The 70,400-nt window shown below is 44.6% G+C and overlaps 3 protein-coding genes across 8 annotated transcripts; 2 read left to right on the forward strand and 1 right to left on the reverse strand.

Annotated features, from left to right (window-relative positions):
• The first annotated feature begins 3,251 nt into the window (after positions 1 to 3,251).
• TMEM216 (transmembrane protein 216) lies at positions 3,252 to 7,687 on the forward strand. 2 transcript variants are annotated; one of them, XM_006076553.4, is made up of 5 exons: positions 3,252 to 3,378; positions 4,004 to 4,105; positions 4,663 to 4,755; positions 6,603 to 6,804; positions 7,093 to 7,687. In XM_006076553.4, exons 1-5 carry the CDS (start codon positions 3,366 to 3,368, stop codon positions 7,106 to 7,108), a joined length of 426 nt encoding a protein of 141 aa, XP_006076615.1. In that variant the 5' UTR covers positions 3,252 to 3,365; the 3' UTR covers positions 7,109 to 7,687. The 2 variants fall into 2 exon arrangements, with proteins under 2 accessions (XP_006076615.1, XP_025142277.1); XM_025286492.2 differs by having other exon boundaries at positions 3,326 to 3,392.
• Positions 6,602 to 33,736, reverse strand: CPSF7 (cleavage and polyadenylation specific factor 7). Of its 4 annotated transcripts, none has more exons than XM_006076555.3 (10): positions 33,631 to 33,736; positions 32,900 to 33,008; positions 26,242 to 26,460; positions 25,311 to 25,414; positions 24,766 to 24,938; positions 21,294 to 21,708; positions 20,656 to 20,774; positions 18,343 to 18,511; positions 17,531 to 17,698; positions 6,602 to 12,919 (listed from the first exon to the last, which is right to left on the reverse strand). In XM_006076555.3, the coding sequence occupies exons 2-9, from the start codon at positions 32,951 to 32,953 to the stop codon at positions 17,536 to 17,538; spliced, it is 1,416 nt and encodes a 471-aa protein (XP_006076617.1). In that variant the 5' UTR covers positions 32,954 to 33,008; positions 33,631 to 33,736; the 3' UTR covers positions 6,602 to 12,919; positions 17,531 to 17,535. The 4 variants fall into 4 exon arrangements, with proteins under 4 accessions (XP_006076617.1, XP_044799528.1, XP_006076616.1 ...); XM_044943593.1 differs by having other exon boundaries at positions 24,793 to 24,938; positions 33,558 to 33,685; XM_006076554.3 differs by having other exon boundaries at positions 33,558 to 33,685.
• Positions 33,737 to 33,740: 4 nt separating this feature from the next.
• On the forward strand, positions 33,741 to 45,756 carry SDHAF2 (succinate dehydrogenase complex assembly factor 2). Of its 2 annotated transcripts, none has more exons than XM_006076557.3 (4): positions 33,741 to 33,899; positions 41,381 to 41,604; positions 41,682 to 41,791; positions 45,016 to 45,756. In XM_006076557.3, exons 1-4 carry the CDS (start codon positions 33,864 to 33,866, stop codon positions 45,144 to 45,146), a joined length of 501 nt encoding a protein of 166 aa, XP_006076619.2. In that variant the 5' UTR covers positions 33,741 to 33,863; the 3' UTR covers positions 45,147 to 45,756. The 2 variants fall into 2 exon arrangements, with proteins under 2 accessions (XP_006076619.2, XP_025142275.2); XM_025286490.2 differs by lacking the exon at positions 33,741 to 33,899 and adding an exon at positions 37,839 to 38,216.
• The last annotated feature ends 24,644 nt before the right edge of the window (positions 45,757 to 70,400 follow it).

Consider the following 70,400-nt stretch of genomic DNA (forward strand, 5'->3'; position numbering starts at 1 on the left):
GAAGATTTTGTAAGCAGCAGGTGCACAAGGTGAAATGTTCATTGGTAAAGAGGTCATGTATTATCTAGGCCAGTATACATTGGTGAGTTATGATCAGCAGGAGGAGCCATATGGTGTACTGTGGTGGAGATCTTTTGGGAAAACTCCTGGGCCATCGGACTTTCTCTGTAAAAGATCCGAGCCCTCTCTCTATGATGTGCTAAGGAAGAATCTTGTCACATTAGCTATTGCTGCTACAGCATGATTAATTTGCCCAAGATGAGATGCCACTAATAAGAGAGCAGATTATCTGTGACTGTCCAGTCCTTGCTCTTCCTTTTGTGCCACACACTGACTTTCCTTAACCCCTACTTGTAACAGAATTTGCCCCAATTAATTTTTAACACATTTTTAAAAATCTGAACATTAAATCTTTAAAACATTTTTTTTTAAGTTAAACATGGAATGACCATAAAATTCAGTAATTCCCTCCTAGATGTATATTTTAAGGAACTGAAAACAGATACTTCCACAGATACTTCTATGCCAATGTTCACTGCAGCATTTTTCTAGCCCAAAGGTGAAAACTCATGTCTACCTGTAAACAGATGGATAAACAAAATGTGGCACGCATGCACGCACACACACATACACACACACACACAGGAATATTATCCAGCCATAAAAGGGAATGAAGTTCTGATATAAGCTATAACATGAATGAACCTTAAAAAGATGCTAAATGGAATTATGCCAGACACAAAAGAAAAAGTATTGTATGATTCCACTTACTTAAAATATAAAGACTAGGCAAATTCATAGAAATAAAAAGTAGATCAAAGGTTAGCAGGGCCTAGGGGGACAGGGAGAAAGGGGAGTTACCGTTTAATGGTTACAGAGTTTCTCATTGCCATGATGAAAAAAGCTTTGAAAATGATGGTGATGGTTACCCAACATTGTGAATATAATTAATGCCATTGAATTGTACACTTGAAAAACAAAAGTCACTCTATTCAAATCACCTGGTTTGAGTGTGCCATGTTTTCTGTCCTATCCTGACAGTGGCTGACAGTCAAGTCAACCTGAGTCCAATCAAAACTCTTCTTTCTGCTTCCCTGTGGGCGGTAACACATGCTAACTGCTCCAAACCATAATCAGGTTTCAAAGCCCAGTTCACCAGTCATCTCTTGAAAACTTCTCTCAGTTCCCACCTAGAGTACTTTGTTTTCCCAACTCCCATGCACATCAAGGGTCACGTGGTGATCATGTTTCTTCTTCCCCGTCTTATTTATGCTCCTTGAAAGGACCCTCTGCCTGCCTGCTCAGTTGCTCAGTGAAGTCTCTTTGCAATCCCAGGATTGTCTAGCCCGCCAGGCTCCTCTGTCCATGAGATTTCCCAGGCAAGAATACTGGAGTGGGTTGCCAAAGGACCAGCTAGTTCTGATTAATTCTGGTGTCTTCTAAGTACTCGTTTGATAAATTGGACGCACTAAATCCCCTGTTACCCTCCCCCAAAAGACTGCTTGCTAGACAAAAGACCCCAAACCCCAAACCGCATTTGCAGAGCACTTTCATGCATTGTCAGACCATTGTGTGGGATTCTCTCGTGGCTCAGACAGTAAAGACCCTGCTCTCAGTGCCGGAGGCCTGAGTTTGATCCCTAGGTCCTGAAGATCCCCTGGAGAAGGAAATGGCAACCCACTCCAGTATTCTTGCCTGGAAAATCCCATGGACTGAGGAGCTTGGTGGCTATATGCAGTCGATAGGATCACAAAGAGTTGGATACAACTGAGCGACTACACTTTCATTTTTCTTTATCTGTGTATTGTCAGACCATTAGTAAAGAGAATTGTGGGGCTAGGGCCTATTTGCCAATCCTGTGGTCACATTACCACTATTGGTTACTTCTGCCAATTCACTGTAAACTTTGGGTTCAGTTCAGTTCAGTCGCTCAGTCATGTCCGACCCCATGAATTGCAGCACGCCAGGCCTCCCTGTCCATCACCAACTCCCTGAGTTCACGCAAACTCATGTCCATCGAGTCAGTGATGCCATCAAGCCATCTCATCCTCTGTCGTCCCCTTCTCCTGCCCCCAATCCCTCCCAGCATCAGAGTCTTTTCCAATGAGTCAACTCTTCGCATGAGGTGGCCAAAGTACTGGAGTTTCAGCTTTAGCATTATTCCTTCCAATGAACACCCAGGACTGATCTCCTTTAGGATGGACTGGTTGGATCTCCTTGCAGTCCAAGGGACTCTCAAGAGTCTTCTCCAACACCACAGTTCAAAAGCATCAATTCTTCGGCGCTCAGTCTTGTTCACAGTCCAACTCTCACATCCATACATGACCACTGGAAAAACCATAGCCTTGACTAGACGGACCTTTGTTGGAAAAGTAATATCTCTTCTTTTCAATATGCTCTCTAGGTTGATCATAACTTTCCTTCCAAGGAGTAAGCATCTTTTAATTTCATGGCTGCAATCACCATCTGCTGTGATTCTGGAGTCCAAAAAAAAAAAATAAAGTCTGACACTGTTTCCACTGTTTCCCCATCTATTTCCCATGAAGTGAAGGGACGGGATGCCATGATCTTCGTTTTCTGAATGTTGAGCTTTAAGCCAACTTGTTCACTCTCCACTTTCATCAAGAGGCTTTTGAGTTCCTCTTCACTTTCTGCCATAAGGGTGGTGTCATCTGCATATCTGAGGTTATTGATATTTCTCCTGGCAACCTTGATTCCAGCTTGTGCTTCTTCCAGCCCAGCATTTCTCATGATGTACTCTGCATAGAAGTTAAATAAGCAGGGTGACAATATACAGCCTTGATGTACTCCTTTTCCTACTTGGAACCAGTCTGTTGTTTCATGTCCAGTTCTAACTGTTGCTTCCTGACCTGCATATAGGTTTCTCAAGAGGCAGGTCAGGTGGTCTGGTATTCCCATCTCTTTCAGAATTTTCCACAGTTTATTGTGATCCACAATCAAAGGCTTTGGCATAGTCAATAAAGCAGAAATAGATGTTTTTCTGGAACTCTCTTGCTTTTTCCATGATCCAGCGGATGTTGGCAATTTGATCTCTGGTTCCTCCGCCTTTTCTAAAAAACTTCGGGTAGGGAAGCCCAACAGCTGCTCCCAGCCCTGAGGGCCTGCGGACTCCAGCTCCGTGGGTGGCCACTGCGCTGTCGAAGGTCGCCTGTCAGAACCCCAGCGAAGGCCGTTTGCGCGCACGCGCGGACGCAACAAGACGGCCTTCGCACCAGGGAACCATAGAGTGTGATGGGCGGGCAGAGAGGCCAGAATCTCGGGCCGCTCCGTCCCCCGCTTCCGGCAACGCCTCGCTGCTCCAAGAGTAGAGGTAGCCGCGTAAGCAGTTTCCATGGGGACTGGAGATGGCGCTGCGAGGTGAGATTACGGAGGTGTGTGAGTCTCTGGTCCTGATCGCTTCTATACTCCACTCCTTTCTCTCCCATTGCTCGACTTTTATAAACCCTCTATTCTCAGGTGGTATGGACATCACACCTCACTTGTCCAAAGCAGGGTCTAGCAGCCTCACCCTCCCTGAGTTCCTGAAGGTCTCGAGGTGCGGGTCTCAGATTCCCCAAATTCTTGGCCGGGCCTGTTATAGGCCAGCTCAGTTACAAATTTGCAGCGTGACTTCAGACAAGCCAGTGCTGGCCTCTGCACCCCATTTTCCCTTCCCAAATAGTGACGAGGTTAGATCTTAAAGGGGCTTTGACTTTCGCGCCCGAAGCCCAGAGTCAAGTTTAGCGGACACTCTACACACTCACACAGAGAAACCCTACACACACGGACACCCTACACACACACTCACACACACTCTCTCTCTCTCTCTCTCTCTCTCTCTCTCTTTTTCTCTCTCCTCATCAGCAATCAGAAGTGCCCCCAAGTGGCCCTTTACATTAGCTTGCGACCTCGTGTTTCCTTCAAGTTAGACACAAAACCATTGAAATAACAGGTTTGAGCTGCCCTCCAGCCCATCTCTTTTTCTCTGTGCTCACATTTTCAGGTAAACGGTTGTCCTCCACCCCGCTGGAAATTCTGTTCTTTCTGAATGGGTGGTATTATGCTACCTATTTCCTGCTGGAACTCTTCATATTTCTGTATAAAGGTAAGGCCTGGCGTTTGACTACCCTTGCCCACATCCCTTCCCCACTTCAGCGCAGGGCCAACTCCCACCAAAAACCTTCCTATTTTTCGTTCTTTTCTGCCCTCTAGGGATCCTCTTCACTGTAAGGTAGAAGTCTCTTCATCAGCTGACTGTAGAATGATTTAGTAGGAAGCTCCTGGGCAAGAATTTCTTGAGTTTGGGAAATGTGGGATTCTCCATTCCAACTCTCCCCCATCACCTCTTGCTGGACTCCACTTTCAGCCCGTTGATGACCCTCAGAAGCTATTCAGCGGTCTTTGTACTGGTGTACAGCTGATAATGGTGGAGGGTGGAGTCCTCATAGACTGTCCGAGTTAGGAGTAAAACCCCATAACAACATGCCTGCCTCTAACAGAAATGCAGCCACAACAAGGAATTAACACATCCTGCACCAGGTTAACAGATCCTGCCTACATCTCACTAAGTAGTTCATGGAAAGCTTATAAGACTCAGGCGTGTGGGAGTTCTCCTGCGTGCTGTTCTGTGTTGTTTGCAAACTCTGACTTTTGTGTCCGCAGGTCTCCTGCTCCCATACCCAACAGCCAATCTAGTTCTGGATGTGGTGATGCTCTTCCTGTATCTTGGAATTGAAGTAATTCGACTATTTTTTGGTGAGTGTTTGTCCAAAGAATATTTCCATTCTTTCTGAGATGAGCTGTTATCTGTAACCTGATCAACAAGGAAAAGTACATAACCTCGGCTCACCAATCAAGAGATTGGATCTGGTGGTATATCCCATTACCCCCTCTCTGAAGTTTCAAGCTGCTTCATATTTTGGGTCAAGATGTATCTGTCCGTTGCCCTGCAGGGCCAGAAGTGGGCAGTGGCATGATATTAGACAATTCCTTCCCAGTTGTCTAACTGTTACAAGAGTACCTTGTTCCTCTCACTGGTTTGCTTGGGAGAACAGATTGAGCTGTAACTCCGTGTCCAGGGCAGGAGATGCCTACACAGGTCAGCACTAAGATCCCCTTCATTTTTCTGAACAAGGATCTCTCTAGGACAAGTTTTGTATTCCCAGAAATACAGAGCAAGCCCTAATTAGTTAGAATATGTCATCCCTGAAAATGTTCTTTAAACACACTGAAGAAAAAAAAATACTTTCAGCACATATCACAAGGGATAAAGAAAGCTCACATAAAATGCTAAGGAAAAAAAGCTAGTTTTAAAAATTAGCAAGGGAGGGAATTCCCTGGCTGTCCAGTGGTTAAGATTTCAGGCGTCCAACTCAGGGGGTAGGGGTTCAATCTGTGGTTGGGGAACTAAGATTCTGCATGCTGCACAGCAAAAAAAAAAAAAAATAGCAAGGGACCCTAATGGGCGGTTCACATAAGAATAATTACAAAGGACCAGTAACCATGATAAAATGCTCAAACTCACTAACAAAAAGCAAACTGGAAAAACAAGGTAACATTTTCACCTATAGGATTAAAAGATTTCCACATTTTCAGTATGCAATAACTGCAAGAAACAGTATGTATGGTTTCACACTCATGTGAGTATTTCTATTTCCACACCCCTAGGAATATAAATTAGTATAACCTTTTTTGCTAATGGTTTTACCAGGTAAAATTCATAGACATTAACAATTTCCCTTCTAAAACTGGTTGAAAAAAACACACTTCTACAGATACACAAATATATCTAGATGAGGATGTTATTGCCATGTATTTTTTGACATCAAAACCTTAGAAACAACCTAACACCTATCAATACAGGATTAGTTAAATTATGATATTGGTTCAATGAATTGTTCATAGCCATTAAAAAAGATAGTTATGTGTGGAGTTATGATAGAGTAAAAGGTAGTTAATGTGGAAAGACGTCTAACTATGTTAAATGGTTAAATAAGTTGCCAAACAGTATGCAGAGTATGATTCTACTTTTATAATAATGAAAATAATAACACATGACTACATACATAAAAAATGTCTGAAACAGTATACCTCATTCTGTAGTAATGGCTTTCTCTAGAGGGTGAATCATGAGGTCTTTTAATTTCTGTATTTTCTAAAATGATTTTCTATATTTTTTCTTTTTTTTCGCCATTCCGTGGGGCACGTGGGTCCTTAGTTCCCTAACCAGGGATTGGACCCATGCTCCCTGCAGTGGAAGCAGAGTCAACCACTGGACTGCCAGGGAAGTCCATATTTTCTATATTAATTGACAAAGTATTCAATGATTATATGTTATTTTTATAATTATAAAGATCTTTCCTCAAATAAAGATCCCATTGTTTCTTCACTGGGAGCAGGACCTTTCTGCAAATGACTCTAATCTCATAGCCGCTCCAAAGCCTCTTGTTTTTAACACAGTGGGACCCTGTTAATGAAGTTGCACTTCCCCATTCAGGACCATTTGCCTCTGCTTGCCAGTCCATCCCATCCCGCCCGCGTTTTCCTCTGAGGCCAAGGAAAGCAGGCCACTTGGAGGTGACTCCATGGGCTGTGTCTGACAGGTACAAAGGGAAACCTCTGCCAGAGAAAGATGCCACTTGGTATTAGTGTGGCCTTGACCTTTCCGTCCACCATGATGGCCTCCTATTACCTGCTGCTGCAGACCTACGTGCTCCGCCTGGAAGCCATCATGAACGGCATCTTGCTCTTCTTCTGCGGCTCAGAGCTCCTGCTTGAGGTGCTCACCCTGACCGCTTTCTCCAGGTACTGCTGCTGAGGGGCCATTTCCCATCACCTGAGGGTTGGGTTCCCATCCCAGGGAGGGATTCATTGTTCTTCTAAAGCTTGAAGGGTCTGGACTCTAGAGGATGTTTAAGGGTGAAAAAGGTGTTTCTCCCACTGAGGGTAGAAAGGTGTCTTTCCCGAAGTTACACACTTAGGGAAGATATTCTTGCTTTCTGGGGCCAAGAGGCTTGGATTATAGAACAGTTCAGGCCAGCTGCTCTTGTTCACTAGATTTTTAACATTTTCTTTCTTTCTTTCTGCCATCAGTATGGACAGGATGTGAAGTACAAAATCTTCAGCCAGCAGCCTTCACAGGCTGAAGGTATGTATGGCAGTACCATACATACCTCTGGTACTTCAGCCACACCAGTGAGAAATGGCAGGCCAAGTTGTCCTGAGAAAGGTTGCAGCTTTTCCTCGGCACAGACACCTGGGGAAAAAACCCAGCATAAGGCCACTGGGCACCATCTTCTCAACAAGGACCATCAGCCAGGAGACTCTTCTACACTCCAGTATAGGGAGGGGCACGGCTGGTGCCTTCCTGGCCTTCCTCGGAACCAGCTCCCTTCTGACCTCAGGTTTTCCTTTCATCTTCGTGGCCAGAGCATCTTGTGTGGACCTTGCAGGCTCCCTGGGCTTCCAGAAGGACCTGAACCACACGCTCCCCATGTGTGCTGTGCCCCACATGTCCTGCAGGGGCACACGGTGCCTCAGGAGGGTGTGCTCCCAGAGTGATGCAAAAGCCGCTCATCCCATTTCTCAGAAACTGAGCTCCAGAACTCTTTTAAGTAGCTCATAGTGTTATTTTTCTACTCTCATCATGAAACAAACATTATTTTATAATAAATATGTATTTTCTATTGTGGGGGGTTGTAGCCTTTTCCTTATGGCACCTGTCCCTAGTATTTCATCCACTTCAAGAGAAAGTAGAGACTATCCCCAAGGTTTGCTCTTGGCTGTGCTTAGTGACCCTGTGCGGACACAGAGGCAGCAGTGAAGGTGTCCTGCTGAATTTCCTCACCCGCAGCTCTAGTCTCAATTAATCCCTAAAGGCCCTGCCAGCTTCTGTGTCTTCTTCAGACCTGTCATCCTGACCACTCACATTCTTCACCTCTGCCCCAAAGCCAGCATATTTTTAAAATTTATTTATTTTTGGTTGTGCGGGGTTTTCATTTCTGCACTCAGGCTTCCTCTAGTTTCGGTGAGCGAGGGCTGCTCTTTGTTGTGTTGCACGGGCGTCTCACCACAGTGGCTTCTCGTTGCGGAGCACAGGCTCTAGACACACAGGCTTCAGTAGTGGCAGCACGCAGGATCAGTGGTTGTACAGCCAGCATCTTGTCTCTCATACTTACAGATAATCGTCATCTTTCCAGGATGAGGTGTGGTTAATTGGAAGAAACATATTCTAAACTTACCAATGTTTTTTGGTTGGTTGTTTTAAAATTTCAAGTGAACATAAAAGGAACATATACTTTTATTTTTGAAGCTGGAGAAATGTTGCCCTAAATGAGTGTATCTTCTCTTCCCCAAGTAACCATCTTTAAAACTGTTTCTCATCTTACATGATAGCGGCCATTTTTTTAGCTCCAAGAAGCCATAACAGAAGCCACTTTAGGAAACCTTGAGCCATATGGCCCCTTTGCTATCAGGTGAATCCTAGACTATCTGCTCTTACTCAGAGTAAAAAGTAATTGGCCTTTAAGAATGTCATGCTGGTTTTTAACTGCTTATTTCCTGTGATCAGGCTCATTCTCATTCTACAAAGGTCTCCACTGTCCAGGCCTTCTCTTGTTTCCTAACCCTCTGTGTCCTTGCCTAAGAGCTGCCTTTGGGGTCTATCCAAAGACTGTATTTAGATAGGTCTAATTCAGCATGACACAGTAACAAAAACTCCAATAGGAACTTCCCTGACATTTCAATAGCATATCCCATGAATACAATTTTCTGCTGTTTCTCACACTGACTTTTTGCCGCCTAGCCCTGCTTTGAAGAAATCACTGGTATCAACCTGGAGAACTCATTGTCCTTGACCTATTTCATTTAGTTTCATTGGTTATGGTTAAAGAATCTGCCTGCAATGCAGGAGGCCTGAGTTCAATTCCTGGGTCAGGAAGACCCCCCCCACACACACACACACCCAGAGAAGGAAATGGCAACCCACTCCAGTATTCTTGCCTAGAGAACTCCATGGACAGAGGAGCCTGGCAGGCTACAGTCCATGGGGTTGCCAAGAGTAGGATACAACTTAGTGACTAAACCACCACCACCCTCCCAGCAATGCAGAAAAATGAATGGGAGGTTCAGTTCTAAGAGGCAGCTTATAATTCACAGGGGCTTTAGAGAGCAATTCAATCTCACCCCGGACTTGGCAGGTTTAGACATGAAGAAGTAACACAGCCAAGCATCAACTGGTTACTAACTTGTTAGAAACTTGTGTCTTACTTGTCTCAGTCTGGATTAACCCCAGTCCTCAATGGGTACCACATGAGTATGGGAATGAATGATTGAAAACGGGCACAGGATTAAAACAGGAAGTCCTCACATTTTCTCCTTGGGTACCTCGAAGCATTGCATTTCCCATGCATGGCTCCATAAATGTGCCTCCTTTTTATTTAATTTTTGGCCATGCCACACTGCACACAGGCTCTTGGTTCCCTGACCACAGACCAAACCTGTGCCCCCTGCAGTGGAAGCTAGGAGCCTTAACCACTGGTCCACCAGGGAAGTCCCATAAATGTTCTATTCTTCTTGCTGCTTGTCAGAGCCAGCTGTGTGGATGGTTAGTCATCAGAGAACATCATACAATAGAAACTGAGGCAGTGGAGAATGGAATCAGCACAGCTAGTCTTTCAGGGTTTAACATGTCAGGCTGTACTCACTGTAGTGTCAAGGGAAGCCACCATACACCATGCACACCTGAAGAACTAACATTCTGGGACAATGGGAAAGGACAAAGGAGCAGCCGCTGGTCACGAGCTGACGGAAGTTGCTCAGATATTCACACTCATGCCTAGAACTGCCAGGTGACTGCACGGCAGAGGTGATCCAAGTCTTTCCCTTTCTATACTCCAATGGTTGCCCCTAAGAGAAACTGCAGAATGTATTTGCTTCTCCAGTCTAACAGTCCTCACACTCTAGTCCCCACACACATAAGCCATCTGGAACAAAAAAAGTAGACTTCTAGACTTTAGAGTTGATGCAGCACAGGAAGGCACTTTGGCAAGCATGGCACACATCTAAGATGCAGGTGACCATGGAACTCAACTTGAGAACACTGGTTTAAGTTCTGAGAGGCACTGCAATAATTTTTTTTTCCTGTAAGTTTGGTAACATCGTAGACCCTCTGGAGATTCCCTTCTACTACAGGTTACTTGTTTTTATACTGCTTTTGCCTTACTGGTCTCGATAACACATTGTATGTCACCTGGTCATTCGTTCATCTTTTTATTGTGTTAACTCTTCTTGTTCACTGTGCTTGTTAAAAAGTCAGCTTTCTGGAATCCCAAGGATCGCCCCTCAACACTCTGCTTTCTAACCTGTACTTCCTTATATTAGATAGCAATTCAGTCTACATAAAACGTTCCCATTTGTTATTGCTGATGCTTAAAACATCCCAGTGTGGAAGGCAGGACAGCTATCATTTTCATCCTGCAGATGAGAGCCTGAGGTCATGCTGCCTGTCCATGGTTATAGATTTAGACAGTGGAAGGAAGCACTAGCCAGCCTATCTGCTAATTCCTAGCAGAGGATTCTTCCCTTTATGAACTTGATAGCAGAACTCAACTGTACAAGGTAGGACATTTATTCTGGGAATATATCTTAGGAATTTTGAAGGATAAAGGATGACCTAGAATTAGGCTATTTAGATGGCTAAGGAAAAAAAGCTAAACCTCAAGGGGCACCTCCAGAGTGCTACACGAGGCCTCCTAGGTGTACCAAACACACTGCACCCCCACCATCCAGTTTCAGCTGAGAACTCTGGGATTCACTCCCCTCCCTCTACATCAGCCCGTACCCATGTCCCAGACACCTCAACAAATCTATGCAATGCGGAATCCGTGAAACAGCGCACACCCCATTTATTATTTAAAAATATTTTGTTACAAAAGGAAAAAAAATACAATGCAGTATAAAAGATTGACAGTGTCATCAAGTTTATTACACAATTTTCAACCTATCAGAAAGACAAACAAATCACCAACAACAGGGGGACGGGGCCATGGCCTTTTTGAGGGTTGGGTTTCTTTCCTTTTGCTATCAGGAAATAAAACTAAAAATTGTGTCATTGAGTAAAAACAAAACAAAAAATAGGGAGAAAAAAAATTCTCCGGGTAAACGGCTTTTCTGGTATTCTATATATATTTTCTTCGCCGTAAACTGTCACCTTACTTGGTTTTCTCTACATTAAAAAGACACCCGGAGCTGCTCTTGAGGATAAGCACATCACTTAACACTTGGCTGGCTGGGCGGGGTGCCATATTCTGAAGTGGAGGCGGGGATGGGGTTGGGGGACAGGGGATAAAAAGCTACAACCGGTAGCCTCTGTCCCAAGGGAATGTGCCTCTCCAACCCTGGGGGGACTCCCTTAGTGACTGATTGAGGGCTGTGTCAGAAACGTGCAGGGAACAGAGGAAGGGTTCGGTCCAACTCAGTCTCTCCCCTCTGAGCCAGAAGGGTCTCCAGTGACCCTACATCTCACATGCCACGTCTCCTGTTAGATGTCACATGCCCTTATAGATGCAGAAGCAGCATCCGTCGCCCCATGGGTATTGTAGGACCCTGTTGCTGCCGTTTCTGTCAGCAGCAACCACATCACAATTTGGATGTTATGGGAAAAGCAATTCCATTTGCCTGTGTAGAAAATGGCCCCCAGAGTGGTGGTCCTTAGAATTTTGAGCTGAGCTCATTCAAGTCAGGCTCCACTTCTTCCTTGCTCCTTATCAGAGGCAGCAAGTACCTCCAGGCAGAGCGAGGGGAGCTATTAAGTCAAAAGGTGAAAAAATACCAAATTTTTGTGACTTTACTTACTAGTGCCAGGTTATCCCACAATAAGTAAAAGTATGTACCTGGAGGATGCAAGCCCATGCTCACATCGAACCTGAAAAAAGAAAAGCCTATGGAAGTAGGCCATATCCTGCCCAACTTGCCTCCTTCCCCATTCCTAGTACTTCACGAGGGTTCTTCACTGCTGAGGTCCGACATCCCCAACTCCCAATGGCAGTACCTTCCTCTAAAACAAGGAAGCCGCCTTCTTGGGGGAAGGGCTCCACATGTGAAATGGAAAAGCCCCAGGGAAAGGGAACATCTAGTGGATGGAGCTGGTTATTGCAACAGGCAACCAAGCAAGAAGCAGGAGAGGGTGGTAATGGGCTCCGCCAGACCCCCCAGCAGACAGCAACCTCATGGGCCTTCTCTGCTTAGGAGGGGCAGGTCCACTGAGGAGGCTGGGCAGCAGGAGTTAGAAGGGTTTGAGCCCTCCGGGAGGTTAGGGAAACAAACCGTCAATATGTAAGAGGGAAAAGCAAGAACAGGAGCTTTCCAGGAAGTAGTTTCTGTTCCCATGGTCCCTCCTCAAAGGGCTGGGAAGGTAAAGGAGTTAAAGAAGTGGTATGTTAGCAAGGGGTTTGGACCCTCTTGGCCCCATCAAACCTAGTGCTGAGGGCAGGACCCTGGGCATATTTGGCACACCCAGTCACTCTCCTAGATCCCACAGGGAGGATCCATTTTCTCTGGGAAGGATTCTTCCCATCAACCTCACCACTGAACTGCTCCTGGAGAATCAGAAACTCAATGCGTTTCCTTGGACAAAGCACCATTCTCTATGGAGACCAGGGACCTGGACATGGTCTCTTCCTATCTTCCACCCTCCCAACCACATGGAGTCTTTAGGTTCTTTACCCTGGCAAAAAGGAGCAGGACTGGGAGGGCTGCCAGGCAATCTTCAATCCTGTAGGGTAGAGGGTATTCCCTGGGTGTCTGGAAGGGTTAGGGGCTTGGAGGAAGGGGAAGGGGTGGAGCGGCCTCCGTCCTTTAGTCCTGATCAAGGTGAGGAGATGCAAGTCCATTAAAAAAACATTAGCTTCCAACCAGACTCCTGTAATGAGAACATTGGAAGGGAAGAAAGAAAACACAAGTTAGAGGTTACTTTCTGATTAACAAGGGCTTATAATATAGTGGCATTTTCTAAAGTTAAAATGTATGAAGTAGGGGATGCAGACAGAATGCACACGTGGGAAAGTAAAAAACAGGAGAATTGTCTGGGAATGTCTGGCACTGTGAGTAGTGAGGGCATGGCTGGAGCAGAATAGAGGAAAAAGGAGTATATCTTACTTTAAGGTTAGAGGGAAGAACACTGACAACGAAATGAGGAATCAAAGCAGTCTGACTGGAAAGGGGACTTTGGCAGGAAAAGTATGGAAACTGCTACATTTCAAGAAAAGTTGCTGTAAGGGAGCATGGTGAGTTTAAATACTATTTCAGAAAATCTATTCTGAGCAAGTCATAGCTTACCTTAAGGGAAAGGGGAAAAATCTGGAAATGGGAGGTACAGTGGTAAGAAAACAAGCGTGTACATAACGAAATCCATTAACCCCCAAATACTTAAGAGGCCCTAGCAGGGAGCATGCACTTATACAGGAAAAACTAAACTTTTCTCCTTTTAAAGAAGCATACACAAAGATACAGACATACAGCCAGAGATGTTCTCAGTTGTTCTAAAACTCAAGAGATTTTAAGTCTTCCCTCGGATGACAGCTGTGGGGGAGGGACCAAGAAGCACTCTAATACCAATCAGGAGTGATCTGGCCAGAACAGAAAGCAGAGCATGGAAATCAAAGAAAACAATCAGCAGTCACCATCCAAGAAAACTAAAAGCACAGTTAAGAACTGCTCAACAGTAAAGCACTGTTACATCACTTGCACATCTTGACCAAACTTTAGGTCCCCAGTACACAGCTCTAGCTCCAATGCTGTAATACCAATCTGCAGGGGGTGGCCTGGCAATCTTACCATATAAGATAGAACTGATGGTGAGAAGCAAAAGGGGGAATGAAGATTTAAACTAGTGCCCAAGCTGGCAACATGGCCTATACATAAAGGCTCAACCTTAATGTGTGCACATGGAGGAGCTAGCCAAAGAAAAAATACACTTGTAAGCTACCTGATCCTTCTACACTCTGAAATGGCACTATTTCAGCCTGGGGTCCTCAGACTCTGCCATGGCCTCTGGCTTCTCTAAACACCTCTGTATGCAGGCACCTTCCTCAATCTCTATACGAGAGAATGAAAGCCCTCAATGCCTTCTCAATTTCATATCACATGGGTTTCTGAATCTCTGCATTAGACCAAAACTGAACAGAACGCTCAGTTTTCACTGAGTCAGGAGGATAGCAATGAAGTGAGAATAAATATACATCAAACAGGATAATGTCTTAAAACAACTACAAAAAGTCAGCGCCACAGACTACCTAAGAATATTCTCACACTCCAAAGCATACAAACATATACCACAAAAGAGATGTGATTTGAGAACTGCTCCTACAAAACAAGACTCAGAGGAAAACGAGTGCACCAGAAGTAAACTACAGTTGACCCTGAAAAAGACAGGTTTGAACTGCACTGGTCCACATACATGGAGAATTTTTTCAACAAATTCATACTACAGTACTATACAATCTGAGATTGGCTGACATCTGTGGATGTGAAACCGCAGAAATGGGAGGGCTGATTGTAAAGTTACACTCCAATTTCCAACTACACAGAGGTTGGCTCCCCTAACCCCTACACTGCTCAAGAGTCAACTGAATAGCACCCACTTCTTAGAGGTTATGGCTCCATTTTGGTGGTAAAGTTTGAATAGATTGAGGCCAAAGTGGGTCAATCAGACTTTAAGCCTCAGAGGTTGAGGCCATCCTGAGGAAGGGTAGACAAAAAAAAGGCTGCTGTTTTTTGTTGCCTCTAGATGGAACATATCCTTTGCTCTCAGAAACACCTGTCCATACAGTATAAATACTATTTTTTTTAATAACTAAAAGGGGGGCTACAGTCCACGGGGTCGCAAAGCATCGGACATGACTGAGCAACTTCACTCACTCACTCACTCATTGTACACAGAGCTTGGAAGTTCTTAAGATAAATGAGACTAATTATCCAGATGGAATAACCAACATATCTAAAGGATGACTAGGAAAACTGGGGAACTAGAAAACCTATCTCAAGAGTTAATTTTCCTCATCTGTCATAGGCCTGCACCAGCCAAATGGCTGTTTTCTGGGAACTACTAGGTTACAGGATTTTTCAGATATCCAAATTGAACCATCCCATAATGGAAGAAAACTCCCATTTTATAGGTGGATAAAACGAAGCAAGACGACAGCTTTTAAAGTTTCAGGTTCACATGTTCAACCCCCAAATTCAAATCATCAGTGGATCTCACAATTTCTCTATCAAAGGCTGTCAGACGAGCAAAGCCACCAAGAACAGTGATGTGCAGTTACACATTCCGACTATGAAGCTGAGTGTGGCCCCATGCTTCGCACACACCAAGTAACACCTCCCTGGTCACTCCTGTCCTAGCTAGCTACAAAGGATACACACGGTGGGCTGCAGGAATGGGGGAGGGTGGTGACTGACACTGAACCTACAAGCAACACCAGCAACTGTGCTAGCTCTAACAAGACAGCGAAGTGCTGCTACTGCTACAGCAGGGAAGGACTCAATCAAAAGACCCACTCAACCCACCCTCCTGCCCACCCCGAGACTGAATCAGGCCAAAGCTATCTGTGGGCTCCACCTCTCCTGAAGCCTGCTTTTCTGGAAGATATACGGGCACTTCTCAAAACTCAACCTATTGCAAAATCTGGAAAGAAGTATCTAGAACCCACAGCCTAACTGCTGATTTTCTGAGGGGTATCTTAGATTTCCATTAATATCAAGTACTCCAAGACTGTGGAATAAACGAGAACAGAGAAGGGAGGCAGGTAAAAAATGTTAACTTCATTTCCCCATATATCTGCTCTCTATAGAAGACAAAAAGAATTCCCAACTACAACTCTGCTTAAGTTTTTTTTTTTTAAACATAACATTTATTTATTTGGTTGTGTTGGGTCTCAGTAGCAGCATGCAGGATCCAGGTCCCTGACCAGGGATGAAACCTGGGACCCTGCATTGGGAGCAGAGTCTCAGCCGCTGGACAACCAGAGAAATCCCTCCACTTAGGTTAATGGCAGACAATGTCAAACAACAAACTAGAGGGCAGTAGCTGAATATAACCAGACTCCTTTCTCATTAGTTTGGTAGGTTATCATTAGGCAACAGTTTGTAGTCCAGCCACTGCTTGTGAACGACAGGCACTCACAGAAGAGAAAGGGCTTCTTTTCCCTTCTTCATCCAGTCCCCCATGTATCCACCCCAAAAACACAAAATAGAACTACTCCAACTCTTCACCCTCCTCAATTACCATGACTTCAGACCATCCAAATTGGCCAAAACCAAGAACATTTTCCTAATGTTCTTGATGTGAAACCACAAAATTGACAAGAGACCCCAAAGTATCACCTGGGTCATCCAACAGCCTTCAGAAACCACAAACAGACCATCCCCACCAGAGTCTAGACTACTTTTAAAGATCTCCAAAGAAACAGAGGCAACAACTGCCCCTGCTTGCTTATGTACCAGAAACAATCTTTGTTGGAAGTTTGGTTTCAGGTGGGATTGCCAAGCTGGTGGGATGTAACCTGGAGCCTGTCTGAGAAGCTTACCTCAACTTTTCAGTTACTTGAGTTAACATATTTAGTTCCCTGCCCCCAACCCTCCTGGCTTTTGCTTTAAGAAAAAAAAAAAAAAAAATGCTGTCAAAGAGTTTTTCCAAAACATATCCTGCCATTGAAGTATCCTCCACATACTCCACATATCCTCTAAAGCTTTCATTTTTTTTTTTCAGATCTGCTTTCTCCTAAAGTATCCTGATTTTCAAAATCTTTTAAATAATAGATACTAATTCTAAAAAATTATTAATGTTGCACCTTGAAAACTTACAAGTAGGCAATGGTCTTACTTTTCTTTTTTCTGTCTTGGCCAACTTCCCTGATTTTTTCCTTTGAAAGTTTGGTGGGGTTAAAATAACAACAGTAAGGGACTTCCCTGGCGGTCCAGTGGTTAACACTTTGCACTGCCAATGCAGGGTGCACAGGTTCAAACTCTGGTCAGGGAACTAAGATCCCATATCTGGCATGGCAAAAAATAAAATATAACAATAACAGTAACAAAAGCTACCATTTATTGAGAACTTACTATGTGACAGATACTATGACAGCTAAATGCTCTATATGGAATTAGCCCACTGAATACTCAGCAATCCAATGAGACAGTTGTTTTTATTATTTTCACTCACAAATGAGGAACAGAAAGTAATATGGCTGGAGGAGATGGGACGTATAACCTGCAGACACTAATGTTCTTAGCCATTATACCATGTCAAGTGAAAGCAGTCAAAAAACAAGCAAAAATAGCTTAATCTCAGGTCCATTTCAAGGTGAGACATCTCACAAACAAGCAGAAAATCTGCCCTCCTGAGTTTCTGGTTATGTAAATCGAAGTCCTCCCATCCCCTTTACCTGCTTTAAAAAGAGGGAGAGAAACCTTTACTATCAATATTTTTTCTTTCATAAGAAATCATCAACAAGCCAGCGATGGGGCTCTGTCCCACCTTTCTCAGTGGTGCCGGTCCCGTTCTCTATCCCGGTGTCTCTCGTGCTCTCGGCTCCTTTCTTGGAAGTAATCATCATGCCGATCTTCATTATGAAGCAGGTCCCGGTGCCTCCTGCTGCTTTCCCGGGACCGGCTTGGTGACCTCTCTCGGGACCGATGTCTTTTCCTATTAGAATGATTTGTTTTCAGCCTCACTCAGAAGACCTACCCCATTCTTTCCAAGAACCTGGTGTTTTGGTGTCTCCTACTATTTATTAAACCACCCTTCTATTACTCTATCATGGGCCCACTGTCTGAGGATGTTAGCTCTTTAAGGACTAGTCTTTTAAAGAAAAGTAAGAACAAATTTGTTGAGACTTATTAATGTATCAGGCACAGTGCTAAGAGCTTAACATGCTTTATTTCACTTAATCTTTACAACAGATCTGTAAGATAAGTACTATCACCGTCCTCTTTCTAAAAATGAGAAAAATAAGGCTTCAAAAGTTGAGTAACTTTCACATTCAAGGTCACACAGATAGTTAGGAGCAGAATTCAAATCCAAGAATGTATGGCTCCAAAGCCCACATTCTTAACTACGTTGGTCTTCCTTCCTAAATAAGCCCATTGCCTCACCCAATACAGATTTCAGACATTACAACATTAATTAATGTAAACATTTGATCAATTTCTTCCCCTTAAAGGCACGAGGGCTAGGTCTGCTCTTTCAGCCAGGTCCTTGCCAGATACCTATGTTCCTTTCCTTCCCCTGCCAACCCCTGGAAAAATGCTGCTCAGGGCTAGCTGCCGCTGGAGCAATTATCAACTCACCTGGACGAGCTCCCGCTGGCACCCACACTGTAAGACTTGGCTTCAATGCCATGAAGACAGTCCTTAAGAGAGGAGATGAGGACACGGCAACGCTCATCATTGGCGACCCGGGACTGTTTGATAACAGCAATGGCTGTGAGCAGCGTCTCAATCGCGTCACTGTAATCCCCTGACAGGGGATGGATGGGAAAGGCCAAGGATAAGCAGAGGGAGTAAACTAACTGATGAAAAGGAGAACTCAGCAGGACACACACCAAGAGTAACTAGCTGTCCCACAGAACCACAGTATAGTGGCTGAGGCAGAAGCGACAAGTATAAAACTGTATGGAACCGATATTCCAATGGTCTGGAATCAGACAGATGCTCTCAGATACTGCTAATGGATGTATAAACTGGCATGTCATTGTCTGCAGGCTATTTGACAACACCCATTATAATAAACAATGTGCACACTTTTTGACCTAGCAATTCTAAAAATTTTCAACTTCTGCTCACAAGTGTATAATTTAAACAATGTTTGTTTTAGCATCATTTGTTGTATTAAAGAATCAGAAACAACTTAAAAGTTCCTTCAATAGGGTCTGACTATATAAATTAAGGAACATCAGTTCTACAGAATATTACATAGTTGTTAAAAAGCATAAGGTAATAAATCTGGATATAAACAAAGCAATCCATGTAAAGCACTTAAGCACAGTGCCAGGCACACAGTAAGGGCTCAATAAATGTTAGGTATTAGCTGATATAATATTGATCAGAATATTGTTAAAAAGCTGTGAAACAGTATTCCATATCAAAATTATATATATATGATGCTATATGCAAAAAAAAAAAAAAAAAACCTGAAGGACAGAAACTTCAGATGCATGGTAGTCTTACTGACAGTTCTTGTACAGAAGTCTTTCATTTATTAACACTGCACAGTTCTGTCTGAATTATTTGTAATCTATAACCAAACATGTATATGCACAGAAGTAACATATAGTTAAAACACGTTATGTTGTGTGCATACACACACACACACAACATTTTAAATTTTGCTGCCATGAAGAACTAGCTCCTTCCTTCACCATCTGAGCAATACTCAGACTCACGGATAGTGGTTGGGGTGGGTACCTGCACACTTCCTAACTAAAGCTTTCTTGCATTGCAAGAGCCTTAAGGACAAGATAAAGCAAGGAAAGCATGAAACCAGGCTGGGGCCAGTGACAGGACCAGCAGCTTCCTCGTGCAGGGTAGTAAAGAACGAAACAGACTGTGAAGGAGCTGCAATTCTGTGGAGGCCAAGGAATGCTGGGATTTTGGCTCGACCAGGGGAGGGAATTTTTGCCTGTTTTGTATTGTAGGCAGTCAATAAATATCTGTGGTTTGAATGACTGAAATGAGAACAAAACAAAGGGAGGAGACAGAGGTTCAGTTACTGATCATCTCAACGTGAAGGAACTGGTGGAGAAGAACAATGACTGTTTTTCCTTACACTGTGTATCTGACTTGCTACAATGAGCATACCTAACTTTTTAACTTAAAGAGATTTACTCAGATGTCAATGAAGATTTCCGGTGGAAAACAGAGAGAATATATACATGCTTTCTGTCTTTACTCTGCGTTCAGATTTCATAGTAAAGAGAAATTATGGAAAATGGATGAAAATAGTTATTTCTTAGATATGACAATCTATATCTACATTCATGTGGGAAACTCACAGGAAGAAAGTGAATATGATTAGTGTTATAATGTGAAACTTGGATCAGAACCAGGAAACTCTCTATATTCTCTTCTCTTAGGAAGCAAAGATTCTGTTTCCTCAGCTCTCAAAAGCATGGCTTCTGGTTCTGCCCACTTAATACTGACAGCAGGGCAAAAGTTAGCTGTAAGGATGTATCATGCCTTAAGATGACACCCAATAGATTTGCCTCTTTCTAGGACAGGCTACATGGAGGCCGTCAGCTCTGCCTCGATCCTCAGATATAATCGGATTCCATATCAACCATCATCATCAGTTCTAAAAACTCAAGGTGTACACAGACACTAGACCCAGTGATCAACCACTGAGATCAAGATTTCCAGGAGGCAGGAAACACCACAATGAGATAGTATTAGTTATTTATATTCTACGCATTAAGTTGGCTTTCATGGGGCAAGTCTAGATACAGGCTAAATAAACAGTCTCAGTGGAGCTCCCCAAAAGCCCAAAAGCAGGTTATTATTGATTTTCAAAATGTACCAGTGCTCCAATTTTATCTTGGATTTCTTATCAATGGAAATGACAAAACTAAAAGTAAGCAGAAGGCAGCAAAGCTAAGGATGAGTTACCTGCACTGGCTCCAGATACAGCTTTGGAAATGGCACTGCTGGAAATTGCTCTGTTCCGCTTCATGATGTCTTCAAATTCTGCTTCACTCACTGTAGAGGGCGGAGGGCCCGAATCTCGGCTGCACACAGAAATACAGAGACAAGATCACTCTTGACTGCCCACACCCAGTGTTATCTTACCATCCTCTAGAGTACTACGCTATTTAATTACACTCTCCTGTATGCTGTCTGAAATGATTCTAAGCCTGTTCACATGTTTTATATGTTCATGTTCTCTAAAGACAATATATGTGGTATACTTTTATAATTTTGGCATGACCCCATAGTGCTAGACACTCGTAGCACTCATAACAGTGACTCAGAGCACTCAACTTAGTCAACCACCTGAAAAGGGGATACAAAGGACACAGTTTGGGTGAGAGGTTAAGATGCAAACAAAATACCAAATAAAAACATTCTCTAACAGGTAGTTAACTATTTCCCAGGACTCAATACTATGACAACAGAATTTCCACAAGGGAAAAAGAAAATAATAGTTCAGTGCTCACTTACTTCCTTGGGGAGAAGAAAATAAACTTAATACACTGTCTACCCTGCTATGCCTGGCTCAGATTTGAAAGGAACAAGATAGTCCTTACCTGCCATGGTGGTTATAGGGTGCTGAGGCCTTCATGTAAGTATCTGGTGGAGGCCCCACTGTGGCATTTGGTGGGGGGAAGAAGGCTGGATTGAGGTGAAGGGCAGGTGGGATGGCCCCAGGGGGGGGTACAGCCAGATGAGGAGGTAATCGAGGAGGAGGGGGCATGAGATGCTGGTAGTGGATGCCAGGAGGAGGAGGAGGGACCCCAAAGCTTGAGGAGAGAGGTGGTGGGGGTGGAATGGGGGGTGGGGGCAGACCCATCAGGGGAAGGGCTGAAGGAGGGCGATTAAAGTAGGGCAGCACACTGGGGGGCTTATCCACACGGGCAGATGAGGGCACAAGGTTCTCAGAGGGTGTGGCCCGTCCATCAGCAGAATCACTAGAATCTCGGGAGTGGGCCCGTGGAGGTATTCCTATGAAGAAGAAAGAATTACCATTACTGCCCAAGTCTTAAACATAACCATGGGACGAGTTCATCCGTCACCAAGAGTCATCTGACACCACACTAAGGAAGGTGACAGGTGGCTGAGGAAGAAGGTAAAATCACCTACTGCCTCAGAAAGATAGGAGGCAGCCTAGTTCAGACATAAACCCAGGAAGCAGTACCACCCTAAATTCTGTGTGCTAAAGACTTCTCTTTATCTAGAACTCTCAGTGCTTCACATTTAAATTATCCTTAAATTTGTTTTCTATTTTTAAATGCAGAAGGTTCTTAATAACCCATGAGAAAAATGACAGTGTTGAAATATGTTCATTACTGTTTAGCTGGATTCAAGCAGATCAAAAATCTCATTTTCTCTGGTAGGAGTTCAGGGACTCTTTCCTTGGGCTTGTAGTAGTTAACCTTTTCTATCCTGCTATCTATTTGAAATTTTCTCTTTGCCTTGGCACTTTGGCCAGTAAATTTGGAGGAAAGGAGGGACAGGCAGGGCATGGACAACACTTCTTCCATCCAAGTACCAAAACTGGTAACTGGGATGAGGAAGAGACACGGAACAAAAAGTGGAAGACTAGAAGTTAAATGAGAGAAAGTAGGAGATAAGCCAAGAAAGTGAAGTCGCTCAGTCGTGTCCCACTCTTTGCAACCCTATGGACTGTAGCCTACCAGGCTCCTCAGTCCATGGGATTTTCCAGGCAAGAATACTGGAAGGGGTTGCCATTTCCTGCTCCAGGGGATCTTCCTGACCCAGGGATCAAACCTGGGTCTCCCACATTGTAGGCAGACGTTTTACTGTCTGAGCTACCAGGGATCATATAAGATCAGCCCATAGAATGAGCAGATGGCACACAGCTGACATCAGGGACTCCTTGCAAAAGCTTGGTACAAAATATGTCTGAAATCTGGGAAATTCCTACTATATTTCAACAGTCCAAACCCTCTACCCCACAGGGCAGCCTTCTAAGAACATGATCATGGTTCAGTGGTTATGTCATTGTGCAAAACGGACTCAAAACATGTCTGTATACTGCTGGAAACATGGCTCTGATACCGTTGAATCACTTGGGTTAAACTTGTTCCCTTTTTCCAATTTAATAGTCTACTCTAAGCCTGGTTGATGTGAAATCCAACAGAAGAATGTGATCACATGGCCTTGGGAGTCTTGGATGTAAAAAGATGCCATTAGGAGACAAGTGTGAAGAGGAGAAAAGAAGAGTGCTCCTTAAACAAAAACTTGTTAGTAAACCCTAACTCCCGATGAAAGCATTAAGTGGAATTAATCCCTTTGGCAACCACCTTGGTTTCTCTAAAGTAGTACATCAACAGTGCCTACCACAGCATTCTCGTGCTTTTCATGTCTCACACACATGGCAACTTGCTTCTTCCCTGAGTTCTCTCAAACTGAAGAAAGAATACTAGCAAGTGTAATCCCCTGAAAGTTAGCTACCTTCCCAGCTCCTGTTCCCACATCAGCAAAGGTGGTTTTTTTTGGTAGCTATGGCTACAAGTCCCAAGAGTAGCAACCATTTTTAAGCAGACTATGTCAACCAGCTGTACTGAGTGAATTAACAGGGTCCAACTATATCAACATGACACAGTAGAAAAACAATTCAATCACCATCATCATTCCAGCAAAGAAAGGTAAAACCCAGAAGTAAACAGCCCAGTGGTGCTAGGACAATTAGGTGTTCAACATAAATGTAAAATTATACATCTTACGGAAGTCAGAAGAGGGCTGAATCATACAAAGACTCTGAAACAGAATGGACTCTGAAAATTCATGTTATCAAGGAAAAAAGTTGTGTCTTCTAACACAGAGCAATAGGAGCTCACAACACTTCCATCTAGGCTCTCAATCTAGTTATAAGAACAGAGCTATTCCTATGCAAGAGTTAAGTGACCATATTTCCACCTTCAATCAATCTATCCAAGGTCCCAATAGACTACTCAATCAACACAAGGCACTGTTTTGCGAAAAAGACTTAAGCAGTTACAGAAAGTAGGTAACAAAACTTTGCCATCACCCCCACTGTAGTAAAAGGCAAGTAATGGCAGTTGGTTGTTTCAGGCAGGGCCTTGCAGGGTAGCTGCACCTTGTGAGGTCATGATAATCCAAAGCTGGTTCCCAGGTTTCACAGGTTCAGACACTGATTTTAACAGTGGCCCAGGGGTGACTGGACCCTAGGAGATTGATTCACACTATTCAAATTCACAAGAGAATGATTCTTAAGCCAGAATGCCAATTTTTTGATTTACAATGAGAAATACAACTGCCAAGCAGACTGGAATACTCGTGTCACCTGGTCAGTGCATTCTCTTCCCAGTAGGAGACCCTTGTTGGGAAACCAAATTAGTATCAGAAGATGGCTTGGTGAGAACGGGGTCAGAATAAAGGCAGTAACGTGAGCTTAAGGCATACCATCATCAGGTTAATGTGGCATGATGCAACATCCTTTACTAATAGGAAACACTTGCCAAGCGAACTAAAATAGCAGGTAATCAAAAGGGTACCCAACCCCCCTGGTCAATGCTGGAAAAACACTGTTAAAATTTTTACTCTCCAGCATTTCTTTCGGTCGATTCCTTAAAGAGTACCTTCCAATGTATGTTTATAACAAGATTACAGCCATCTTTATGTAACCATATTTGTATTTTACTGTGGTTGTTTAGTATTTGATAGAGAAACATGTCTTACAAGTAAGTCCATTTGCTATATACTGATTTTTTAAATAGTAAACACATAATTCAGAGGTGACAGGAACTTTATACACTGTGTCCAGTTCAAATGGGGAAGTAGGCCTTAAACAGTAAAGTGACTTGCCAAAGGCCACGTGAGTTAGCAGCAGAAATGTATAACCTGAACTACCTGACTCCTGGCACATAAGTCTCATTTTTAGCTCACCCAATGCCATGCTGCCACCCATAATCACTACCACCCTCCCTCAAACTCCTCCACAATGTAGACCAAGCCTACAGCACAGAAAACAAACCCACAAAATACCCCCCCTTCATACAGATGGTCTCCACGTACCCCCTCTTGGGACTCGGACGCACTCACGTTTCCGAGCCTGTGCCTCAAACTGTGACAGGTTCTGCCGGGTGGCCGGCCTCACATCCACTTTTTCTCCATTAAGAACTTTTCCTGGCAGAAGTTCCAACAATTTGTGGACAGAGTTTTCAGAGGCTACCACCACCTCAGCATACCTTGAGGAAGAAAAATTAAAAATGTATGAGATCTACTAAACAATCAAGAGACAAACACAGAAATTCTCTTCCACTTTTGGTAAAGCAAAGGATACCCTGCTTATATTACATATACAAAACTATTAACAACAAAAAGTGTCAGCCTAAAATGTTCCCATTTATTTCAAATTAGAAACCAGCTTTCTTTGCCCTTCAATGGATGGATGTTCTCCTACCTCACAATGAGGTCCCCATTCTAAGGTGGTTTATCAAAACCAAGGCAGTAAACTGGGCCAGGGTGGGAGGGATTAAATTACAGGGCCAAAGTAACAGCACAGATCTGTTATCCCAATGGTTACAAACTAAAAGGGGCTTCTTAAATCCAGACCTCACCCTTTGGACTGGCCATTTGCTCGATTCTCTGCAAATTTCAACTCCACCACATCATAGACTCCTATAGAGCGAATAACCTGGATCAGCTGCTGGTCTGTGGTCCACTGGGGCCGGCAAGATGGAAAAGGAAGAAATGTCAAGAGGTATACCCCCTCCCCCAGAATGTCCCAAACCCTTCCCCCGAACCTAGGAGTCTAGTCATAACCACGACCCCCCAAAGGAAACCCAGAAGGCCATCAGGATGTCAATGAGAGCAGGTTTTAATACTGTCCTCACCCAGACAGAACTGCAAACCACCCACCTCTGCCCCAATCCCCGTATCTGAACTAAGAATATTAAAACCTATTTTAACTCTGACTGCCATGTGGATCATCAGTTCAAACACTGATTACTAGCAGCTTTTAGTTGGAGATCTGACAGGCCAGAGTTGATCACTGTCAACAACTTCCCCCTCAGTATATACAATTCTTAACTTGGAAAAAACCACCTCCCATCACCAGCCCCAAAACATGTCACACAATAACTTTTGCAAAACAACAATCACCACCTACCCCGAGTGTACTACAGCTATCAAGGTCTTTGCTCCCTCTCACCCATCATTATCACAGGACCATCTAATGACCACCAAGAGTTCAAGGTGTTCACTCTGAAATCTCATCCCACAGATGACCCTGGTAGACATAAAGCCCCAGGGTCAGGGGCGGTAACAAGATGGCAGAAAAAGCAACTACCCACTTAATCATTGCTTTCTTCGGCACCAGTACGTCCTCAGGATAGTTCTCTTTCAGAGATCAATCCAACCTGATCCCAGGAAAAAGAAATCCAACCCCATCAGAGCACAAAACAGTGCAACAGTGGTTTCTGAAAATGCCATCACCTCCCAGTGCTCTCCCTCCAGCCCACCCAAGCCTTTTTGGTTACCCATGCTCACCCAGGAGAAACTGCCCACATAGACAGCAGCTCGCCTATTGCGCAGGCCACTGTAGGTGTACAGAATTGCAGGCGTCTTGTTATTGGGCTTGGGAGATGGCTCCTGGCGAACAGGAGGAGGTGGCTCAGTGCTGCTGCTTCTGTCATCTGAAGGCTGTGAAGTGGCTGTCAACACGTCATCATACAGGTCAATCTGATCTGTGTTGTTGAACTCTGGGTCCTAAGAGACGAGGCGTTGGCAAAGGTGGGTTTGAAAACCTTTCATTTTGTTCATTCTGTTTTAATCGAATTTACTTACAATCCACAGTCAAATACTTTGTAAAACATACAAAAACTTCCTGTCATACTCAAAAAACTTCCCCATGTAAAACAATTTTAAAAATTATGTTTATGTAGGTGTTTCTCTTAAGACCCTATTAGGAGTCTGTAGTGTTTCTAGCTTTAATCAACCGTGAGACTCAAAATGTACATGACAATTAAACAAGCACACTAAGAATGCACAGGGCTTCCCTGGTGGCTCAGTCAGTAAAGAATCTGCCTGCAACACATGGGAGAGCTGGGTTCAATTCCTGGGTTGGGAATATCCCCTGGAGGATGGCATGGCAACCCATTCCAGTATTCTTGCCTAGAGAATCCCCAAGGACAGAAGAGCCTGTTGGACTGCAGTCCATGGGGTTGCAAAGAGTCAGACACGACAGAGAGACTAAGCACAGCACAACAAGAATGCACAGAGATACATCTGCTATTGCTATCAGGTAAACCAGCTTTCCAAGACCACATTAATACCGGTGAAATTTTCAACATCTTACACTATTTCCAAAATCAAGAGTTACACAAACTTACTATTCCACTTAATAATGCTCTAAAGCTCACAGTATATAATCCCATCTTTCTATTAACCATCAAAAAATAAATAAATAAAATAAAAAGGAAGTGAATAATTGGGGGATTTTCCTTTATACATTCTTGTGCATGACGTGCAGATCCAACACATTACCATGACATTTATATAAGAAACATTTCTGAACAATACCAGAGATATCTAATGATACACAAAAGCAGTCCAAGTTTTCTAAAACATAAAGCTCAGGAAACAGAACAAGCACCCATATCATAAGCTGTATTATACTGACCATTTAGAATATGAACATGCATTCTGGAAGATGGGTGAGATACACTTTTTGTCTGTGTTATATATTACTGTTATAGACTGAATGTGCCCACCCTCCGCCCCGCAACACACCTCCTTGAAGGGTTTCCCAGGTGGCACAGTGGTAAAGAATCTACCTGCCAATGCAGAAGACACAGACAGGTTCAATCCCTGGGTCGGGAAGATCCCCTGGAGGATGGCATGGCAACCGACTCCAGTATTCTTGCCTAGAGAGTCCCATGAACAGAGGAGTCCATAGGGTCACAAAGAGTCAGAAATGACTGAGCACACACACCCACATTGAAACACTGTTCCCCAATGTGATGGTATTAGGAGGTGGGGCCTTTGAGAGGTAATTAAAATGAGATGAGGTCTTGAGGGTGGAGCTATGAAATCTATTAGTGCCCTTGTAAGAATTAGAGCTTGCTTGCTCTGCTCTCCGTCATGTGAGGATACAAGCTGGCAGAGGCTGCAACTGGAAGAGGCTGCTCACCAGAACACAAACCTGATCTCAGTCTTTTAGCCTCTGAACTGTGAGAAATAAATTTGTTGTTTATAAGTCAGCCCATTTTTAGTATTATAGCAGACCAAGCTAACACATATCAAAACTCCTAAAATCATAAGAACTACTATTAAGGGAACTTAATGTTTCAGAGTTTTCAATGTTATTATCTTAGAGAGGATCTTTTTATTTTAAGGATCAGACAAGTTGTTCCCCCCACCCCCCGCCCCCCAGGTAATAGTCTAAATGTCCAAACAGTGCTAAAGATGAAACTGCCAAAAAACAGATACAAGGAGACATTGGAGTGTTTTAGGGACACTATAGCTCATTCATGTCATTGCTGTCTTTTAAAAATGGGAATAAAGATCTATACAAAGGGAATAAAAAAAGAACCTTATTTGGCAACTTACTTAGTTCCTTGAAGGTGAATCATTTCCCCTAATGCACCTCAGGTGCAGAAGCTGCAGTAACTTTCTCCCTTCAAACCCATCACAAGAATTCCTGATTCTGGAGTGCAACTAGAGGACTCACTACAAAATACATTCTTAGACCTACATACCATCAGAAATTTTTGGAAACAATCTTACAGTTTCTCAGTTTATCTGAAGTAAAAGGGAAGAACATCCACAGCAAGATAATGTAAATAACTTCAAATGTTACAAATACTGTAAGAAGCCCAAAGGAGAAGAGCTTGAACCTTGTAAAAATCTCAGAAAGAGAAGAGCCTGAAAAAGAATCAGGGAGGTAAATAAACACAAGAAGACTATCTTAGGTAGTCAAATCTATAAATAAGGACCTTGCATAAAAAAAGATGAGTATGATGGGGAGCTGCTAACACTGGAGAGTACAGGGTGGATAATGAATTTAAAAGGTTAAGAAAGTCACAGCTAGTAACTCAATATTTTGTGTGTAAAATATTTGACAGTCTAAGTCTGAAACAATCCTAACTCCAGACAAATCATTTATTTATTCATGCACTACATATGATTTGCTCTTATGGTTCAAGGTGTAGAAAAGACCTAGAAACCACTTGATCCTCTTCAATCCTCTAACCCTAAAACAACACTACTTCAAACCAGGATAACTTTTTTTTTTATAATTAATCAAGGATTGTGAAATGGAACTTAAATAAGGAAACTCACAATCTTGTATGGTCAGTGGAACCAAACTGGCATTCTTTCCATGATCTGTGATTCAGAGATGCATGTTGAAACGTTTTAATACAAAGACTATTGCTGATAACTGAGTAGTGAACATGCAGACATGGGCAGCTCAGAGATCAAAGGCATCACCAGGAAATTTCCCATACCGTAAGCCTCAGTGAACAATCTACTCTTTCAGGGTTCATTAGAGAATATGACAGTCCCAATCCCAGAAGACTCTGGTGTATGGATTATTTTACCACTTTAAGAAATACAAAAGGATTCAAGGAATGCAAAATTGTCACAAGATTCAAATGGTCTCTCTGGGCCACAAAACCTCAGTTCGAAGAATTTTGTAGGAACTGTTCTGATGCATAAGGCAGACCTATTGAGGATTTTGTTGAAGATTTTGTTGAAGAAATAATGTTATCAAGTTGTATTTGCATCTAAATCTCCTAGCAACATCAAGGGGCTAAGACAGGAAAAGAGGACCTGAGGTTTTTCTGATTACCAAATGAGCTGATGATTTATGCAGCTTAAGTAAAATCTAATTCTACAAATTAAGTGAAAAATACAGTATTTTACAGGCACTGATGTTAAGGATTTCATTTCAAGATTAGAAAAGATGTATTTAATACTAAATTAATACCAGAGAGAAGTTTGCATTTTATAGCAGAGGAATAGCTGTGATTGTCTTAGGAAGCTTCTTGGTTTACAAAAGAGAACTTGCATGATTTTGAATTTAAATAAGAACTTCCCCACCTGAATGTTCAATGTTCCTACTTGCCAGCCCTTTCCTGATATCTAAAGCGTTAGTCACTCAGTCGTGTCCGACTCTTTTGTGACACCATGAACTCCAGCCAATCAGGTTCCTCTGTGCATGGAATTCTCCAGGCAAGAATACTGGAATGGGTTTCCATTCCCTTCTCCAGGGGATCTTCTGACCCAGGGATCGAACCCAGGCCTCCTGCATTGCATGCAGATTCTTTACTGTTTGAGTCACCAGGGAAGACACAGTAATAAAGCTTTTTCTTAAAGCAAACCTATGTGACTTAATTTTCTTATAACTGTAACCAAAGCTCAATGCTCTTGGCTTTGTGATTACTATTTCCACAATTCTCACTTCACTCTCCTTCCCTATCACGGTCCGTTGCTGTTGACCACCAGGAATGGAACCTCTTGAGCACACAAATCCATCTTCCCCCTTTTATCTCACTAGTTCTAATACGATGCCTAGCAAACAGAAGTAGCTCAGTAACTATTTGCTGAGGAAACTGAGCATACTGTGCAAAGCGCCCGTCTCAGCACGAGAAACAAGAGTGACCAAACACTCAGCAGGGATGGCAGCTTTCAGTCACTTTCCGAGTTGCTCTCCTCAGCCTGAGAGAGACCCTAAGAACTCCGAGGTTCCCTCTGTAACAGGAGTGAAGCAGCTCTGCAAAAGACAATTTTGCAGCACACACTCTAACATATCTGGAGTTGGCACCACAGGGTTCCACCTAGGAACAGTGCTTATTTCCCCTGGGGAGCAAAGTACACATGACAAGGTTCTTGTGCAGGGGTAAGTTGGGGTGAATTAGTAACATTCCTATAACATTCTAAAACACAATCTGTGCTGTTGGCCTTCAATCTAAGCTTATGTCTAAGAAACCCAGTCAAACAGAGCTTTTACCACTTCTCCAGCAGCTTCCAAATTCTACTAAAACCAGCTTTGCTAAAATTAACTCATTTTGGGAGGGAAAAGCACCCTTTCCTGACTTTCCCCAGGACATAAAACATTTAAAATCTATACTTTCTTCAACATAACCAAGTACCAAATTGTCGTTTCAGTACAAACATCTACTTGATTTCACACACAAAAAAGTCCTGTTTAACTGAGGAGACCAGAGATCAAATTGTTGAGACCAACAACTCAGTGGATGAGACCTGTCTTGTCTATGACTAAAAAGCTATACTGCTTAAGAAATTATGAAATCTCACTTCTCAGACCACATGTGGCTAGACCTGTGGTCTAGGACCCTGTTCTACCCATTTCCCAGAGTGAATCATCGGCAGTATTGTCATCAACCCACAGATAAAGAAATTAAGGGGAAACAATGTTTCTAAAACTAGTAATAGAAAAGAATTAAAGGAGACTTTTTTCTTGCTATCTTATATTTAGAAGAATAACATAAAAAGTAGTACGAGTCTTGATTCAAAGTATATGAAAAATCCAGGAAAGTAAATGGTAACTAAATATACTAAGTCTTTCTTTTTATCCATAAATAATTGACTTATTTGAAATTTAAAGAAAGATTTTCACGTATTTTAAGTTAATTAGCAGCCACATGTAGACAATGCAGTTTGCCTGAGAAGACATGGGGAAACGATCAACTTTTGCCAAGTGAAAGAAACGGCACATAATGGCATATATAAAGCTTGTCTGCTGCTTCGTATCAGTCAGGGTCCATACTGTATAGCGCATGGAACTCTGCTCAATGTTTTATGGCAGCCTAAATATGAGTGAAGTTTGGCAGAGAACAGATACATGTGTGGCTGAGTCCCTTCCCTATGACAACATTGTTAATAGCCCAGTACAAAATAAAAAGTTTGAAAAAAAAGTCAGGGTCCAATCAGAGCACTTTCCTTCTCTGCTGCTGCTGCTGCTAAGTCACTGCAGTTGTGTCTGACTCTGTGCGACCCCACAGGCAGCAGCCCGCCAGGCTCCCCCGTCCCTGGGATCCTCCAGGCAAGAACACTGGAGGGGGTTGCCAGTTCCTTCTCCAATGCATGAAAGTGAAAAGTGAAAGTGAAGTCACTCAGTCGTGTCTGACTCTTAGCGACCCCATGGACTGCAGTCTACCAGTACCAGGCTCCTCCATCCATTGGATTTTCCGGGCAAGAGTACTGGCAAGAGTACTGGAGTGGGTTGTCATTGCCTTCTCCGCTTTCCTTCTCTAGCCTGATTTTGTTTTTTAAATCCTCTTTATAGGTCCTTACATATAGCCATTGAAAGCTGAAAATGGGAAAAACCAGTTTACTCAAGAGAATAGTGCTGAAAATAATCCAGGCAGGATATTAAGTTTTAAATACAGACTTTGGAACATTCTTGAGATCTTTTCTGAACTAACCTGTACATGAGATGATTGTTTCAAGGGAGATCACTGTATAATTTTCTTGACATATCATAAAGAGATCAACAAACTGAACTCAAGAGTATGTGAGTGGGTCTCTATCTGCTTCTGAACTGGTTTGTCCAACACCTTTACCTCCTCCCACCAATTACATCATCAATAAAGTTTATTACTAAAAAACTAACATTAAAAAGCCTATGGACTCCTCAAGACCAGAGTCAAGCTACTTCTGAAAGAAGGCAGGCTGAAAACAACTGGAAAACAACTGACATTAAAAGTTAAAGTTATCTTTCATACTTGCACTGCCTTAGAGAGGGAAGGGGTACTACATTTCTCCAGCAGCCATTTGAGAGACTCTCAAAGGAACACGTATCAACATTGCCTTCGTAGATGCTACAGAACACCTAATTCTGATTTTTAAATGTGGCCAGTCTTCCAGGAGACTGACGTTCAACTCTGGCTTCCTGGAGGAGCAAGTTCCACAGGTTGATACACCACTCTATTAAACCTAATTTTTATTTGCTCTTAAATCAAAGGTTTTAAAATTAAGCCTGCAGGCTTTAGTTGACAAAAAACGGAATAGGCATATGTCTTGAAAGTCTGTGCTAGAGGGAAGATTTTAGATTTGACAGACGTGTGTTCAGGCCGAGCAAATGTTCAACCACTGACAGAGCTTGGGACCCCTGCAAGTTTGCTGCAAGAGATTCCTCGGCTGATACAGGAAAATCCCACTGTTCCCGAGGACTCCTCACCTGATTGAATTCTTCATCAGCGTATATATCAATCAAGTCAACTCCTTCTGACATGGCTTCGGAAGGAAGATCACGCGCCCGGAGAACGGACAAGGCAAGAAAGATGCCACTGCGGTATCCAGAAAGAAGCAAGAGTTACAAAGTATAAGGGTCCCGGGCTGGAAGGAGAGCACTGGTTGCCAACCTCCCGTCTCCAGAGACGCAGCATCCCGGCAGTCCGAGCTCGGCCCCACCCGCTCCGCCCCGCCCCCGGCCTCGCGCCGCCCCTCGCTCTCCCAGGCCACCGGGGCTCGCGGGGCTCGCTGCCCATCACCCTCGGGCCCGACCGGAGCTGCGCCGCAGCTGCCCGTGGCGCGACGAGAAAGTCCAGGCCTCTCCTCCTACGGGCCCTCGGATGGCGCTGCGAAGAACGACCGCGGCGAAGCCCGCAGGCCCAGCCCGCCGCACCTGCCGAGGCCCCAAGCAGCCCGGGCTAGGAGTCCCTGCGGCTCCCGGAGCTCCAGCTACCTCCGCTCCCCACCCAGGCCTTAGTCCTCGCCCCCGGCTAGGCCCGCCCCGCTCCCTCCCCACAGACCCGGCCCGACGCCCTCGGCCCCCTCCCTCAAAGGCCCGCGCCTCCCGCCGCCCGCCAACTCCGGTTGTCCCAAACTCAACCGACCCCCTCCCCGCCTCAGCGCCGTCCCCGAGCCCTCTTCCGGCCCAGCCGGCCCCCGGCCGCGCGCCCCCGTTACCGGGAATATGGCGGCGGCGGCGGCGAGTCCGGACTAGGCCCGAAGCGCGCGAACCGCTCTCGGCCTCAGGTCCCGCCCCCCCCCCCGCCACCGGCGTCACACGCACAGCCACTTCCGCCATACGCGAGGACGCATCTTCCGGCTCAAATCTTCGGCGCCGCTGTCTGAGGCCCTGGTGTTCGAAAGTATCCGGAAGTGGCCGGGCTATAGGCCTTTGATGCGGGTCGGGAAAAATGGCGGTGGTCGCTGTCTTCCCGGCTCTTGCGCGGGTGAGGAGAATGGGGTGGTTCTAGACTCCTGGACAGGCCAGAGTGGGAACTGTGTCTCGTTTTCCTCTGAAGTTGTGGAGACCGAGAGAAGCATCTGTCTGTCTTATATAGCCCAGGCAAGGGCAGCCCCAAGGAGAGGTTGATCTTGCAACGTAGGAGATTCAGGTTACATCCACCTTGGCCTGAGCCCGCTGTGTGCTTGTCTCGCAATATCGTTGAACCATCAGTCTTCGTGAGAGACCCAATTCAGATTTCACCTGTTTGCAGGTGGAACTGGCCGGACAGCTTCTGGGCGCCTTTTGTCTCTGTTCTTAAGCCTCTCTGTTCTTTTTAAATCTTGTTTAGTGTCTGTCGTGATTTCACATGGTTTCATAAGATCTTTTTTCGTTTTGAATATAGGCTGTTAACACTGTAAAATTTTCTCTTAATACTGCTCTTTGCCAATTTCATGATTTTGTGATGTGTTTTTGTCTCCAGATATTTTCTGATTCCCTTTTGATTTCTCCTTTGACCCAGTTCAAGAGTGAGGGTGTTGTCCACTTTTCACTTATTTGTGAATTTTCCAGTTTTCTTTGTGCTCTTGATTTCTAGTTTTATTCTGTTGTGGTCAGAAAAGATGCCTTGTATGATTTCGATCTTTTTTGTTAAAACTCGTTTTGTAACCTAACATGCTCTCTGTCCTGGAGAATATTCTTAGAGTGCTTGAAAATAATGTGTATTCTGCTCCTGTTGGGTGGAATGTTCTGTGTATGTATATTTGGCCCATTTGGCTTACAGTGTTGTTCCTGTCCTCTACTTCCTTACTGATCTTCTCTCTGGGTGTTCTATGCATATTGAAAGTGGCTTTTGAAATCCCCAACTATTGTGTTGCAGTTTCTCCGTTCAGATCTGTCAATATTTGCTTCATATATTTGGGTGTTCAGATGTTGGTTGTATGTATAATTGTTGTACCCTTTTGGTGAGTTGACCCTTTCATCATTATTTCATGGCCTTTTAAAATCTCTTTTGATACTTTTGACTTAGTTTATTTTGTCTAATGAAAGTAGGGCCATCTGTGCTCTCTTTTGGTTTCTATTTGCAGTGGAATGTGTTTCACACTTTCACTTTCAGCCTGCATCTAAAATGAGTTTCTTGTAAGGCATATAGTTGGACTTTGTGGGTTTTTAAAAATCCCTTCAGTCTCTGCATATCTTTTGATTGGGGAGTTTAATCTGTTTACATTTAAAATATTACTGATAGAGAAGGACTTAGAATTGCCATTCTGTTCATTGTTTTCTGTTTTGTAGCTTTGTGTCCTTTTCCTCTCTTGCTGTCATCTTTTGTGTTTTATTGATATTTTTCTATAAACATGCTTTGATTCCTTTCTCATTTTCTATTGTGTATAAATGTTTCCTTTGTGGTTACCACAGGGCTTGCATTAAGCATTTTATAATGTATTTTAAGCTGATAATAGCTTCAGTCTTATCCGAAAACTTCTCTTTTATTACTCCCACCTTATGTTACTGATATTACAATGACATATTTTATTCTGTATCCACTAGTATATTTTATAGCTTTTTAAAAATGTCTTTAACTTTCAAGTCAGAATTAAACATGCTTTACCTACCATCATTCCAGTGTTATAGTAGCCTGTGTTTGTCATAATTTACTTTTACCAGTGAGCTTTATGCTTTCATATGCTTTTGTGTTATTATCTACTGTCCTTTGGTTCCTTTTTGTTTGTTCAGTCGCTCAGTGTCCATCTCTCTGCGACCACATGGACTGCAGCAAGCCAGGCTTCCCTGTTCATCACCAGCTCCCGGAGCTTGCTCAAACTCATGTCCATTGACTCGGTGATGCCATTCAACCATCTTATCCTCTGCTGCCCCTTCTCCTCCTGCCTTCAAACTTTCCCAGCATCAGGGTCTTTTCTAGTAAGTCAGTTCTTCACATCAGGTGAGCTTCAGCTTCAGTATCAGTCCTTCCATGAATGTTCAGGATTGATTTCCTTTAGGATTGACTGATTGGATCTCCTTGCTGTCCAAGGGACTCTCAAGAGTCTTCTCCAACACCACAGTTGAAAAGCATCAATTCTTAGGCGCTCAGCTTTCTTTATGGTCCAACTCTCACGTCCATACATGACTACTGGAAAAACCATAGCTTTGATTATACAGATCTTTGTTCGCAAAGTAGTGTCTCTCCTTTTTAATATGCTGTCTAGGTTTGTCATAGCTTTTCTTCCAAGGAGCAAGCGTCTTAATTTCATGGCTGCACTCACCATCTGCAGTGATTTTGGAGCCCAGAAAGAAGTCTGTCACTGTTTCTGTTGTTTCCCCATGTGTTTGCCATGAAGTGATGGGACTGGATGCCATGATCTTAGTTTTTTGAATGTTGAACTTTAAACCAGCTTTTTCACACTCCTCTTTCACTTTCATCAAGAGGCTCTTTAGTTCCTCTTCACTTTCTGCCATAAGGATAATGTCATGTGCTGCTTCAATTTGGATGTCCGTTTCTTTCCCCAAATTTGGAAAGTTTTGAGCCATTTTTCCTTCAAGTATTCTTCCCACCCCTTTCTCTTTTCTCCTTCTGGGACTCCCATAGTATTTATGTTGGTCAGGTAGGTGATGTCTCACAGGCTTATCTCACTCATTTGTTTTTCATTTTCTTCCTCTGAATGAGTAGTCTCAAGTAAACGGAGTTCACTGATTTTTTTCTGGTTGATCACGTATGCTGCTTAAGTTCTGTGGTGAATTTTTCAAAAATTGTTATTCTTTAGTTCCATTTTAAAAACTTTTTTTTTTTTCTATCAGTATTCTCATTTTGGTTATGTGTTGTTTTCCTCAGCTCACTGAACATCTTGATGACAACTTTTTTTGAGTTATTTGTCAGGTAATTCATATATGTCTGTTTCCAGGATTGGTTGCTGGAAGTTTATTTTGTATCTTTGGTTAGGCCTTGTTTTGCTGTTGCTCATGCACCTTGGAACTTTGTGCTTAGATCCATGCATTTGCAAAAGAACCACCTCCCAGTCTTTTCTTTGTACAAGAAAAGATCTTTTCCATCAGTTCTGCCAGAGAATCTTGGGGCCTCTCAAACTTTTTGCATGGAAATGTCTTCTCTAGACTTGTTAGTGTAAATTCCCAACCAAAGGGATTTGCTGGCTTCTTTTTTCAAGTGCTCATAACCTCTGGCTCCCTCTTGTGTCTGTTTATGGTACTGCAGGTTCTCTGTAGCTGCCGCAAGCTTCCCAGCTCTTCTCAGCCCATTCCAGGCTTCTGGAGTACCCCAGGTCCCATGAGTGCTGCAGGTTGGCCAAGACAGAAATTCGTCTCTTGTACAGCTCCTTGGAAAGCAGGAGTTTGGGATGCATGCTCCTTTTTCTTTCTGTTGGCCTCTGTCTGCTGTACCATGGGTCCTCAGAGCAGCAGCAAGCCATCCAGCTTTTTTTGTTTTCAGAGACCCCCGGATATCTAGAATATACTGGGTCCTGTTAGTGCTCTGAGACAGGCAAAAAAGAAAACTTTCTTTCAGGCAGCTACCCAAAAAGCTGGAACATTGGACACACATGCCAACTCTTCCTCCAGGGAAAAGCCAAGAATTGGGGATTTTCTTCTGCTAGTTTTGTGCTGAGCCACAAGTAGGGATGATGGCAAGTAAAGGTGTGCTTGTCCAAACCCTCACCTAGTTCTCAGCAGCCCCCAACCTGGCACCTTTTCTGTCACACTTCGATTCAAACAAGATGGAAACTAGTCACCCAGGCCTCCCCGTGAAAGGCCATGTGTTGGACGTCTGTTTCAATCTTTTCTTTCCATCCCCAGAGAGTAGCCGGTGGCTGAGAATTTTCTCCAGTTGCACTGGGCTGAGCCAGGGGCAGGGACTGTCATGAATGAGGCCCATGAATTTTCTAGCTGTGATGCAGCTGTTTTTGTGCTCACCTAGGGTTCAGGAGCCTCTTAGCTGGTTTCTGGATTTCTCATAAAGGAAACTGCTCCATGTGTTGGGAGTTGGAGTCTCCACAGGAGAAGGAAAGTGTGGGGCTTCCTGTTAACACCATCTTGCTGACGTCACCACCTTCTCATTGCATCTTGATAGTGTTTGCCCTTCTCTATATTGGGAAACTGTGGGGAGTTAGGGACCCTGCCATCACTGTATGCTCAGATTTTAACACAAGCAGGTGACTAGAATGCAAACCATATTGTGAGAATTTGAAGGGAATGCAAGGGAAGAAGAAAATATTTCCATTGGAGACTTTCTGGGAAGGCACTGGTTAAGAACATGTTTGCAGTCAGAGTTGGGTTCCAACCCTCAGGAATTATTCTTAATATTTGGGTGATCTTGGTGAGTCATTTAACCTCTCTGAGTCTCAGCTTCCTAAGCTGTAAAGTGGGGACAGTATCAGCATAATTTTTTTTTTTTAATTGAGATGTAGTTGATTTACAATATTTTATAAATTTCAGATATATAACATAGTAGTTCACAATTTTTAAAGCTTAAATTCCATCTATACTTATTATAAAGTCAATGTAACTTCTTAAGGTCTAAAGGAGATGAGAGGCATTTTGCACCTAGGTTATGTGCTGGAATGGGTGAATTTAACTCAGATGACCATTATATCTACTACTGCGGGCAGGAATCCCTCAGAAGAAATGGAGTAGCCATCATGGTCAACAAAAGAGTCCAAAATGCAGTACTTGGATGCAATCTCAAAAACGACGGAATGATCTCTGTTCGTTTCCAAGGCAAACCATTCAATATCACAGTAATCCAAGTCTATGCCCCAACCAGTAACGCTGAAGAAGCTGAAGTGGAACGGTTCTATGAAGACCTACAAGACCTTTTAGAACTAACACCCCAAAAAGATGTCCTTTTCATTATAGGGGACTGGAATGCAAAAGTAGGAAGTCAAGAAACACCTGGAGTAACAGGCAAATTTGGCCTTGGAATATGGAATGAAGCAGGGCAAAGAATGATAGAATTTTGCCAAGAAAATGCACTGGTCATAACAAACACCCTCTTCCAACAACACAAGAGAAGACTCTCTACATGGACATCACCAGATGGTCAACACCGAAATCAGATTGATTATATTCTTTGCAGCCAAAGATGGAGAAGCTCTATACAGTCAGCAAAAACAAGACCAGGAGCTGACTGTGGCTCAGACCATGAACTCCTTATTGCCAAATTCAGACTTAAATTGAAGAAGGTAGGGAAAACCACTAGACCATTCAGGTATGACCTAAATCAAATCCCTTATGATTATACAGTGGAAGTGAGAAATAGATTTAAGGACCTAGATCTGATAGATAGAGTGCCTGATGAACTATGGACGGAGGTTCATGACATTGTACAGGAGACAGGGATCAAGACCATTCCCATGGAAAAGAAATGCAAAAAACAAAACAAAACAAAATGGCTGTCCGGGGAGGCCTTACAAATAGCTGTGAAAAGAAGAGAAGCGAAAAGCAAAGGAGAAAAGGAAAGATATAAACATCTGAATGCAGAGTTCCAAAGAATAGCAAGAAGAGATAAGAAAGCCTTCAGCGATCAATGCAAATAGAGGAAAACAACAGAATGGGAAAGACTAGGGATCTCTTCAAGAAAATCAGAGATACCAAAGGAATATTTCATGCAGAGATGAGCTCGATAAAGGACAGAAATGGTATGGACCTAACAGAAGCAGAAGATATTAAGAAGAGATGGCAAGAATATACAGAAGAACTGTACAAAAAAGATCTTCACAACCCGGATAATAACGATGCTGTGATCACTGACCTAGAGCCAGACATCCTGGAATGTGAAGTCAAATGGGCCTTAGAAAGCATCACTATGAACAAAGCTAGTGGAGGTGATGGAATTCCAGCTGAGCTATTCCAAATCCTGAAAAGATGATGCCGTGAAAGTGCTGCACTCAATATGCCAGCAAATTTGGAAAACTCAGCAGTGGCCACAGGACTGGAAAAGGTCAGTTTTCATTCCAATCCCAAAGAAAGGCAATGCCAGAGAATGCTCAAACTACCACACAATTGCACTCATCTCACACGCTAGTAAAGTAATGCTCAAAATTCTCCAAGCCAGGCTTCGGCAATATGTGAACCGTGAACTTCCTGATGTTCAAGCTGGATTTAGAAAAGGCAAGAGGAACCAGAGATCAAATTGCCAACATCTGCTGGATCATGGAAAAAGCAAGAGAGTACCAGAAAAACATCTATTTCTGCTTTATTGAGTATGCCAAAGCCTTTGACTGTGTGGATCACAATAAACTGTGGGAAATTCTGAAAGAGATGGGAATACCAGACAGCCTGACCTGCCTCTTGAGAAACCTATATGCAGGTCAGGAAGCAACAGTTAGAACTGGACATGGAACAACAGACTGGTTCCAAATAGAAAAAGGAGTTCGTCAAGGCTGTATATTGTCACCCTGCTTATTTAACTTATATGCAGAGTACATCATGAGAAACGCTGGACTGGAAGAAACACAAGCTGGAATCAAGATTGCCAGGAGAAATATCAATAACTTCAGGTATGCAGATGACACCACCCTTATGGCAGAAAGTGAAGAGGAACTCAAAAGCCTCTTGGTGAAAGTGGAGAGTGAAAAAGTTGGCTTAAAGCTCAACATTCAGAAAACGAAGATCATGGCATCCGGTCCCACCACTTCATGGGAAATAGATGGGGAAACCATGGAAACAGTGTCAGACTTGATTTTTCTGAGCTCCAAAATCACTGCAGATGGTGACTGCAGCCATGAAATTAAAAGACGCTTATGCCGTGGAAGGAAAGTTATGACCAACCTAGAGAGCATATTCAAAAGCAGAGACATTACTTTGCCAACAAAGGTTCGTCTGGTCAAGGCTATGGTTTTTCCTGTGGTCATGTATGGATGTGAGAGTTGGACTGTAAAGAAGGCTGAGTGCCGAAGAATTGATGCTTTTGAACTGTGGTGTTGGAGAAGACTCTTGAGAGTCCCTTGGACTGCAAGGAGATCCAACCAGTCCATTCTGAAGGAGATCAGCCCTGGGATTTCTTTGGAAGGAATGATGCTAAAGCTGAAACTCCAGTACTTTGGCCACCTCATGTGAAGAGTTGACTCATTTGGAAAAGACTCTGATGCTGGGAGGGATTGGGGGCAGGAGAAGGGGACAACAGAGGATGAGATGGCTGGATGGCATCACTGACTCAATGGATATGAGTCTGAGTGAACTCCGGGAGTTGGTGATGGACAGGGAGGCCTGGTGTGCTGCGATTCATGAGGTCGCAAAGAGTCAGACACGTCTGAGCGACTGATCTGATCTGATCTGATCTGTGTGCTGAGTGAATGACAAGGATGGTCGTCCTTGTTAAAAAGGTGCTTATGGGAGGCAGTTCCTTGGTAGTCCAGTGGTTAAGACTTGGGCTTTCACTGCGACGGACCTGGGTTCAATCTGTGGTTGGGGAGCTTTAAGATCCTGCATGCCTTGGCCAAAAACAGAAAAAAAAAGATGTTTATGGCTTTTTTGTTTCAGATGCTTGCTCTGTCAAGGCGCCACCTAATGTCTCCTTCACTCAGCATGACATCATGCAGACGCTGCTACAGAGGTGACAGCCCGGCAGATTCCCAGAAGGATATGATTGAAATCCCTTTGCCTCCGTGGCAGGAGCGAACTGATGAATCCATAGAAACCAAACGAGCCCGGCTGCTCTATGAGAGCAGAAAGAGGGGAATGCTGGAAAACTGCATCCTGCTTAGGTAGGGGAAGAGAACGGGTGTTGCTTCTCTCTGGCTAGAGACAGCCTTTTCACCTTCTTTGTCTTTCTTGACTCTAGCCTCTTCGCTAAGGAACATCTGCAACACATGACAGAGAAACAGCTGAACCTCTACGATCGCCTGATTAATGAACCCAGTAACGACTGGGATATTTACTACTGGGCTACAGGTACTAGGCATGATAAGCAGCATAAGGTGAAAAACAGGATGATGTGGGCTGATTTGAGTCTGGAAAGGTATCATGGGCAGTTTGTTTTTCTTTTGTAGACACTCAACCCAACCTCTCTTCAGATTTTTCCAAAATGTGCAAAATTTGTCTTACGAGTTAAGGTCCTTTGTTTGCAAGCAATAGAAACTGATTCCGTCTAACTTAAGCAAAAAGAGAATTTAGTGAAATTGTATGGGAAATTCCTAGCATCAAAGGGAAAGTTGAAGAAACACCAGGGCAGGAATGAAGTGGAACAAGACAGTTCCGGCTGCCTAGCATGAAGTCCTTGGGAGTCTCTCTCTTGACACCAGCTTTGTGAGGAATGAATTCTCACTGTGTATAGTTAGGGTTAGCTTTGGCTGTGAGTAAAAGAACCCCAAAACAACAATGGCTTAAGGAAGACAGAACTGTGTTTTTCTTTCTCATAACAGAAGTTCAGAGTTAGGCCCTCCAGAACGCACAGAGGGGTTTCAGAGTCATTAAGGCCAGATTCCTCTTGACTTGTTCCTTCACCTTCCCTCGTGTTGGCTACCTCATGACCTCAAGATGGCTGCCGAGGCTCTATCTGTCATGTCTATATTTCAGCCAGGGAAAAAGAGTAAGAGAGCACACTCCATTTTTTAATGGACCCTTCTCAAGAAATTATACACCATAGTTCCACTTAGTTTCCACAGGGCTTGTACACAGGGGAGTAGGAAATATTCAGGGCCAACCTGGAGTCTTTTAATGTATCTTTGTCTTTATATTGAAGTTGAGCTTCTTATAGATAGCTTATATTGTCATTCTTTTTAATCTGATATTATAATATGTCTTTTCATTGGTGTGTTTTGGCCATTTGCATATAACTACCAGTGTGATTGAATTAAAACTTACCATCTTTTTGTTGTTGTTGTTTTCTATTTCTACTGTTTTTTGTTCTCTTCCCCCTCTACTTCTGTGGATTTTGAGTATTTAAAATTTCATTTTATCTCCACCATTGGTTTCTTATATCTCTTTATAATTTTTTTAGTGATTGCCCTAGGGTTTACATTATATATGCATACATGTATGCTCAGTCATATCTGACTCTTTGAGACCCAGTGGACTGTAACCCACCAGACTCCTCTGTCCATGTAATTTTCCAGGCAAGAATACTGGAGTGGGTTGCCACTTGCTTCTCCAGGCATCTTTCTGACCCAGGTATTGAACCCACGCCTTCTGCACTGGGAGGTGGATCTTTTTACCACTGAGCCACCAGGGAAGCACGTCTCACCGTGTGCGCTTCCCTGTGTTTCTGTGCCCGCAAAGGGCTGTCCGTGGTGTTGCCCTCCCCCAGAGGTAGAAACCTACTCATTTCCAGATGGTGCTTGTTAGTTTGGGGATGGGAGATCGGGAGGGTGTTCTCTGTTGTCCTGGTCCAGCTTCCGGCCCTGAAACCAATAAGTCATGGTGGAGGGTCTTTTTTCAGTGATCCTGCTGGTCCCACAAGGGTAGAGGATTTTTTTCTTTTATTCTTCCACTAGCCCAAGCAGGTCCTCACACGTGCCCTGTAGGAGACAGGACTCACTGACCTATTCCCAGACCCTTGAAGCTTTTGTTCTGTAGAGAAGAAGGACTAGGCTGGGGTTTATGCTTTTGGGGGGTGGGGGCAGTGTTTTTCTGCTCGCCTACTCCTGGCCTCCATTGCTGAGGGAGGCTTTCTGCAGCCTCCTGCTCTGGACCCTGTCTTCATCATGAGCATACTCAGTGAGGGGTTGTTGAGAAGAACCTGCCCCCTGGGGCAGATTCCCCTTGTGTCTGTGGCTCCCAGAGATTTTACACTCATGCTCACCTACACTTGGCTTTCAGCAGTTGATGAACAATTTTAGCTAAATTCTTGCCTGTTTGTATGGTGCCCAGTGCCCCTTCTTCCTGTGCCCTGTCTCAAGTGAGCATGTGTGTTCATGTCCATTTTCTCCTTTGAGGGGCCTTTCTTTCCTTATGTTTTATTTTCTTTGGGTGCCTGTGACCTCAGCTCTCTAATGACTTCAAAAAAGTTGTGATGTTTCTAGTTTATCTGACTTTTTCTTGTTGGGATGAATGGGGTGTTCTGTCCAGTTTTCAGCATTCTAGGGGGAAACTGAAATCGCCTCGATCTTACTCTGATGGTCACACAAAACAACAGACGCCAGGCCCACCAGATGCCAGCTGTGTGCCGAATGAGGGAAAATCAGACTTTGTTTTGAGGAATGCCCTCTCCTGATGTTGTGTTTAGTGTTGCTAGGAGGGTAATTCCAAAGCTTAGTACCCAAGCTTTCCCAATGGGAGGCTCTGCTTAAGTGAGAGACTCAGGGGTGGAAAGAAAGGCCAGAGGTGTGCAGCATCCGCCAGACTCCTGCTGCCCTGAGGCTGGCATCCCCTCCTGTCTGCTCTTGGTGCCTTTGTTGCCTCCATCCAAATCTGGTTCTACAGGTTCATGTCAGTTTTATGGGCCTCTGTTATAGCCTTCCAGTAAATTCTTTTATGTTTTGATTTTACTGGAGTTATCAGTTGCTTTCACTTAATATCCAAGGACTTTTGCCTCAGGAAATTAATAGACTAGAAGGAAAAACACAGTAGTCCAAAAACAACTGAAGTACCGAATGCAAAGCAAAACAGGACAGCCAAGGCTGGGCAGGCCAGGGGTCAGCTGTGCTTGTCCAAATAATAAATGCTGGACCAGATAATAAATGCTGTCGTCTTGCGGCCATATGGTCTCTGTGGCAACTGCTCAGCCCTGCCATCATAGCACAAAAGCAGCCATGGACAATATGTAAACAAGTGAGAGCAGCTGCTCCAATAACGCTCTTTACAAATACCAGCCGCGGTAGGTTGCCAGCCTGTGGTGCAGGCTGCGTGTGTATCCAGAGAAAGAATGCAGCTGCTCTATGTACCCACTGTGGTTTTAGGCCAAGCCAGAGCTTCAAGTTTTAAGATCCTTATACCATCGGGATTTTCCTCGTGGTCCAGTGACTAAGTCTCCGTGCTCCCCATGCAGGGGGCATGGATTCGATCCCATGTCAGGGAACTGGATTCCACCTGCCGAAACAAAGATCGAAGATCCTGTGTGCTGCAACTAAGGCCCCGTGCGGTCAAATAAATAAATAAATATTTAAAAAAAAAAAAAAAGATTGTTCTAAATCTGACAGTTGACTGACCAATGTAATTCTTTTTGCCCATCCTTACAGAAGCAAAACCAGCCCCAGAAATATTTGAAAACGAAGTCATGACTCTGCTGAGAGACTTTGCTAAGAACAAAAACAAAGAGCAGCGACTGCGGGCCCCGGATCTTGAATACCTCTTTGAAAAGCCACATTGAGCTACGTGCTGCCATCTGCCTGGCCTCGGGGGCTCCACGGATGCTCATTGCCTGTGATGGTTACTGGCCTTGATGTCCTACTTCTCCTTAGATGCTCAGCCCACCCAGACCTCTGGTCCTGCCTGCAATGATGGACCCACCTCTCTCCAAGGACATGTATATGTTCAGTGTGCCTTGTGCTAAGACCCTTTGGCTCCCATCTAAGCCTCAGAAGCAGTTTGTCCATGTTACTGTCGCTCGGTCCTGACTCACTCTCTGGCTCCATAGGAGGAAGCATGGTGCCGGCTCGCTGCTTCAACCAGAAGTGTGCTCAGTGTGAAGAGGCAGCCAGCTGCCTGTGCTGTGTGGAAAGCTCCCCGGGTGAGCCAGGGCTTTGTCCCTGTGAAATTCCCCCTTCCAGCCTGGGTTGGTTCTTTCTGCCAGGGGAAGCTGGTCCAAGCCCCCTGAGTGGAACCCTTCAAAGGCCCCACAGGCAGAATGAGGGCAGTGGGCAGGAATGGTGTGGGCGTGCTGCTTAAGAGTCAGCATCCTCAGCAGATTTTCTCTAGAATGCTCATTTTATAAACTGAACGATAATTGTGTATATTAAAGAATATTTTAAAAAGGAAAATCACAACTCCTCAGCCCTCACCCAATTATTTTAATTTTGTGTGTTCTCATGCAGGCATATGTTTATAGAGTTTTACAAGGTCACAATCTCCAAGTATCAATTATAGCAAATGTTTTCTGTATTTCTGCAGTCTCCACAATTTCGTTAGTTGATAAACTCATAATGTGTAAGAAATACTGTGTTAGGATGAATAGCAGAATGTGTTTAGCTCCAGAACTAAAAGACTTCTGGTTGCTAGGAGGGTGGTTTTGTCTCGCTGGAGGAATTTTGCCCTCGGAGCTGTCATCCAGACAGAACAGATGTCACCCAGATTGGGCCAGGACACAGGTGTGAATCGGAGGAAACAGGCCAGACTTGCTAGGCAGGCGGTTGGTGAACAACAGAGATACACACAGGCAGGAAGTACCTGTTTGCAGCGTCGTGGAGCTTGGGGTTCCCATGGAACCTCTATGTGGTCCTGCCTGCCCTTCAGGGTCCTTGGCTGACAAGAGGAGAGGAGAGAACCAGCCTTTCGTTACTTATGATCTCAGTAGAGCTTCCCAGCTCTCTTGTAGAGAAGCGCTGTCATGCCTATTTTGCAGATGAGAAAGTGGGCTCTAAGAGACTGGTCTGTCCCAGATCGAGTCGCTATAAGTCAGAAAGCCAAAATCTTGCTTAGTTCAGTCTGTCTCCAAAGCTCATGAACTTTCTGCCAGAACAGGCTGCCTTAACTGGTGGAAACTGTAGAAATCTTTGCTTTAAAAAGTTATAGTGAAGAAAAAAAAAGAAAAAGTAAAAAAAAAAAGAAAAATAAAAAAAATAATAAAAAGTTATAGTGAAGAGACTTGACAGTTCTAAGCCATGACCTGTGTGTCATGTAGGGCACGGGAAGCTGCCAGGTGCTTCCCAAAATAAGCACTCGGTCATCCAAGGTAGCTCTTGGAAGAAGCAGGGTCGGCAGTAGGTACAAGTCAGATCCTGGCTCCACTGCTTACTTGCTGGGTAAGTGAATGGGGCTGAGCCTCAGTTTCTTCATCTATAAAATGGGGTTGATGACTTTCTCTGTCTTAACTCTTTGTGAAGATCAGACATGAAGAGAGAAAGCTCATGTCTCAAGACTTTCATCCTCCTCATCACACAGTACGCTCCTGGTAGATGTTAGGTGTCAACATTTGGTCATGGCTTCAGTCTGAGAAGTTGTATCTTATCGCAAAAGGCCTGGCATGTCAGCAAGGTCACCAGAGCTTTGTGCAGGGCCGAGTCCTCTGCTGGTAGGAAAGCCAGGCCTGTTAAAGAACCACGGGGTGTCTTAACCAGCCAGTGAAGACTGGAGAGAAAACAGACCCTGGTGTCAAGGCCTTTGAAGGAAGAATCTGTAGCATGATCATCTAAGCAAGGAATGGGAGTGAGAAATGGAGGGCAGAAGCCGATTTTGATGGCCCAGGGAGCTCATTGCAGAATCTGGCCAATCTCTCAGGCCTTGTTTGATGTACTGTGAGGAGAATGTTAATATAGAGACAATGTAGAGAGATGTCTGGACTGTCAGAAATACACATGACAGTTGGGCAGTGACCCATCAATCCTGGACTCCTAGACAGCAAATCTCAGCAGCCAAGTATGCAATTTGGGCTTTTTTTTCCCCTGGAGGTTTGATCTCTCCTCGCCTGATTTTTGTCTTATTTAATATAAGGGGTTCAGCTGCCACTTTCACCTGGGGATGGCATGCTTCTAAAGAAGTTGTTTTCTTCCCAGGCTGCTGGTCTCTGTCATCTCTGAAAGTGAAGGATCTTAACTAACTTCAGCTGCTCAGTGTCAGACCCAGGGGTGCTGTGTGAACAGTTTTTCCCTTTATTAGGCATTAAGTGAAACTAGGCCGACCACAGGACATTTTTTAAAAATTAATAAACATACAGCAAGGGCCAGCAGCCCCCCAAGGATCCATGAGGAACCAGAATCTGGACTCATTCCTCTCCATTTGACACCTCACTGCTCGCTGACCTCATTCAGAGCGTGTGCACACGGGCATCTGGCCCTGCCCCTCCCCTCCTGAAGAGGTCTTGCGAAACCTGCCCCACCCCACTTGAAGTGGTCTCGCGAGACCTGTCACACAGGCTCCCACATCAGACGTCAAATGGGGGCAGTAAAAGCTGTCCTCTCCCCAGCGTTTAAGTCTCCAAAATCCATAAGCCAAATCCCCTTTGCCCAATTCTAGACTTTAGATGCGGAGAAGGCAATGGCACTCCATTCCAGTACTCTTGGCTGGAAAATCCCATGGACGGAGGAGCCTGATGGGCTGCAGTCCATGGGGTCGTGAAGAGTCGGACACGACTGGGCGCCTTCACTTTCACTTTTCACTTTCATGCATTGGAGAAGGAAATGGTAACCCACTCCAGTGTTCTTGCCTAGAGAATCCCAGAGATGGGAGTCTGGTGGGCTGCCGTCTCTGGGGTCGCGCAGAGTCGGACATGACTGAAGCAACTTAGCAGCAGCAGCAGACCTTAGATGGGGCATATCTGTTGGGGTCACTACAGAGCCACCTCTGACCAGCACAGGCCGTCGTGTGGGGGTCACGTGCCCCGTCTCCTCAGCTCCAGCCAGGGCAGCAACTGGCACAAACCTCACTCATATTTTTAAACAGCCCTAGGGAAAGATTCCACTGTGTAAGTTGAGAGTTTACTTTTATCTTTCCGTCCATCTGCTAGACAAAGAGGGAGTTGCCGTGATGGGGAAGCTCACACAGCTGTAAGCAGCAAGCAGGGCTGGGAGACCTGTCTGGTCGCTTGTTCATAGTACAGCGGGTCGTATCTGAGGGTGGAGGGCTTGCCATCCTGCAGCTGGCAAGCCGAGTGCTCATGAGCTCCCAGTTAAGCCACCTTGTTTGGTTTCCTGCTGAACCCTCTGGAAGTGAGGACCGGCATTAGGATCTCCCCCCACCCCCATCAGGGGACATAGCATCGGTGGGACAGTGACCTGAAGCAAGGCATGTGCCTCTGCCTTTAAAAAACAAATATCTGTCAGGCGCCAGACATTTCAGGGTGGACAGTGGAAAAGTTGAAGCTATTCAAGATAAATAACATCAGGCATCCAAAGAGGAGATCTGTAAGGAGGAGATCTACCTCCTTGTAGCCTGAGAGGTAAAGTCTCCGTCTGGGTCCCAGGTCTCGCCTGAATCCAGATACCCCTCCCAAGGATGAGACTATTATCTTTAAAAGGACAACATAAACACACTTTCCATAACTATACATCACAGCGTGTAGCATTAAAAAGCAAATTATGACATTAAGATGAACATAGTTTCCCAGTGGGTTTCAGTTAGCTTCTGTGTTGTGGAACGTTTACATTTGGTAACACCCTGGGGCACAGGTTGGAGAAATAGAGCAGAGCCGTTTCGGGAGACAGACCTAAGGTGGAATCCTGGCTCTCCCATTGGTCAGCTGGGTGACCTTGGGCATGCTGTTTAACCTTTTCCACTCTGTGTCTCATCTGTAAAAGGAAAGGTCAACCTCGTGTGTTGCCGCAAAGACAAAAGAAGTCACGCGTGGGAAGTGCTCGGCACAGTGCCTGGCACCCGAGTGACGTCATCACGGCCAGTGGTGTTGGCTGATGGTGTGCCCAGCACTCCTCAGAGCTTTCCTCGGATGACATCACTCAGGCCTCACAACAGGGATCTGAGGCGGGCACAGCTCTCATTTCCTTTGTCCAGGTGAGGAAAGTGAGGCCTGGTGAGATTAAGCTGCTTGCCCCAAATCACAGGCCAGAAGTGGGGCAGCTGGATTTGGAAGCTGGACAGTGGGCCCTCAGTGCCTGTGCTCCAAAGCCATCCACTACCCCATTTATAAAGTAAGCAGGGCATTAAAAAGCACTTGCACAATTGGGCTTGCCTGAGCTCTCGCACCGCTACTGCCACCACCTGGAAGCCTTCCCAGGTGAGCTTTCCAGAGCATGAGAGATGTGTGTCCAAGTCATACTTGTCCCCTCAGCCAAAGTCAGCTGATAGGCAAGTGGCCCCAACCCTAACACAGCCAAGCCCAGTCCAGATTGCAAACCCAGAGACCCTTAAGGTAAATAAATGCTTATTACTTTAAGCCACCAAGTTTTGGGGCGATTTGTGATGCAGCATTATTATAACTGTTGGTAACTGACACAGATGGTAATTGGGCTTCCCATATAGATGTGCTTACAGAGAAGAAAAATCACTGGCCAGTGTGAGTGAGTATCCTGTCTCCTGGGCCAGTGACCGTCTCACTTTAGCACTTTTTAAAAGGCGGCTGCTTAGTATATCAGACTCATAAGCGTAGTGTCCGTCTCATACCAACACATGTAACTCCTCCTCAACCATCTGAACAGGCAGCACGTCCTGAGTGCTCGCACACTGGGCTAACACAGAACCTGCATTGACTCACGCAGTCCCTGTAACAGCCCTATGAAGTAGGCTGTCCTGTTGGCTTCATTTTGCCAATGAAGATACAGGCCCAGAGGAATGGAGTTACTCGCCTGTGGTGACGTTGGCTCAGCACTTGAGCAGAAGCAATCAAAGAAACTGAGGTAGGACCCTTGAGAAGTAGGAGTTCTATGTTCTGCAGTAGCAAAACGTGGGTAACGCTACTGCCTGCTCTGACTGGGGAGGAAGCCCATGTGTTTACCAAGCTGACAGCCCACAAGGAAGAGGCTGGAAGGCAGAAAACCAGTCACCCCTGTTGGCTACTATTGGCTGCAATTGGTGAGGATTTATAAGGAAGAGATGAGCTCAGCAAAGAATTACCTGGTGTCTGAAATTCACCAGGTATGAAAGGAAATAGAACCCAGAAATCTTGGGCCTTCCAGGGTTAAAAATCTATACTCTAAATAGACAAAGATAAGATGTCGGCAAAGCTTTGGGCAACAAAGGCCCAGTAAAACTTTCCCTTGAATGAAGTGTCTCAGGAAGGATCAGATTAAGAGCCTCCTACTTTGTGTGTGAATGTGTGTGTGTGTGTGTTGGTTGCTCAGTCATGTCCGACTCTTTGCAGCCCCATGGACTGTAGCCCGCCAGGCTCCCTTTCCATGGGATTCTCCAGGCAAGAATACTGGAGTGGGTTGCCATACCCTTCTCCAGGGGATCTTCCTGACCCAGGGGTCAGAGCCTGGGTCTCCCGCAACGGAAGCAGATTCTTTACCATCTGAGCCACCAGGGAAGCCTCCTACTTAATTGTTCCAAATAGCTTCAGTATGTTGAGGAGAAAGGGAGAAGCATGGAGGGGAACCAGCAAAACAAGTTAGGCTCCAGAATTAGGTCTAGGAAAAGACAGGGTGTGTGTGGCTACTGGCACATGAAACCTTTTCCTTTCCTTCTTTTCAGAAGTCAGCTTCTCTCAAGAGATGACTACACTCATCTCCACTTCCTTGTCTCCCATCCTTTCCTTGTCTTCACCTCTCTAGCTTCCCACCTCATTTCAGAGATGACGAAAACATCTCTCACCAAGGTCACAAGGACCTCCAAGTTGCTAAATCCAATGATCATTATTCAAAGCTTTACTGTCCCCTCTGACCAATGATAGAAACCTCCCTTGCTTTTATGATTCAACATTTCCTTGAGTTTCCTTCTGCCTTTCCAGTCACACCTCTACCTATTTGGAGACACATCGGCGCCCCCCACTCCCCTGCAGTCATTAAATTTGAAGCCCCCCTGATGCTTCCCTAAGAGTCGTCCTTTTTTCTCTCGGTACTCCCTCTTGTGATCTCACCCACACCAGGGTATCCATGAGCACCTTGCTGTTGTTACTACTGAGCCACCAGGGAAACTCCCCATTACTGCGGGAATGTGGACAATTCTCAAATCTGTGTTTCAAACCATACTTTCCTTTGAGCTCCAGCCTGCACATCTAACTGCCAGCTTGGCTCCTCCAGTGTATCTCAAAGGTCCTGCAAACTCAGCATGTCCAAAAGGGAACGAGGCTATTCCCCCTACCTCACCCACCCCTCAAAACCTCCCTAGTCTTCCTCTGTAGTCTCTTAGTGAAGGGCATCAGCCTCTATCCAGTTGTTCAAGCTAGGAATTGTGCTGAGCCCCTCCCTCTCCATCCATTACATCCCAAGGCTGGTGGACTTTCCTCCAAAATAGCTCTTGCAAACATCCACTTTCTTTTTTTTTTAAGGTTTTTTATTTTATTTTATTTTATTTTTAAACTTTACATAATTGTATTAGTTTTGCCAAATATCAAAATGAATCCACCACAGGTATACATGTGTTCCCCATCCTGAACCCTCCTCCCTCCTCCCTCCTCATACCATCCCTCTGGGTCGTCCCAGTGCACCAGCCCCAAGCATCCAGTATCATGCATCGAACCTGGACTGGCAACTCGTTTCATACATGATATTTTACATGTTTCAATGCCATTATCCCAAATCTTCCCACCCTCTCCCTCTCCCATAGAGTCCATAAGACTTCTATACATCAGTGTCTCTTTTGCTGTCTCGTACACAGGGTTATTGTTACCATCTTTCTAAATTCCATATATATGTGTTAGTATACTGTATTGGTGTTTTCCTTTCTGGCTTACTTCACTCTGTATAATAGGCTCCAGTTTCATCCACCTCATTAGAACTGATTCAAATGTATTCTTTTTAATGGCTGAGTAATACTCCATTGTGTATATGTACCATGGCTTTCTTATCCATTCATCTGCTGATGGACATCTAGGTTGCTTCCATGTCCTGGCTATTATAAACAGTGCTGCGATGAACATTGGGGTACACGTGTCTCTTTCCCTTCTGGTTTCCTCAGTGTGTATGCCCAGCAGTGGGATTGCTGGATCATAAGGCAGTTCTATTTCCAGTTTTTTAAGGAATCTCCACACTGTTCTCCATAGTGGCTGTACTAGTTTGCATTCCCACCAACAGTGTAAGAGGGTTCCCTTTTCTCCACACCCTCTCCAGCATTTATTACTTGTAGACTTTTGGATCGCAGCCATTCTGACTGGTGTGAAATGGTACCTCATAGTGGTTTTGATTTGCATTTCTCTGATAATGAGTGATGTTGAGCATCTTTTCATGTGTTTGTTAGCCATCTGTATGTCTTCTTTGGAGAAATGTCTATTTAGTTCTTTGGCCCATTTTTTGATTGGGTCATTTATTTTTCTGGAGTTGAGCTGTAGGAGTTGCTTGTATATTCTCGAGATTAGTTGTTTGTCAGTTGCTTCATTTGCTATTATCTTCTCCCATTCTGAAGGCTGTCTTTTCACCTTGCTAATAGTTTCCTTTGATGTGCAGAAGCTTTTAAGGTTAATTAGGTCCCATTTGTTTATTTTTGCTTTTATTTCCAATATTCTGGGAGGTGGGTCATAGAGGATCCTGCTGTGATGTATGTCAGAGAGTGTTTTGCCTATGTTCTCCTCTAGGAGTTTTATAGTTTCTGGTCTTACGTTTAGATCTTTAATCCATTTTGAGTTTATTTTTGTGTATGGTGTTAGAAAGTGTGCTAGTTTCATTCTTTTGCAAGTGGTTGACCAGATTTCCCAGCACCACTTGTTAAAGAGATTGTCTTTAATCCATTGTATATTCTTGCCTCCTTTGTCAAAGATAAGGTGTCCATATGTGCGTGGATTTATCTCTGGGCTTTCTATTTTGTTCCATTGATCTATATTTCTGTCTTTGTGCCAGTACCATACTGTCTTGATAACTGTGGCTTTGTAGTAGAGCCTGAAGTCAGGTAGGTTGATTCCTCCAGTTCCATTCTTCTTTCTCAAGATTGCTTTGGCTATTTGAGTTTTTTTGTATTTCCATACAAATTGTGAAATTATTTGTTCTAGCTCTGTGAAGAATACTGTTGGTAGCTTGATAGGGATTGCATTGAATCTATAAATTGCTTTGGGTAGTATACTCATTTTCACTATATTGATTCTTCCAATCCATGAACATGGTATATTTCTCCGTCTGTTAGTGTCCTCTTTGATTTCTTTCACCAGTGTTTTATAGTTTTCTATATATAGGTCTTTACTTTCTTTAGGTAGATATATTCCTAAGTATTTTATTCTTTCCGTTGCAATGGTGAATGGAATTGTTTCCTTAATTTCTCTTTCTGTTTTCTCATTATTAGTGTATAGCAATGAAAGGGATTTCTGGGTGTTGATTTTATATCCTGCAACTTTACTATAGTCATTGATTAGTTCTAGTAATTTTCTGGTGGAGTCTTTAGGGTTTTCTATGTAGAGGATCATGTCATCTGCAAACAGTGAGAGCTTTACTTCTTCTTTTCCAATTTGGATTCCTTTTATTTCTTTTTCTGCTCTGATTGCTGTGGCCAAAACTTCCAAAACTATGTTCAATAGTAATGGTGAAAGTGGGCACCCTTGTCTTGTTCCTGACTTTAGAGGAAATGCTTTCAATTTTTCACCATTGAGGATAATGTTTGCTGTGGGTTTGTCATATATAGCTTTTATTATGTTGAGGTATGTTCCTTCTATTCCTGCTTTATGGAGAGTTTTTATCATAAATGGATGTTGAATTTTGTCAAAGGCTGTCTCTGCATCTATTGAGATAATCATATGGTTTTTGTTTTTCAATTTGTTAATGTGGTGTATTACATTGATTGATTTGCAGATATTGAAGAATCCTTGCATCCCTGGGATAAAGTTCACTTGGTCATGGTGTATGATCTTTTTAATGTGTTGTTGGATTCTGATGGCTAGAATCTTGTTAAGGATTTTTGCATCTATGTTCATCAGTGATATTGGCCTGTAGTTTTCTTTTTTTGTGGGATCTTTGTCGGGTTTTGGTATTAGGGTGATGGTGGCCTCATAGAATGAGTTTGGAAGTTTATCATCCTCTGCAATTTTCTGGAAGAGTTTGAGCAGGATAGGTGTTAGCTCTTCTCTAAATTTTTGGTAGAATTCAGCTGTGAAGCCGTCTGGACCTGGGCTTTTGTTTGCTGGAAGATTTTTGATTACAGTTTCAATTTCCGTGCTTGTGATGGGTCTGTTAAGATTTTCTATTTCTTCCTGGTCGAGTTTTGGAAAGTTGTACTTTTCTAAGAATTTGTCCATTTCTTCCACGTTGTCCATTTTATTGGCATATAATTGTTGATAGTACTCTCTTATGATCCTTTGTATTTCTGTGTTGTCTGTTGTGATCTCTCCATTTTCATTTCTAATTTTATTGATTTGATTTTTCTCCCTTTGTTTCTTGATGAGTCTGGCTAATGGTTTGTCAATTTTATTTATCCTTTCAAAAAACCAGCTTTTGGTTTTGTTGCTTTTTGCTATGATCTCTTTTGTTTCTTTTGCATTTATTTCTGCTCTAAGTTTTAAGATTTCTTTCCTTGTACTAACCCTGGGGTTCTTCATTTCTTCCTTTTCTAGTTGCTTTAGGTGTAGAGTTAGGTTATTTATTTGACTTTTTTCTTGTTTCTTGAGGTGTGCCTGTATTGCTATGAACTTTCCCCTTAGGACTACTTTTACCGTGTCTCACAGGTTTTGGGTTGTTGTGTTTTCATTTTCATTCATTTCTATGCAAATTTTGATTTCTTTTTTGATTTCTTCTGTGATTTGTTGGTTATTCAGCAGCGTGTTGTTCAGCCTCCATATGTTGGAATTTTTAATAGTTTTTCTCCTGTAATTGAGATCTAATCTTACTGCATTGTGGTCAGAAAAGATGCTTGGAATGATTTCTATTTTTTTGAATTTACCAAGGCTAGATTTATGGCCCAGGATGTGATCTATCCTGGAGAAGGTTCCATGTGCGCTTGAGAAAAAGGTGAAATTCATTGTTTTGGGATGAAATGTCCTATAGATATCAATTAGGTCTAACTGGTCTATTGTATCGTTTAAAGTTTGTGTTTCCTTGTTAATTTTCTGTTTAGTTGATCTATCCATAGGTGTGAGTGGGGTATTAAAGTCTCCCACTATTATTGTGTTATTGTTAATTTCTCCTTTCATACTTGTTAGCATTTGTCTTACATACTGCAGTGCTCCCGTGTTGGGTACATATATATTTATAATTGTTATATCTTCTTCTTGGATTGATCCTTTGATCATTATGTAGTGACCTTCTTTGTCTCTTTTCACAGCCTTTCTTTTAAAGTCTATTTTATCTGATATGAGTATTGCTACTCCTGCTTTCTTTTGGTCCCTATTTGCATGGAAAATCTTTTTCCAGCCCTTCACTTTCAGTCTGTACGTGTCCCCTGTTTTGAGGTGGGTCTCTTGTAGACATCATATGTAGGCGTCTTGTTTTTGTATCCATTCAGCCAGTCTTTGTCTTTTGGTTGGGGCATTCAACCCATTTACGTTTAAGGTAATTACTGATAAGTATGATCCCGTTGCCATTTACTTTATTGTTTTGGGTTCAAATTTATACACTGTTTTTGTGTTTCCTGTCTAGAGGATATCCTTTAGTATTTGTTGGAGAGCTGGTTTGGTGGTGCAGAATTCTCTCAGTTTTTGCTTGTCTGAAAAGCTTTTGATTTCTCCTTCATACTTGAATGAGATCCTTGCTGGGTACAATAATCTGGGCTGCAGGTTATTTTCTTTCATCATTTTAAGTATGTCTTGCCATTCCCTCCTGGCTTGAAGAGTTTCTATTGAAAGATCAGCTGTTATCCTTATGGGAATTCCCTTGTGTGTTATTTGTTGTTTTTCCCTTGCTGCTTTTAATATTTGTTCTTTGTGTTTGATCTTTGTTAATTTGATTAATATGTGTCTTGGGGTGTTTCGCCTTGGGTTTATCCTGTTTGGGACTCTCTGGGTTTCTTGGACTTGGGTGATTATTTCCTTCCCCATTTTAGGGAAGTTTTCAACTATTATCTCCTCAAGTATTTTCTCATGGTATTCAAACCTTCTAGAAAAAAAATTGGGGGGACTTCCCTGGTGGTCCAGTAGTTGGGAATCCACCTGCCAATGCAGGGGACATGGGTTCAATCCCTGGTCTGGGAAGGTCCCATGTGCCACAGGGCAACTAAGCCTGTGCACCACAACTACTGAGCCCATAGGCTGTGGCTACTGAAGCCCAACTGCCCTGGAGCCCATGATCTGCAGACAAGAGAAGCCACTGCAGTGAGAAGCCCATGCACTGCGACTAGAGAGCATCCCCCACTTGCCATAACTAGAGAAAGCCCACACACAGCAAAGATCTAATGCAGCCAAAAAGAAATTTAAAAAATTTTAAAGAAAATGTTTAACATGACCTGTAAGGGTCCTGTATGGGATGCCCACATCTTAAACCTCGTCTTGGCCCAGCTGCCAGTTTCTTTGCTCTGGCCCTTCCGAGGCTTCTTCAGCCTCTCATCCTCTCCATGACCATTCCCGCCACAGGGCCTTGGCACATGTGCTTCCTTCTGCCCAGAGTTCTCTTTCCTCCCTTTCCCTCTTCACTCCTGTCTTCTTTCAGATCTCTGCTCAGGTGCATTTCCTCAGAGAAGCCCTCCCTGACCCATCCATTTAAAATCCATCATTCTTTGATTAATGACTGTCTCCCTACTGGAGAAAGGTCCGTGTAGTTAAAGCTAGGATTTTCCTAGTAGTCTTGTACAGATGTGAGAGTTGGACCATAAAGAAGGGGGAGTGCTTTCTTACTCCTCACTCAGTGTGGTGGACGTTCTTAGACTCTCTGCCCACCTCTCATCCCCACCAAGCGTGTATGCCCCCAGCCTTGGTTGTATTCTTCAGACTGTTTCTCCAGGTAGCAGCGTTCTCCACCCTTCCCAGATGCAGGCAGTGGAGTGGCGCTTACTGTGGTCTCCCAAGCCAGGCTTTCCCTGGGTCATCTCACAACAAGCCTCCCTTCAGAGGAGATTGTGTCATCCCGCTTCTACCTGAGGAAACAAACTCAGAGAGGCTTGCCCACAGCCACAGAGCTGGGAAGCAGCAAAACAGGATTTAAGTTGAGGTCTCCCCAGAACTTGGGTATCTGCCAACACCCCTTTGTCCCAGACTTACCTTGTTCACTCATTGTCATCATGAGCTCTGCCATCTATGCCGATGTACCATCTATACCAATATCTACTTATTTCTCTTGAGTTCCTTTTTATTTAAACAAATTAATTTTAAAAGGAAATGACATCATCACCATAAGTAGAAAAAAATTACATCAAGGGTGTCACTTGCCAAAATTAAAAAGGTAACTATAAAAAAAAATGAGATGTTACTGAATTTTTCTAACAATTATTTTTAAAAAATTTCAAACATACAGCAATGTCCAAAGTGTTTTAGAGCACGTCCCTGGTGGTCCAGTGGCGAAGACTCTGTGCTTCTACTTTAGGGGGCATAGGTTCAATCCCTAGTCAGGGAACTAGATCCCACGTGCTGCAACTAAAAAGATCTTGCATGCCACAACTAAGGCCTGGCACAGCCAAATAAATATTTTTAAAAATCCATCCAGTTTTTGATGCATTTCAAAGAAAATTATAGACATCAGAACATTTCCCTTAAATACTTCAGAATGCATATTATTAACTAGACTTTGATACTTTATATTTAAATTTTTTTCTTTTGCTATAAAATGTACATACAATGAAATGCACAAATCTTAATTGTATGTTTGCTGAGTTTTGACAAATGCTTATACCAACCTCCCATCAAGATATAGAAATTACCATCACCCCAGAAATTTCCTGCATGCTCCATCCCAGTCAGTCCCCACAACACACCTCCCCACAGCCCAGGCAACCGTATCTCTGATTTTTCCCTCTGCCATAGATTAGTTCTGTCTGCTGTAGAATTTCATATAGATGGAGTCACACAGTATGGACTCCTTTGCATGTGCCTGGTTTCATTCAGCACAATGTTTTTGAGGTTCATCCGTGTCATCACATACATCAGTATTTGTCCCTGTTTATTATTGACCATTTGTATTCCATCATCTGACTCAACCACAGTCTGTTTGTGGGTCAGGAAGATCCCTGAGTAGGAAATAGCAACTTACCGCAGTATTCTTGCCTGGAGAATCCCATGGACAGAGGAGCCTGGTGGGCTACAGTCCGTGGGGTTGCAGAGTCGGTCGTGACTGAGCATACACGCACACACACGAACACCCAAGCTGTTTCTAGTTTGGGGCTGTTATGAATGAAGATATCATACACAAGTCCTTCTCTGAACACATGTTCTTATTTCTCTTGGTGAACATCTAGAAATAGAATTGCCAGGTCATAGGAAGGTGTATAACTAGTTTCAAAGTGACTGCCAGGACTTTTTCCAAAGTAGATGTACTGTTTTACACTCCCACCAAAAATGTGTGAGACATGCAGCTGTCCCAGAGGCTTGCCAGCCTTTTGTGTTGTCTGTGCCTTAAATTCTAGCCATCCTGGTAGGTATGTCCTGTTGCCTCACTGTGGTTTTAATTTGCATTTCCTTGACAATGAATGATGTTGAATATTTTTTTTTTCACGTGCTTATTGGCCACATTCATCTATCGTCTTTTGCGGAGTATCTGTTCAATGGTTTAGCTCATTTTTAAATTTCGTTGTCATTTTATTATTGAATTGTAGGAGTTCTTTGTATGTGCTGCATACCAGTCCTTTGCCAGATATTTGTTTGCAAATCTTTTTACCCAAGTCTGTGGCTCGTCTGTTCATTTTCTTAAGAGAGACTTTTGAAGAGTTGAAGTTTTAAACTTTGATGAAGTCCAATTTATCAGCTTTTTCTTTTATGGTTATTGCTTTCTGTGGCTTGTTTAAGAAGTCTTTGCTTGTCACTAAGTCATGAACATATCTTTATATCTCGAATGAATTTTTAGGTGTGGTTGAGGTAAAGTTTCAGGTTCTTTTTTTTCCAGTTGTTCCAACATCATTTATTAAAAAGACTTCCCATTGGATTGCTTTGGCATCTTCATCAAAAATCACATCTGTGACTGTAAAAACAAAAAGCAGCAACAGTTTTATTAAATTTTAATGTTTTAAATAAAATGTTTACATAAAAAGTAAGTGCAAATAAAAGTAGTCTAAGTGAGTTACAAAAGTTCATATGTAAAAATAAGTTCTTCACTAAGAAAAATGGAACTGGTTAGGACTCATCTGCCATCCAAGGATACTTAGTTTAATACCATTCAGATCTAGAATGAAGGTGAGGGACTTCCCTGGTGGTCCAATGATTAAGAATCCACATTGCCATTGCAGGAGGCCCTGGTTCGATCCCTGGTCAGGGGAACTTAGGTCCTGCATGCCACGTGGTGTGGCCAAAATAAATAAATAAAATGGAGGTGGAATTCTCCATTAAATCAGTTTTCTTTTTAAGCCGTGATATTATCCAGTGCTGAGAATGCCAACAGCCATATGTGTGTAGGTGGAGAGATTGAAAGAATTCAGCTGGCTTCTCCGACACACTTTTATATTGGTTTGTTCCATAAAAAAATGGTTTTCAACATTCAAGAGTACTGTTTGCCATGGGATCCCCCACCTACACTGTGCATTGGCCACGAGGCAAGAGAAACGAGCTGACATGTGGTTGGTGTCCTGGTCAGCGTCAGGAAGACAGACCACACTTCTTTTAGCTTTGTCCTGAGACTAATAATAGATGTGCTTACCATGAGAAGCAAGTTCTAATTTAGCTCATTTATTTCTCATTAAGAAAGGTAGAGGCACTCTGGCCATCCCACTGTAACTGGGCAATGGTGCAGAAGAGTCATGCCACTGGCCAGTGAGCTGGTGAGTGGAAAGGTGGGACAGAAGCCGGCAGCCAGGTTCCAGCTGCCCTCCGCACCTGCTGCAGTGTTGCCTGTTCCTAGTGAATATGAAAGTGTTAGTTGCTAAGTCGTGTCCGACTCTTTGTGACCCCATGGACTGCAGCACACCAGGCTTCCCTGTCCATGGAATTCTCCAGGCAAGAACACTGGAGTGGGTAGGCATTGCCTTCTCCAAGGGATCTTCCTGACCCAGGGATCAAACCCAGGTCTCATGCATTGCAGGCAGATTCTTTACCATCTGAGCCATCAAGGAAGCACCAAGAAAGGGCTTTCTTTGGTGGGTCACTTATGTGTGCTATTCCCACGACTCAGCCACTTAAGGATATAAGTTTTTAAAAACCTGTCTGAGGACTTCCTAGGTGGTCCGATTGGCTAAGACTCCATGTTCCTAATGCAGGGGGCCCAGGGATCGATCCCTGGTCAGAGAACTAGATCCCACGTGTCCTGTGCTGTGCTGCTCTGAGTCGTTCACTCGTGTCTGACTCTTTGCGACCCCATGAACTGTAGCCCACCAGGCTCCTCTGTCCATGGGGATTCTCCAGGCAAGAATCCTAGAGTGGGTTGCCTTGCCCTCCTCAGATCCCACATGCTGCAATTAAAATATCACAAAGGCTGCAACTAAGACCTGGCACAGTCAAATAAATAAATAAATACTTAACAAAACTGTTTGTCTACACCCCCAGTAAAACCTCAGGGAGGCTGCTTGGTTTGGGAACCTTCTGCTCTTTGGGGCTCACTGCCTGTATCCTCCTACTCACTGCCTCTGGAGGCCTCTGCCAGGGGCCCAGCGGCCCAGCGCTCTCATCTCTTCCTCGCTCTCATCTCTTCCTCTCTGGGTCACTGCATTCCGCTCCCCCCACACACCGAGCCCCACCCTGAGTTATCTGCTTCGCTTTCCAGTTGTGGTAACACACGAGATCCCACTTAATAAAATGGCCTTCATCTATGAAAACAAGCCCTCTGATTCAGCTTGAGAGTGATTTCCTTGAGGCATTTCCTCCAAGAACCATCAGAGAGCTATAATCAGGGAACAGACTTACTCAGATCCCTGCACGGAGCCAGGGGAAAGGCTTTCCAGGCAGAGCGAGTGCGAGAGTGCAGGGCATGTTTGCAGACTCTTGATGTGGTTTCTCTTGTGAGGCTGGAGCAGGGGGCACATGGTGGGAGGGGTTAGAGATGACATTTGGAAGGGAGGATAGATGATTTTATACGTCATGATCAAACTTGTGTGCTTATTTCTGAAATAAAATGACACAATAATGTTTAAAAATTATAATGCTTGGGAATTCCCTGGTGGTCCAGTGGTTAGGACTCAGTGCTTTCACTGCTGTGGCCCCAGGTTCAATCTCTGCTTAGGGTACTAAGGTCTTGTAAGCCGTGTGGTGCAGCCAAAAAAATTATAAGTTAAGGTGGATTAGCTTGCAGCCTTTGCAGTCAGCCAGTCCTGGGGTAAGTGCATGAGTGTGTGTGTGTGTGTGTGTGTAGAACTTGCCACCTGCCAGGCAGTGTTCTAAGCAAGTGTATTACATGGATTCAACTGGGATTTGAACCCAACCAGGTCAGCCTCCAATACTCGTGCTCATTCTGCTACCCTCCATGGTCCCCAGGAGCATGGAGAGATTGTTTATGCATAACCCTCCCCTCCTACAAGTTCCATAGGGGAAGGAACCCTATATCATACCCCACTGTAGCCCCTGTTTTTAACACAATGCCTGGCACATCACTGGTGCTCATTAACACTCATTGAATGACTAATGGACTGATCAGATAAATGAAGGTGATGGCTCTTCATGGAGCTCTCTCTACTGGATGCAAGACCATTCAGGAGTGTGGCCGATGGAGCCCGTTCATGAGACCCAACAAGTTAATGGAGAATGTCTGAATGTTTTATGAGGGTCCCTTAAATATTGATGTATTTAATTTGGCTGCTCCAGGTCTTAGCTGTGGCATGCAGAATCTAGTTCCCCGACCAGGGATCAAACCAGGGCCCAGGGCCCAGTGGTAAAGAATCTGCCTGCCGATGCAGGAGTCATAAGAGTCATGGGTTCAATCCCTGGATTGGGAAGATTCCCTGGAGTAGGAAATGGCAACCTGCTCCAGTATTCTTGCCTGGAAAATTTCATGGACAGAGGAGCCTGGTGGGCTACAGTCCATGGGGTTGAAAAAAGTCAGACAGAACTGAGCAACTGAACACACACAGAGACAATCCCAGGCATGCTACAGCTATGATTTTCCTAATAGAAAGGTACTTGCCAGGTTAGGCTAGATGATGATAAGCAATAAAAGCCCCACATCTCAGTGGCTTCATAAAGCAAGGTTTACTCCTCACTTGTATCAAGTCCAGTGTGAACTGGGCATCTCTTCAGCACAGCTCCTTTGTGTGGTGACCCAGCCATCCAGGCTCTATCATCTCAGTGTGTGGTCTCCACTGCTGCCACTGAAGAAGTCTGGAGAGTGGGAAAGACTCTCATCCTCTCAACCCTCACAGCCCGGGGGCTGGAGATTGTCACGTGGCCCTGCTGTCTGCAAAGAGCCTGGAAAGGGTCGTTCTCCTAGGGAGCTGGGAGGAGAACCAGATCTGGCTGAGCCCTAGAAGTCTATCCCAGTCCGTCCTTCTGATCTCCAAATACCGCATTTAATGCACTCTTCTTCCTACACACAACACACACGAACCCCCCTTCCAAGAGACAAAACCCAATCCCTGCCTTTAGCCCAGGGTCTCTTGGATGCCCTGAGGTCTCCTTATGGGCCTAGATGTGGCCCCTCTTGATCCAGAGATACACGAATTTAAAAGACAATTTCCCTGCTCCCCCTGCACACTCAGAATGCAAACACAGAGCAGTGGCAGGGTAGCCCCAGGAAAGATGCCGCTGGGGAGAGGAGACCTCCTGGCAGTGCAGTGGCTACGATTCTGTGCTCCCAGTGCAGGGGGCCAGGGTTGGCCTGGTCAGGGAACTAGATCCTGGATGCCACAACTAAATATCCCTCATGCCACAAGGAAATAAAGTCTTTTTTAAAAGATGCGGGAGGGAGATGGGGGGGGGGAGGTTCAGGAAGGAGGGGACATGGGTGTACCTATGGCTGATTCTTGTTGATATATGACAGAAAACCACAAACTTCTGTAAAGCAATTGTCCTTCAATTAAAAATGTAATAAAGAAATAAAATGATTTTAAAAATGATGCTGTTGGGAAGAGGAGGATGGGAGGCGCCAGTAGCCATGGTTTGGAAGCCTGCTGGGCAGACACCATGTGGGTCCCTCCTCTGGGGCAGAGGAGACCCCACGACTGCTCTCCTACAAGCAACCCCCCTCACTAGCTCTCTGGGGCCCTTGGCTTGCTCACTGGAGCCTCTTACTTTCCTATTATCCTCCCTGATTGCATCTGAAGCAGGGGTTTTGGGCTCTATCCTCTTTGAGAATTGCAGGAATTTCTTATCTACTTCCTGCCCATAAAATTTAAATAAAATATTAAATTTTATTGTTTCTCCTTTTCTAGCTTTATTGAGGTGTAATTGACATAGACCATGGGTAAGTTTAAAGTGTACAACATCGTGATTTGATATGCATATATTGCAAAATGATTACCACCGTAAGGTGAGTTAATATACTATCTGTCATCTTACATCATTACCTTTTATGTGTATATGGTGAAAAGTTTTAAGATCTACTTTCTTGTTGTTCAGTCGTTAAGTAGTGTCTGACTCTGTGATCCCAAGGGTTACAGCATGCCAGCCTTCCCTGTCCTTCATATCTCCTGGAGCTTGCTCAAACTCACGTCCATTGAGTTGGTGATGCCATCCAACCATCTTATCCTCTTGCCCTCAGTCTTTCCCAGCATCAGGGTCTTCCATTGAGTTGGCTCTTCACATCAAGTGGCCAAGGTATTGGAGCTTCAGCTTCAGCATCAGTCCTTCCATGAATATTTAGAGTTGATTTCCTTTAGGATTGGTTGGTTTGATCTTGCAGTCCAAGGGTCTCTCAAGAGTCTTCTCCAGCACCACTATCGAAAGCATCAATTAGTACTTTTAAGTGCACAATATTAGCTTAGTTAACTGTAGTCATCATGCTGTACGTTATATTCCCCAGAAGTTATTCATCTTATGATCAGAATTTTGTACCCCTGGAGCACCTTCATTCATTCCCCTCTTCCCCACCTCTGCCTCTGGCAACCACCAATTTACTTTTTATAAGTTTGTCTGTCTTAGACTGCATATGTAACTGAGATCATACAGTATGCCTTTCTCTGTCTGAGAAATTATTTCGCTTAGCATAATGTCCTCAGGCTTCCTTGGTGGTAAAAAACCCACTTGCCAATGCAAGAGACATGGGTTTGATCTTCGGGTCAGGAAGATCCCCTGAAGAAGGAAATGGCAATCCACTCCAGTATTCTTGCCTGGGAAATCCAATGGACAGAGGATCCTGGCAGTCCAGGGGTCACAAAGAGTCTGACACAACTTAGGGACTAAACAACCATGCCCTCAAGGTCCATCCATGTTTTTGCAAATGGCAGGACCTCCTTCTTTTTTATGGTTGAATAATATCCCACTATAGATACACAGTTAGGAACTCTTATACATCCTACTGATTCTGTTTCTCTGAAAAACAGCAAGACACTGAGGACAGGGGTCGAGAGGAAGCCCTCTGGATGCACAGAAGGCATCTGATTTTTGGAGACTTGACTCTGAAAGAATGTGGAGAGTCACATCTCTGAGAAACCTTTTGCTTATGCTGCAGCAGCAAACAGCATCCCAGCCCTTAGGGGCTGGAAGCGGCAGGGTTTCTCTCTCATGTCCCTGTCTGCTGAGCGAAGAGCCGCTCTCAGGGACAGCCTGCCTCCAGACAGTGACTCAGTGATCCAGGCTGCTTCCATCCTGTGGTTCTTCCATCCTGACATTCCTCTCTCCAAGCACAGAGAGTAGAAAACCAACCACCACTGACTGACTGTCTCAGACTGGGAATGGCACGCCTCAACTCCTTGTGTAGCACATTGGCCAGAACTGGCCACATGGCCCTAACTGCAAGAGAGGCTGGGAAAAGTAAAAGACTCATAAGCACTCACTGAGTGCCTTCTGTACACCCAGCTATGCGCTAAGCACTTAAATATCGTCTTTTCGGAATCCTCAGGTATGAATTCTACCACGACCTCATCAGGCAGCTAAAGAAACAGGCTTGGAGGAGCTGAGTCCCAGAGCACAGGTCCCAGAAAATCAGGTGTGTGGAGAGTCAAAACCAGCTCTCTGTGCATCCAGAGGGCTTCCTCTCGCCCCCTGTCCTCGGTGTCTTGCTGTTCACTGGCAAGAATCTCTCTGTCCCACTGGAAAACTGGGGCTGGGTTCTTATTTTCTGCTCCATCTCATTTTGTCCTCCTCAGGAGTCATGAATTTTTAAATCCTGTGCAAGATCAACCAGTTCCCCCAGAGGAGACAGCAAAAGAACAGAACAGGCAGAAACAGAACAGCCATCAAATACGCTCGGCAGAGTTCTTTCAGGAAGCATCTACTGGGGGTGCAAATGAACTACAGGAAGTTGTGCTAGCTTGGTGGGAGGTGGGGGGAGAGCGCTCAGACCAGTAAGAGAATCCTTTGCTTTTAGGAAAAACAGAGAGGGAGAGGGGTTGGGCTTAGGTCACTAGACTCAGCTATTTCAGTGTCTGTGGTGACGGCTAAGTGAGCAAAGCCTCCAGGGCATGTTTCAAAGGTGGAGGTTTTAGGACCCTAGGCCTGGGCACCTCTTCTGCCTCACTTAAGCAGCAGCCTTCCCAGAGGCCCAAGTCACAGTGCAGAGACTAGAAATGGGCAAAATCGATAGTGAAACCTGAAGTCATCCTGGCCTGGCTACTGGCCTGATCCCTGGACCCAGTGTGTATACCCGCAATACTCCCAGCCCCCATCACTCACCAGCTCCACCATGCGGGTCACACTAAGCCCCTTTTCTTGCAGTCCTCATTTCATTCCCACAACAGCCCAGGGAACAGGTAGCATCCTGCTGTCACAGGGAGGAAAGTTGTCCTTGATGAGGCTGGGATCAAAATGCAGGTTGGTGAGGCCCCAAACCCAGGGCTCCTATCCTAACACCAGGCCGTTCAGACCCAGGAGCCTCCAGATCCCCTTCCCTCGATTCAGTTACCTGGCCATCCTGAACCCTTCAGAAGGCGGCCCCCACTGCCCAGGGCTGACCTGAGGGATGGTTGTGTGAATCCTGGCCACCTTGCTACCCCCAGGCCGCGGACAAGAGGGGGCCCGTGGGCTTGGCGCTGCCCCAGCCAGCCCTTCCTGCCATGACCTTTTTAATGTCATGTCCCAGTTTCAAGTTGCTCCATCTCAGAGGGTCACTCCAAACAGATGAGATCCAGGTGATCACATGGGGGACCCCTGGCCTGGATGAGGGTTGTCAGGTGGGCTCAGAAGAGTCTGGGTTCAGAAACAGCGTTCCTGCGGGCAGAATGAGGGGTTTGATGAGCTCTGTTCCTCAAACCCTGTGGCCTCTTGCAGACAAACCTCAGGATCTCGGCTGGGAGGTACTGCCAGTGCCAGTCCCATCGGTCCCAGAGGGTGAGGCTGAGTGTGGGCTAGGTGAGTCAGGCTCCCCTCCACACTACCCTGTAACAAGGCAGAGAGGAAGGACCTGGAAAGAGGGTGGACTGGGGTCCTGCTGTCTCACCGATGAGGGGGATGGGGAAGACGCTGGGCCAGTTTTCATTTTAATATATTTGAAGAAAGAGTTCCAAGGCCTTGAGGCCAAAAAAACAGCACATCTCAAACTAAAAACAAACACGCCAAACCTCCTGTCCTGGCCCAGCACCCTCTTTCACGGACAGCCAGATCAGAGAGGGTGATTAATTAAGGAAAGTCACACAGCGCCATCTGTGCCAGAGGCAGACGGCAAACCCAAGTTCTAGAAGAGGCTCAGAAAGGAGGAGAGATGTGACCTCGGTTGGCATCCCAGCCTCTTCCTCTTTCACCTAAAGGAACTCAGCCCAGGCCTTTTCTGGGGGCAGCACCTGATTCATTCTCCTCCCCCAGTAACCCCCTTACCTCAGGGCCCACCTGAAGACAGGAAACATTACCTTTGTGCCTATCCCAGTCTCCAGCACATAGACTTTAGAGATTATGAGTATGGATTTTAGAAGTTCTAGCAATTTCAATTCTGGGTTACATCCCTCAAAACTGAAAGCAAGGTCTCGACAAACCACATGTACACTCATGTTATAGCAGTATTATTCATGATAACCAAGAGAGGACACAGCCCAAGTGTCCATCTACAGATGAGTGGATAAACAGCGTGCGATATATGCATATAATGGAGTATTATTCGGCTTTAAGAAAGAAGGAATTCTGATACCTGCTACAATAGGGAGGAACCTTAAAGACATCATGCTAAGTGAAAGAAACCAGACACAAAAGAACAAATATCGTATGATTCATGGGGTCGCAAAGAGTCGGACACGACTTAGCAGCTGAACAATAACGAGCAGTCAAATTCACAGAGACAAAAAAGTCGCATGGAGGTTGCCAGGGGCTGCGGGGAGAGAACTGGGGAGGTAGAAAAACTGAGGTCCAGAGATGAGAGGTTCAAAAGTCAAAGAGCAATTGGATTAGCGCCGGGAGCAGCCCCTAGACTCCTGCACCTTGTGGGCTCCTGGCCCTTGCCGCGCCCACCCCTCCCAGCCCCTGCCCCCGAGCACACCTTGCCCAGGCCGGCCCCTCGGTTCTGGAGAACCTAGGGGTGGCCTGTGGCTGGGCGATCTAGTAGCTTCTCTGCTCTCGCCCCTGCAGGAACCGCCCCTTCCCAGCATTATGCGGGCTGCACCGTTCGATCACCTGCAGTTTCTGCGTTATGACCGCTGGGTGTCGCCACACAGCAAAAAACCACAGACCGCCGCCTCCCAGAATTCCTCCCCAAGGTTTTCGTGGGCTTGACGCTGGTATCCCCAGCGGTTCAAGAGCTCCCCACACAGCGCTATGGGACAATAACCTTTCACTATCCCATTTGCCTCGCATCCTCTGCGAAAAGGAAAACTCAGTCCCAGGCTGCCTCCCCCAGCTGAGCCTCTCCCTTGCACCATGTGCTCGGGACACCGGGACCAGGCAGTCCCGCCTTTGCCTGGCCAGGATTTCCACGTGGAGTGCCCTCCCTCGTCTCCACCTGGTGCAGGCCTACTGCTTACTAGACACTGTGCAAAGGGTATTTCAGATTCACCAGCAACCCTGCAACATCGATGCCGAGTTCCTTCCATACAGGTGCAGAAAGGGGCTCGCATAGCCCCTTTAAACTGGGGTCGCATAGCTAACGAGTGGCAGAAGCACTTTTAAAAAATATTATTTATTTAGCTGTGCCAGGTCTTAGTTGCCGCACGCGGGATCTTTAGTCTCTGCATGTGGAATCTAGTTCCCTGACCAGGGCTGGAACCCAGACCCCCTATGTTGGGAGTGCAGATTCTTAGCCACTGGACCACCAGGTCCCTGACCTGAATTTTGAGTTCAGTCCTCTCAGGGTCCTGATGTGAATTTTTGTTGGCTAAATCATGCCGGCGTGACTGAGACTGCTGTAGACTTGGGCTCCCAGAGGGCAGAGCCCTGGGGAACTTGTGTTCTTAACCCTAGAACCCAGTCTTTTGCCAAGACCTTTCCCCAACTCGTAGATGGCACCTACCACCTCAGTGCCAGTTACAGCCCCACAGGGAGGTACCCTTATCACCCCCACTTTCCAAAAGGGGAAACCGAGGCACAAGTAACATGGTGGTGGATTGGTTGCTAAGTCATGTCAGACTTTTGCAATTCCATGGACTGTAGCCCACCAGGCTCCTCTGTCCATGGGATTTCCTAGGCAAGAATACTGGAGTGGGTTGCCATTCCCTTCTCCAGGGGATCTTCCCAACCCAAGGATTGAACTGAGTCTCCTGCATTGCAGGTGGATTCTTTACCACTGAGCCCCCAGGCAAGCCTTCGCACCAAGTCTTCCGGTTATTAAGTGTCAGAGCCAGGGCCCTGCCATCTGGCTTCAGAGTCTGGACCCTTGCTTGTAACCCTTTCCCTGAGAACCCTTGGAGGAGAGCCTCCCCACTCTCTGTCCTAAGGGATTCCCCACCTGTTCTTCCCTGTCTTGTTTCTCGTGCGGTGCTCAGGGGAGTCTCTGTCGTTAGACAGGGAGCTCCTGGCTGGAGGGCCGGGCTGTGGACATTCACTTCTGTCTCTGCGGCTCTTCTTTTTTCTTCTTTTTTGTCTGTCCTGTGCCCATGCTCCCTGCTGGCCCATCAAGGAAGTCCCTGTCCCTGCAACTTCTGATCCCCAAACAGACTTGTCCCTCTGGAGGGCAGGTGCTTGTTACACCTCTGCTGGGTCCTGGTCACCTCTGGGTCCAGGGCCTGTCTGTGGGGGTCAAGTAGAGACACAGTCCCTTCCTTGGCAGGTCAGTCACTCTGGGTGAATGCAGCAAGGGCATCTCCTGGGCAGGGGCAGCCGCCCTTCCCACGGCCCCGCTTCATTCACATCCCACTGTCCCCTAAGAGCAGGGGTGCCCTGGGACCAACTCATACAGTTCCTGAGAGCTGAAGGGGAAACTTCCAGGAAATGTGCCAGCTGGTTGTTGAATGCAGCCATTGTTAAAAACTCGATGATATAAACTTATAATCTACTAAATTATATTAAAAATGAATCAGATAAATACTTCAAAGTCATCACCTTCTCATCGCATGCCTACATTTTTCTGTCATTCATGTTCTCGTGGTTACTTCCATCTACTGCATCTGGATGCTGGAAATATGATACAGTATATAGGGTGGGCTACTGACTCTGTCTACCCAGTCCTCTTCTCGGTAACATTGCATTTGTAATTTGAGAGTGACCTGTGATGAGAGTGTTTAGATCATGAAAGTGTTAGCTGCTCAGTCGTGTCCGACTCTTTGCAACCCCGTGGACTGTAGCTTGCAAGGCTCCTCTGTCTATGGGATTTTTCCAGGCAAGAATACCGGAGTAGGTTGCCATTTCCTTCTCCACAGAAATTGATAAATGCTACAA

The sequence above is a fragment of the Bubalus bubalis genome, chromosome 5 (genome assembly GCF_019923935.1).
Source record: "Bubalus bubalis isolate 160015118507 breed Murrah chromosome 5, NDDB_SH_1, whole genome shotgun sequence".
Classification (NCBI taxonomy): Eukaryota; Metazoa; Chordata; class Mammalia; order Artiodactyla; family Bovidae; genus Bubalus; species Bubalus bubalis.

Coding starts and splice junctions, on each gene's coding strand:
- TMEM216 (XM_006076553.4), top strand. Junction 4,106..4,662: donor CTTCATATTTCTGTATAAAG/GTAAGGCCTGGC, acceptor TTGTGTCCGCAG/GTCTCCTGCTCCCATACCCA. Junction 4,756..6,602: donor AGTAATTCGACTATTTTTTG/GTGAGTGTTTGT, acceptor TGTGTCTGACAG/GTACAAAGGGAAACCTCTGC.
- CPSF7 (XM_006076555.3), bottom strand. CDS start 32,953: ATGTCAGAAGGAGTTGACTTGATTGATATATACGCTGATGAAGAATTC. Junction 26,461..32,899: donor CTGATGAAGAATTCAATCAG/GTGAGGAGTCCT, acceptor CTCGTCTCTTAG/GACCCAGAGTTCAACAACAC. Junction 21,709..24,765: donor CGTCCGAGTCCCAAGAGGGG/GTACGTGGAGAC, acceptor TCTTCTTCATAG/GAATACCTCCACGGGCCCAC.
- SDHAF2 (XM_025286490.2), top strand. CDS start 38,154: ATGTTTGCAGTCAGAGTTGGGTTCCAACCCTCAGGAATTATTCTTAAT. Junction 38,217..41,380: donor TTAATATTTGGGTGATCTTG/GTGAGTCATTTA, acceptor TTTTTGTTTCAG/ATGCTTGCTCTGTCAAGGCG. Junction 41,605..41,681: donor GAAAACTGCATCCTGCTTAG/GTAGGGGAAGAG, acceptor TCTTGACTCTAG/CCTCTTCGCTAAGGAACATC.